Source organism: Macaca mulatta, chromosome 4 (assembly GCF_049350105.2).
Source record: "Macaca mulatta isolate MMU2019108-1 chromosome 4, T2T-MMU8v2.0, whole genome shotgun sequence".
Taxonomy (NCBI): domain Eukaryota; kingdom Metazoa; phylum Chordata; class Mammalia; order Primates; family Cercopithecidae; genus Macaca; species Macaca mulatta.
The window spans coordinates 118,746,247-118,818,335 of record NC_133409.1 but is presented as its reverse complement, the minus strand read 5'-3'; the positions used below and the strand labels follow the sequence as shown (position 1 = coordinate 118,818,335).

The 72,089-nt window shown below is 34.0% G+C and overlaps 1 non-coding gene across 1 annotated transcript; it reads right to left on the bottom strand.

Moving 5' to 3' along the window:
- Window positions 1-45,635: 45,635 nt before the first annotated feature.
- On the bottom strand, window positions 45,636-45,697 carry LOC114677855 (U7 small nuclear RNA). Its single transcript, XR_003729285.1, has one exon. It is a non-coding gene; the product is annotated as a U7 small nuclear RNA (small nuclear RNA).
- Window positions 45,698-72,089: the final 26,392 nt, after the last annotated feature.

The window sequence follows — 72,089 nt, the reverse complement described above, 5'->3', positions numbered from 1 at the left end:
ACTTTAGCAATTTGGGGGAAATAATAACAGCTTTAATAAAGTTTCAGGAATTATTACCCAGTCCAATTTTTTAGAATTGGACAATTCATGGGGAACTCTTACCCATTATATGATTTTAAAGATATTAGGAACCTATATTTATGAGTGCTTTTTAGGGTCCTTTCCATTCTTTCATGAACCTCTTAAACTACACCATATTCTAGGATTTTTTTTGTGCTTACAAAGTTTTAACAATTAATTGTGAAAATGATTTTAAATAGTTATGAAGACAAAATTGACAAGAATATTTGGTTGTTTCTGTGCTCTTCAATAACTTAACATATTAATAATAACCATAATTATGTTTGATAACATATACTTGGACATATTAGAATTTTAGAAATCCCATACAATTTTGGAACATATTGAAGACATACACTAAAATATAACTTAAAGAAGATTAAGCATTATCTTTTATTTTGGCAACGCTTCCCGTGTAACTTACCAAGTCAAATAGTTCTGTTTACTTCTCTTTTGGATGCTTCAGGAGCCCTCTGTATCATTCCATAGTTAGAAGTCAGAAAAGATAATCTTGAACCTGAAATTACACAGGCATTATTTGTTAGGTCCTTTGTCCATGGTTTGGTTTGAGGTAAAAGAGGCAATGATTAGAAACATATCCCTCATGATAGGCCATATAGCAGATTCTACTGTGAAAGCTATGGTTACACAACAGACTTTAAATTCTTTTGTGAAAGTTATGCTAAATAGTAGAATTGTCTAAACAGAGAATTATCTGTGCAGCTACTGGCAGTTTTGACCTATGGAAAAATACATCCGGTATTATAAAGAGTCAGTTGTAGTGGACTAACAAAAAGACCACCTAGTTAAGTAAGTAGCTTCTTTAACTAGCTCATTCTTTGGTCAAGCGGTTTGGTTTATGGGGACGCTGGGTAAGGTGGTTTGGTTTATGGGGACCCTGGAGAAGGAGCATACACCAAGCTCTTGGTATTATCCTCCTGATAGTCATAACTGTGGTCTCCCTGATGCACTGTATTCTCTTGAAGGTTTCAAACGTTTGCATGCAGTCATCTCCAAAATGCTAAATGGTAGCTATTTGACAGGAATTGCAAAAACTGAAAGAAATGTGTGACCATGAGCACACTATAACCTATCAGTGATATGCTGAGACTGGAAATCCAAATTGAGGGTAACTAAGGGTGGCACTAAGGCACTAAGTTTTGGTCAAACTGTCATCTGACAACCTGACCAAAAAGGGGAAATTTTTGTAGGCAAAATGATGGGAGGCCATTATTTTGGTCTGAGCACTTGCACTAGGCCTCAATAGACCAAACCAAACCACAATGGAGTCACTTGTGCTAAATATGCCTAGAACGGACCGGGTTTTGTTTTTCTTCTGCCAACAGAATGTTTCAGCATAAGGAGATACCCTCTACTCATCCTTTGTTCCCTCCTTGCAAAACCCACTGTTCTACTGTTTCCCAGTGGGTTTCAAGATCAAATAAGTACATTTACAATGGTGGTAGTGACATGAATGACTAAAGTTTTGGTCAGTCTCTAAAAATTGAGAAAGTTACCGAAAGAGGGGATTTGTTAAAGCAAACTAAATATGGCCTGAGAAGGACTCTGTTAAAGCAAACTAAATATGGCCTGAGAAGGACTCTGTACTTCTACATTTGGGTCCTTCTGGATAAACTGTAACTTAGCTTAACAGGCAGACAAAATTGGAAACCCAATTTAGGAGTATGTGCCTGTAACAATAGCTGAGGCTTGGCCAATCCTATGGTAACGCTTCAATCACTCATAGAATACTAACAGTTCAAACTGGGTTTGAATAAGGCAAATGCCAACCTGTAACCAATCCAGCTATTTCTGTACCTCACTGCCAATTTCTGCACCTCACTGCCAATTTCTGCACATCACTTCCGTTTCTTTGTCTATAAATTTGTTCTGGACCATGAGGTATCACAGGAGTCTCTCTGAATCTGCTGTGATTCTGAGAGTTGATCGATTAGCCTATCATTCATTGTTCCATTAAACTCCTTTAAATTTAATTCAGCTGAAGTTTTTCTTTTAACAATTGAAAAAAGTGAAAATTTCTTAAATTAATTATTATATAGGTAGTATTTTAATTTATTCCCCCAAATAATTATTACAAAAGAGAAACAATATTTTTTGAAATATTTAAACAAAAATGAAAAATACATATTAAAACACGGAAGGAAGGAAGGAAGGAAGGTAGGTAGGAAGGAAGGAAGGAAGGTAGGAAAGAAGGAAGGAAAGAAGGAAGGAAAAAAGTAGGAAAAAAAAAGGAACAGTGTTAAAAGACACTAAAGTCTTATTCAATGTATCAAAAAGTTGTGATGTGCCACAAGCTATGTTTCTAAAATCATCAAATGGTAAAGCTTAATTAAAGTTCGTTTTGGTGTCTCTACTTTTAATGGGTCAAACTCAAAATGGCCTTTACTCTTATATAACACTAAAATCATAACCACGATTTGTTTAGTACACTTGATGAAAGTTCATCCATTCTACACCACTCAAGAGTTTTAGAATAGATAATTATTTAAAATCTGCCCTACTAAAATTGTAATTATAATGTTAGGCATATGCAGATATAATTAATGATAATAACAAAAATAATTTAAAAATGAAATCACTAAATAGAGATTCTCTTTTTACCTCTTTTGTTTCATTCTTGGATTAGATGTTAGTAAATTGATAAATGAAAAAAAAAATCCATTAAGATATCTTAAGACTCCTCAATCTGAAGTTTCCCTACCAGAAATATGTCCTTTTCTATGCCTATCTGAGAAACATCTACTCTTTCCTCAGAGTCCAAGGGCACACTTTTTTTCTGATGCATTTCTCTACTCTCCTGAAGTGAGTCACTCTATATTCCCTTGGAGATCTCTTCAAATGTTTATTATAGCATCAGTGGGTATATTATAGGGCCCCTTTCCTATGTCTGTATTCATTACCAAATTGTGGGTGCTTTGAAGTCTGGAAATGGGTCTTTTAATTTTATTATTAGACACCTAGTTCCTATTATGATTCATGTAATGGAGATTTTTTTAGATGTACTTTCAATAAAGAAATTACTTGATTAATTATGTTAATTAACCAAATATGACAGCATGAGCCTCAAAGAGTAGGAAAAAATATCTTTGAAGTTTGCTAAGAAAGAAGCAGATTTATAGAGTTTATCTCTGAAATTGTGTTTCTGTAAATTTAAAGTAAGGTACAGTTTGCTCCAATTTTGATTCATCTGTTTATCTGTCATTTAAATGATATATGTCTATGTTTTTAAAATATAAGTAAAGATATATAGAAAGGTATCAGTATGAGAACACCCACTCTCCTCAAATCACACACCTCACCATTCAGAAAGAATTATTAATAATAGTAGGTAAACAGCAATATAAGCATTTCTACTGTGAGGGCAAATATAAATTAAAAATAAGAGTTTTGATTCTTGCTATTGAAAATGAGGGAAGAGACTCCTCCTCTCCTTTTTCCTAGCGCATTTACTGTAAAAAAATGTGTCGTTATAAATTATGTGCCTATGTAAATCTTTTTTAAAAGCTAAATAATGCTCTTGCCAGCTTAAAGACCCAGCAGTGTCTTTCTATGACCTGAGAACTGTCTCTTTGATATGCAATCACAAGGAAGATAGCACTCGTATCTCCCAGTTTCTGTGGGAGGATAGATGCCTAACTTAAGCAGTAGCTTAGCTACAAGGTACAAAACTATCTCTTGTCATAAAGATATGAGAAGTGTATTTTTCCATTGGATGAGGCCAATTAGGTAAAACAGTTGGTCACCGTAATTCACAGGTGAGTTTAGAATAAATTTTGTTTGACAAATGGTGCTGTCAAGTGTTCGGTTGGGGGCTAGCTATCGTTTATCTTGAGAGCACTTTGCAAGGGTTGTATCTACTTAGCTACTTAATGAGGCGAAATTTCTTTCAGTCTTTTTTATCCCTTAGTAGACGGTCTGTGATGTGCTTCACAATCTGGTTTAATGCTTATTAAATAAGAAAAACGGTTGGTTTTTTTTCTCCTTTATATCTGTGGAGAGGTTTTCAGGGTTGCGGGAAGATTTTGCTTTTAATTGTATATTGCCAACACTACACAAAGCTAAACATTACTTCTTGTGCAAAAGCTTCTATCTTTGACTGTTTTTATCTGTTGCATGTGTTGTTTCATTGAATTTCGTTATTGAGTAGAATCACCATTCCTCCTGACCCCCCTTTACTCAGCCAAAAGAGTCAATAACTACTCTTAAACCCTTAAATTGACATTTTCCTTGGTATTTTCTATAGAAGTTGTCCACTCCTAAGTTTGTTTGTTTGTTTTTCCCATACTTGTAAAGATGGTACCCAATCTTTCTTAATTTTTCTTAATTTTGATGTATCTTTCTTTGAATCGTACATAAACTTCTTTACATTTAAATCCGGTACTCTATAGAGCTGAGTCATTTTCCTCTAATTGATCATTTTGGCACAGTTGAGGCCTGCTAATTGACTGTTTAAAACTTTGTTGACCTTAGAAACTGAGAGCAGATACAAAATTACACTCTGGTGAATTGAGAGGGACAAAAGGGAGGGGCTATGTCTATGAAAATAGTTGAACTCTGTAAAATGTTTGAGGACATTTCTTCTCAGCCAAATATGAGTGACCAATGGCCTGTGATACTGTTCCAGGACATCTTGAGAACAAGTGCAAAGGCTACAGCTTGGATTTTATGTTTTAAAGAGACTAATACATCAATTAATACATGTAAGATGTATATGGGTCTTGTCCAGAAAGGTGGGACAACTTGCAGTGGGGGCTTCCAGGTCACAGGTGTACTCAAATATTTTCTTATTAGCAATTGGCTGAATGACTTATTTTAACTTAGACTTACCTAAAGACTTGGAACCAATTAAAGAGAATGTCTGGGTTTAGAAAAGGCATTGGGGAGACTCAACGTTATTATTATTATCATTATTATTATTATTTGAGACAGGGTTTCACTTTGTCACTCAGGCTGCTATAGTGCAGTTATCACTGCTCACTGCAGCCTGTACCCCTTGGGCTCAAGCAGTCCTCTCATCTCAGCCTTCAGCATACCAGGAACCACAGGTGTGTGCCACCACACCCAACTAACTTTTTTTTTTTCTATGTTTTGTACCGATGGAGTCTCATTATGTTGCCCCAGCTGATCTGGAATTCCTGGGCTCAAGAAATCCTTTTTCCTCAGCCTCCCAAAGAGGGGATACCAGAGAAAAAGATACTTTTTTAATAGAATAAGCAGCATGTAAAATGAAAATTAAAGTGTATTAATAACAAATGCATAATAGATCAGCAGCCACTCTTTTTTAATCACAAGTAATTTATTTTTTAAAAAAGCTACTATTCATGATCCATTCATTGAACACATGTTAATTGAGTTTCTGCCATACAACAGGCTCTATGCTAGTTGATAGGAAAACACTAGTGAGCAAAACAAAACCTTATCTTCCTGGAGCTTATATTCTTATTGGGTTATATTCTCAACTTATAGAAAAAAACTTCTATAAGTTGAGTTGTAATACATAGTATGGAGAAAATATAAATAAAGTAAGAATGATAAAAGTGACACTTAAAATATAGTGATAAGAAAATTATGAGGTAACATTTAGGCCAGGATTTGAAAGGAGTCGAGAAAGATATAAATAGTGGAGAATGAGCAAATGCCAAGGCCTTTAAAGAAAAAAGTAACTGAAGATTTAGAGGAACATCATGAAAACCATCATAATTGAGGATCAAGGAATGAGGGAGTGAAAGGGAAAGTCATAAAGGTAGGCAGAGAGCAGGAATTTGCCCTCAGTCATATGGGAAGCCATTGGAGTATGCCGAGCAAAGAATGACATGATCAAACTTGCAGTTTAAGAGGACCATTGATGTGAAAATAGACTAAAAGCAAGGGAAGGTGGGTAGAAAGAAAATTTAGGAGGTTATAAAATTTATTACAATAAATTAGGTAAGAAATGAAGAAGTTTAAGCCATGGTGTTAGTGGTGATTGTGGTGAGAAGTTATTTTGGTTATATTCTGAAGGTAACGATGGCAGAATTTGCTAAAGAATTAGATGTAAGTTACAAAGTGAGAGATATGAAATGGTAATTCTAGGGCTTATGGTTAGGGTAACTGAAAAGGGCAGTTGGTCTTAAGAGAAACACAGTAGGCTGGAGACCAGAAAATTTGAAGAGGCAAATAAGGCGTATTATTTTCAACATGCTAGTTGAGATGTCTTTGGTTGTTAGATATCCACATCTGGCAATCAGAACATAAATAAAAGTTAGAGATATAGTTTGGGATTCACCCACATATAGATGGTGTTTAAGTACTGACACTAGATGATAATATTTACAGAGTCCATGGTCTTGATATAATATGAAAGCAGCTATATTCTTCAGTTGGTTCTTAGATAATAGATAACTGGAGATACTAACTTGAGTATAACGTACATAGAGATCATAGGTAATACTGAGAGGGTACAAATCATCTGTTATTCTCCTGCTTAAAGTTACGAAGTTAGAAAAGAAACCATTTGTCTAACAATGATATTACCAGAAATGTCCTCTTCTCTGCTGTACATGAGAAAATAAACACCCACAGTGAAATGTCTTTAATGTTAACCATAGCATTCTACTCAATAACAGTCTCATAGTATCTGTAGAATGTATCTACAGTGGACATGGCATTTAGCAATGCTATCTTAGAAAACGGAGTTGTGGCCAGGTGTGGTGGCTGACGCCTGCACTCCCAGCACTTTGGGAGGCCGAGGCAGGTAGATCACCTGAGGTTAGGAGTTTGAGACCAGCCTGGCCAACATGGTGAAACCCCGTCTCTATTAAAAATACAAAAATAAGCCAGTCGTGGTGGCGGGTGCCTGTAATCCCAGCTACTCGAGAGACTGGGGCAGGAGAATTGCTTGAACTGGGAGACAGAGGTTGCAATGAGCTGAGATTGTGCTACTGCACTACAGGTTAGGCAACAAGAGCTAAGGGAGACCGAGGCAGAAGAATTGCTTGAACCTGGAGGCAGAAGACAGCCTGGGCAACAAGAGTGAGACTGTGTCCCAAAAAGCAAAGCAAAGCAAAACAAAACAAACTTTTATGTCAAATAAAAAAAAGAAAAGAAAATGGAGTTGCATTTAACTCTTTCTTTTGCCATCATGATGCTTGATGTTAACAAATAAATATTTTCTTCTTATTATATATTGAAATAGTATATTTTAAATTGCTCACTATTTTTACTTTGTGATTTGTACTAGCCATTTCAGTTTGAACATTTTCTATTTTATCTTTGTAATATATTACATATTATTTCACTGTTATGTCTTGTTTCACTGTTAAACCCCTACTTAGCAACTCTCTTCAACCATGTAACATCAAGTCCAATATTGCATTTAACAAACATTGAATATTTAAAGACTTTCAAGCTGTTTGTCCATTATTAGTCTACTATTAGATTGGTGTAAAAGTAATTGTGGTTTTTGCCATTGCTTTTGCACCAACCTAACATATTTATGGAAAGAGAAGTTAAATCAAAGTTTGAAAAAAAAAAATTGTTCTTAGGTTGAGAGAAAAGTAGAAGTCCTCTTCACTTTTAATCACTATTTCTAGTTGTGTTATCTTTATTTCAGTGTGATGCCTTCTGGTTGTGTGAAAGCAGCTAAGACATAACTGAATAAATGTATAAATGCATTAACATTTCTCACCTTAAAATATCTAGAAATTTTAAATGCAGGGATAAATTAGATGGTTTGCCATTTCTATGATTCTAAGAATTCCATTTCAGATGTGAATCTGTGAATTCATATATTAGTTTTAAGACAGAAAATTGTATACTCTTTGTCCTATTCAAAGTAAATTTTATAATATTAGTATTTTATCTCCAGCATTGTGAATCATATTAGCACAGGCTACGTACTTGGACTGATGTAATAAAATTATATATCCATGCAGCAATATAAACTGAATTCCTACTATGTGCCACACAAAACTAAGGCTTAGATGTGAACTATATTAAAATGTGAAATTAACTCAAACATCTGATGCCGGAATAATTGGAATGAAATTCCCCTGTTTGCTCTCTAGAGTATCATCATAGTTCACAATATTACTAAGGATTTTTTCAAGATTTTCATGGAAACTTATTGTCAGTTTCTAGTCTATTTTCTCATCTCTCCTTTCCAAAATATCCTTCACAGTACAGGTGTTATTACCTTGGCAAAATTAATTTTTGATACAGCCTATCTTCTTGCAGAGTTCCTCCCATGGTACCTATTTGCCCTACTTTTTCTTTATCCTCTCAATTTTGAAGAAAAAAATGCACGTATGATTTTTATTCCTCCATAGTATTTCCCATTTGGTTGGTTTTCAGCAGCAGAAGCAGCAGCTCTAAAGGTTTAATTGGAGGAGCATATCATATTCTGTAGAAATGAGGAGACCCTAAGTGGTATTAATTTATCAAAAGTGGTCCCATTGCCTGAGTAAGAGTCAGAGGATACTTTTAAAAGATAATTAAACTAGGTTCAGTAACAGGTATAGAAAATTACAGAAACTTACAAGTCTTCACTTTAGAATCGTTCCCACACCTTATTTCAGGAATAAAGTAACTCAGGAAGAGTGTTCCAAGTTGCTAAAATAACTTAGCCTTTGGGGAAATAGCTAAGCTTTTTATTATTCTTATTAATTTTAATAATACAAATGTGAATTCAGTGAGACAGAGAGAACCACAATGTGGATTTCCACTCCCTTATTTTTTAGCAGCTTCTATGTGCTGGGCACTATAGTATTTGCTTCTAGTAAAACTAATGATATAGGGCATAATTATTTCCCCCCCAAAATTTATAAACTGATGGGATTTACTTTGGTGATGAAACATAAAATAAATTAGTGTGTGTGTGTTTAAACTAAAATCAGAATTTTAGTAATCATTTTGGTAAATTGCATGAACTGAGTTTACTAATAAATAGAAAGTTATTTCAAAATTTACTAATTTTAATTATCTTTTAAAAACTTGTATATTAAGTTCAGGGGTGCATGTGAAGGTTTGTTACATAGGTAAACTTGTGCCATGGAAGTTTGTTGTACAGATTATTTCATTGTTGTATCTCATGCACCCTTTGAACTAATGACTGTTAGAGAACAAGCTCATAGTAATTTTTAACTTCCCTGAGCCTTCTGTACTGCCTAGTACTCCTTTGTTCTTAAACAGCTCCATATCCCAGTTTTCTCATCTTTTCAAAATATCCACAGCTCTTGTACCTTGCTCTAACACTTATCCTTAACTCAGAGCACAACCTAATAGAATATTAAATCAACAAAGAAACCTCTCAACATATGCATTTCCATTGTTGTCTGTGGTTAATTTTAATTTTAGGGGGTGAAATACCTTAAGCCAATTATGAACAACACAGCCTCTTATGGGATTGCCCCAACACTCATCTCTTTTATCTCTGTCTGCAGCCCACCCCACAGTTGGCCATTTTTTAATGACAAATTTCTCTCAGCCTGCAAATATGTTTATGTCTATTTCATTCATCTTCATTTGATAATTATTTCTTGATCAGATATTATCCCTAGTATTTTTCAAACTTTCTTCAACTCTCAAAGTCTACCAGGGATTTCATACAAAAGCAGACAATAAATTTCATGTAAATTAAAAATACCATCATGGTGTTTAAATTGAAAAATAAAATGTAAATAAGAGTAAAAAGAACTATTAATAGTTTTAATTGATGAGGAAGTTGGCATTGTTTGTAATATTTTTAAAGTTCTCTAAACCAGTAATGTTGATGAATGGCTAAAAACACTTTTCTGGTTTAATCTTTCATAGGTTTCTTTGCTTTCTCATTATAAATAATAAATCAGAATATCCTAACTTATAATAATCATTCATATGAAATGACTGGAAGTATTTGGCGATTTTGTCAGGCAACTTAAGATTTTGGATTCCATATGGATTAAAAAAATTATAAAGTTATTTCTCACTTGTCAAAGAAAACTTACTTTGCATTGCTTTTTGGAAACGAATCAATTCATATTCCTAAAAAGGCATTTTGAATAACTTTACAACAAAAAGAAAATCTTGCTTTTTCTTGTTGTGAAGTCAACTGATTTACATGTAAGTGACATAACCAAATAAAATTAATATGACCCTATATAGTGAGTTAGGCATCATATTTTAGCAAACACATATTTTACAAAAATTTTTAATAATTAATTGAAAATGTCCATGACAAATACTTAAATAAGCAGAGACTTGAAAAGCAAAAAATAAAACAGTAAGCATTTTAGAGTTAAATGCAAAAATAACAAGGGAAGGTTTATTTACAAATAAACTGGTCAGACGCACTTTGACTATAAACTTGTAAATCATAAATATAAGTCCAACTTGAAATAATATTAAGCTTAATCTAAGTTATACTAACATTTTAGGTTTTTAATATATTTTACGTTCAAGTATTTTTCGGCCTTCTGCTTTATGCTTTTCATAAAAATATATCTGTGCATTCAAAATACTTGAGCTTTCATATGCTTAAGGTGTCTTATTTAGAAATAGTGAACATTCTGGTCTACGATTTCAACAGTAATTTTAGGCAAACTAAAGCAAACTATTTAACGTTTTTAATCTCCACTATTACTCACTAAAGAATATTTTCAGCGCTGCTGAGCGCAGTGACTCATGCCGGTAATCCCAGCACTTTGGGAGGCCGAGGTGGGCGGATCATGAGGTCAAGAGATGGAGACCATCCTGGGCAACTTGATGAAACCTCGTGTCTACTAAAACTACAAAAATTAACTTGGTGTGGTGGCGGGCACCTGTAGACCCAGCTACTCAGGAGGCTGAGGCAGGAGAATAGGTGAATAACTGGAACCTGGGAGGCGGAGGTAGCAGTGAGCCGAGATTGTGCCACTGCACTCCAGCCTGGGTGACAGAGCCAGACTCCGTCTCAAAAAAAAAAAAAAAAAAAAAATATATATATATATATATATATATATTCATATATATTCAGTTATTCAGTGCTCTAGAGGATATTTTAGTTACTTTCAAATCTCAAAGATTAAACATTTATTGATAATGTAAATTCAATGTCTACTTTTGGTTAAATAAAACTCCAGAAATATTTCTTCTACTTCATGAATGTAGTTATTACATTTACTCACTGGTATGTTATCTATTTCCTTTCTAAGCCATACAGAAACCTCAATTGTTAGGATAGTGTTCAGTTCTCAATGATTATACTATCTGTACTAGTTTTGTTTTTCTAAGAAATATTGATTGAAATATGATTGTTATTATTTAAAATCCTGGCACTTCTACCTCTGGTGAAATATTTAAAATATAGAATACATATAACTAAACTATTTTAGTTTGATAACCTGACTGAAATTTTAAATTTATTTTTCATTGACGTTATCAATGTCATAAAATCTAATCATGTGTAATCATAAGTAGAAAAATAATGAAGTAAAATCAACAACAGGAACAGCTAAATCTCAAGAGAGTAATTTCCATTTTAACAAATACCTAACTTCTGTGTAGAAAAGCTGTATTAAAATGAATAGATTTTCTTAAAATTATCACAGAGCAGTTCAAAAAAATTGTATACCTAAACACAAAGGTTTGACCAAAGTTATGATTTTTCTATCTTTGCCAACACTAAGGTCAGACAGCATCTTATCGACGATCACTTTTTCACTCTAAAAAAGCAGAATGTGGATCGCCCTTTTATTCAATTTCTACTTGCACATGAATGAATTTCCTTGCTGTACACAGAGATGAATTTCCATCAATACCAAATCCAACTCATCTTTCTAGTTTTGTCCCTTCCGTGATAAACAGAGTTACAGTCGTTTACACCCACATGTACACACACACACACAATTAATATCAAGAGCTAAGCCTTATTATCTAAGATTATTGGTTTTATCCTTGATAGCATATTACCTAATACTAGTACTTGCTCTTCTACAATATATGACTTTGATATTATGTGGAATTAATTAGTACAGTAGTCCCCTTTATTTTACATAGTTTTTCTTTCCTCAGGATCAGTCAATTACAATCTGAAAAAAAAAAAAAAAAAACATTGCTATTAAACTTTGGGGCCAGAACACATGAACACAGGAAGGGGAATATCACACACTGGGGCCTGTCAGGGGTTGGGGAGCTAGGGGCGGGATAGCATTAGGAGAAATACTTAATGTAGGTGATGGGTTGATGGGTGCAGAAAACCACCATGGCACGTGTATACCTATGTAACAAAAGTGCACATTCTGCACATGTACCCCAGAACTTAAAGTATAATAATTGTTTTTCAATGGCTACTTGAACACCAAGCACTGTGATAGTGAGATAGTTGAGCTGACAACCAATATAGCTACTGAGTAAGAGAAATCTGAGCAGAATAAAGTGGGATGGTGTGAGATTTTATCATACCACTCAGAACAATGCACAATTTGAAACTTGAGAATTGTTTACTTCTGTATTTTCAAATTTATGTTACAATGCCAACACTACTCACACACTTATCTCATCATGTAGGCATTTTATTATTTCATGTCATTACAAGAAGAGTGAGTGCAGTACAATGAGATATTTTGAGATAGAGACAACATTCATCAAAATTTAATTGCAAAACATTATTATAATTGTTTGTGTTTTATAATTAGTTATTGTTGTTAGTTTCTTACCTTGATTAATTTATAAATTAAACTTTATTTTAGGTGTGTATCTATAGCCAAAGGGAGTGTATATAGGGTTCAGTATTATCTGTGGTTTCAGGCATCCACTGGGGGTGTTGGAATGTTGCTTCCATGGGTGAGGGTGAACGATAGTATAATATGATGAATAAATTTTGCTCTAGAATTTTTTTTAATAACAGATTAAAAATAACTTTTAACATCTCAAGGTAACGAAACTTGTATCTGATTTTACTACTAGGACTCCTCATCTTTAATAGATTCTCTGTAGTTTTCATTGTTTTTTTTTTTCCCTAGAGACAAAATTATCTTTTTAGTACTCAAAATATTTACTTTTGATTGTTCTAGTAGACCAAATAGCATAAATAGTTTTTAAAAATATTAGACACATATGAAAAACAGATGGGTAAGATCACTAGAAAGAAAACTACAAAAAAATGTTGAAATTATGAAGTCGTAAATAAATGTTTCCTTTAGGTGGATTGGTTGTAAGACTCAATACCAGAATCTTTGGTAAGATGTCAATTCTTTAACAAAACCATTGGCTATTTAATCTATAAACAGAATCCCATTTAAGAAATAATGGTTTGGGGAATATAAATTTGGCATTAATTGATTTAATTTATGTTAAAGTTAATCAAATACAAAGTAATAGAATAGCCAAATTAAAGAAAATGTATAGATAGATGGACATAAAACATCTAAAAATATTTTCTCTATCTATGTAGAGATAAAGGGAAGGAGAAAGAGGAGAAGAAAGTTGGAATAAGTATACTGTTAATATTAGCACCTGATTTTGAAGCTTACTATAAAGGTACAATAATTCAGAAAAATGTGGAACTGCTGAAAGAACAAAATTAATGACCAATGACAAAAAATAGAGGGCACAGAAATAGAACCACACAAACATCATTAGTTAATTTTATACAAAGGTATCAAAGCAATTAATTAAAAAAGGAAAGTCTTTTAACAAATGATGCAGAAAAAAACTGGATAAAGTTGGAATAAAGGAAATGTAAATATTCATATCAAACAAAAAAAGCAACCCCAATAGTAGGAAAACATAATACAATATATTAATGACATTTATTAATCAAAAATTCCATAGGTAAGACAAAAAAGGACAAACCATAGAATTAAAAAAAATAGACTTCATCAAAATTAAAACTTTATGCAAATCCATAAGCATCATTAGGAAATTAAATGTTGCCCAAGAGCATCAGTTATATGGTAAATTGGTTGTCACGTTAAAATAAACTAATGACTAATAGAAAACTCACAAGCAAAACCAAAAGTTGATAAGGATATGGCAGTACTGGAACTGTCATACTTTTCTGGAAGGCTTATGAATTTATACAACCACTTTGGAAAACTATTTTGTAGTTTCTTATAAAACTAAATATACACTCATGTTTTCTCAGTTCTAGTCTTAAGTGCTTACTCAAGAGACAGAAAAAATTATTTTCAAACCAAACTACTTATATGAGAGTATTACATCAGTTACACTTACAACAGGCAAAACTCCAAACACCCCAACTTTCCATCAACTGCATAATAGAAAAATTTAGTTTATTAAATCAATTGAACGCTGCTCAACAATACAAATAATTAACTACTGACATTCACAATATAGATGAATCTCAAAAATAGTATATTGAGACAAAAAAGCCAGAAATAATAGTTATTTTAATTATATAAATTCATTGATACCAAGATAAATAATAGGAAAAAAAACTAATTTATGGTAATAGAAATCAGAAGAGTATTTTCTTGTAGAGGTCAAGATTTACAGGAAGAATCAGAATGAAGTTCTCTGAGGTGATAGAAATGATAGATACATCCTGAACAGGGTATTGATTACAAGGATGTGCACAAATATCAAAACTAATTAAATTGTACACTTAAGATAGGCTCATTTTACTGTATATTAACTTAACATCAATATTTAAAAATATGATAGAGTGAGAATCATGTGCAAAACAATCACTAATATAATAAAATCAATAAAGTCCAGATTTCTCTTAAATTTGGCTGCTTGTGCCAATTCACACAATAGTAGATCTTCTAAAGTTACAACCAGAATTTCATTATATAATTGAATTATATGTGTCTTTACCATTAGTAGAAAGGGAAGTAGGTAGGAATTTCGTAATTATTTTTGAATAAATGGTACCCAAATGTTTATTACATATCCACTGTCTTATGCATATGTATATGAATACAATTTCTATATGTTTTTGCTTTCAGTGAACTTTCCTTAATGCTAGATACATTTGTTCAATTAGAAATATAACACAGCACAATAATGGAATCAAAATTACAAAGTTTTCTATTGTTACATTGTTGATGACAAAAATGTGAAAATAATTTTGTTAAAATGAGCTACACCCACTTAATTTTAAATTAGCTAAATTAGACTAGGGCAATGGTACATACAGTCTTTGTTTCACATGAGCAACCAATAAGAGTTATATATTATTAAGATCACAGTGAGAGCTCTGCAAAGCTATAAAAATTATATGAAATACAAATTGTGAAAATATGTGAAAGCAAAAATTTTAACTTTTTTTCTTCTTAAGCTTCCATAATTTCTTTCATCTTTTTGACCAAATGCCATGTGTTGGGAACAAGCCCCCCAAAATCTGGCTGTAAACTGGCCTCCATTGTCCATAAACAAAATCTCTGAAGCACTGTGACATGTTCATGATGGCCATAACGCCCACACTGGAAGGTTGTGGGTTTAGGGAATGAGGGCAAGGAACACCTGGCCTGCCCAGGGCGGAAAACCGCTTAAAGGCATTCTTCAGCCACAAACAATAGCATGAGTGATCTTTGCCTTAAAGACATGCTCCTGCTTCAGTTAACTAGCCCAACCTATTCCTTTAATTCCGCCCATCCCTTTGTTTCCCAGAAGGGATACTTTTAGTTAATTTAATATCTATAGAAACAATGCTAATGACTGGCTTGCTGTTAATAAATATGTGGGTAAATATCTGTTCGGGGTTCCCAGTCCTGAAGGCTGTGAGACCCCTGATTTCCCACTTCACACCTCTGTATTTCTGTGTGTGTGAATTTAATTCCTCTAGCACCGCTAGGTTAGGGTCTCCCCGACCGAGCTGGTCTAGTCAGCCATGAATTATCAAAGATCCACAAACCCCTTTTCAAATGAAAAACTCCTCCAGACCAGGATTTGCTTCATAGTATTGTCCTACCCATCTCATTCAATCTGTTCAAATAAGCTTTTTTTTTTTTTTCCCATGAATGGTATTCACTTCACCTTTCATCTATTTTACTATGAAGTACATTATGACACCAGTTCCTTTCATCTGTTCAATAAAATTCTCCACTATGTGCCAAATGTAAAGCCAATTTCTAGTTACTTATTTTAATAGACCACTTTCCTGTATTTGTCACAATTCATCTATATTTCCTTCTGGAAAACTGATTCTGTAGGACTGTGTGAGGTCTTTCACTTCAGTCATCTTTACTTCCTTAATCTCATCTTATGGAAGTGATTTTTTGTTAAGCCTCCAAAGCTGATTTATATATGGTTTATATGTGCTCTTCAAATAATATCATACTGCAATAGTATACTGTATTTTGGTATTTCATTTTCCTCTATCCTTCACTTGATTGTAAGTTACTCAAGGAAAGTTTGTCTTATTCATATTTGCTTTTCCAGTTGCCTGATACTTGTTAGATACCTAGTAACAAATGTCCTTAATAAATTAATAGTGAGAATATATTTAAAAATTCTAATAACAATATATATCAGTATGCATCATTTTTAATAGCAGGCTATGGGGACATGATAAAGTAACAATTTGAGATCTGGAAAAGTTTTCTTGTAGAGATCATCTTTTTTTCTGATTAGGAAGTGAATTCAATTGATAAAGTAATAGAGAGGAGGGCACTGAATTTAGAAGCAAGTATTTGTAAAATAATAGAAATACAAATACCTTATGGTTTCAAAAATAATAATTGTACTTTTGTCTCTGTGCCCTGGTTTAAGTTTATGTTTGAACATGAATAGGACACAGTACCCAGATATTTGGTCAAGCATGCATGGATTTGGCTGTGAAAGTATTTTTTAAGGTAAGATTAACATTTAAATCAGTAGACTCTGAGTAAAGCAAATTACTCTCCATAATATAGTTACATTTTATCCATATCCATTAAGGATTTGAAGAAAAGAACTGACCTCCAAAGAAGAGGAAGTTCTGCAAGTAGACTGTCTTCAGACTTCAGTTGCAACATAAACTGTTTCCTGAATTTCCAGTCTGCCAGCCTACCATGCAGAATTTGGACTTCCAATCCTGCACAATCACATGAACCAGTTCCTTAAAGTCAGCTTCTCTCTGTCCCTCTCTCTTCTTTTTTCTCTGTATCTGTCTCTGTCTCTGTGTTTTTCTTTCTCTGTCTCTTTCTCTCACCACACACACACACACACACAAACACACACACACACAAACACACACACACACCCTATTAGTACTGTGTCTTGGAGAACCCTGACTACTACACCTCCCTTACACTTATGAATGACAATTGGACAGACATGAGCTCTTTCTGTAGATATAAGATCAGATTTATAAAGGCTTATATGTAATTTAAGTAATAACATAAATCAAAGGATGAACTGAGGCTATGTGTTAGAGGTGCTTATGTTTTTAATGTTATAGATTATATTCAGTGTAAGGACAATACTGGAGAAAGTGCAAAAATGTGACAGATAAGAATTTAATTTGCTGATAAACAGCAAAATAGTATTGAAAAAGCATTTTTATTGATAATAAGATAGAGAAATTTTGCCTGAAAATTTTTGGCAGATAATAACATTTTTAAATGAACACTTTATATCTTTGATTAAAGTTAGCATTGGGTGCAAAACATTACTATCATCTTTTTATTGTATTTTAATTATAGTGTATTGGAAGGCATAAAATAGTACATTATTTTAAATATTTTTGCTTATTTCAGTCAGATTTAGTTAAGATAATGTACTATTATAATTTTTAAAATTTATTTCTTTTTTTTTTCAAAAAATAAAATAGTAGCATGCAGTAATAGTAATTGTTTGAAGCAAGGTAAAAAGTAATAGTAAATTTGCAGCAATTTGGAATTATATGTGTGTATGTTTCATGTTTAATTTTGTTTAAAAATCATCATAGATACAGTTTTATGGAAAACATGCAAAGAAAATATCTCAGTTGATAAAAACTAAGTTGATAATCATGAAGATACCTTGATTCTGGGTAAAAGATTTAGTATACTTAAAAGTGCTACTGTTTGTTGTTATTTAATATTGTTTAATATTAAAGGTAACTCAAAAAAGAGAACTTTCACCAAAAAAAAAGTAAAATTTTTCATGGAAGTAAATTTTAAGTACTGACATATTTTAAACTTATATAAGTTATAAATTAATATACTATCTGATTTTAAAAAATATGTTTCATACACAGTGACAAAAGCATTTATCTTTATATATCTGTTTTTAGATATTAGTTTTTCTAGCTAAACCTCTAAAATAAGAAATATGTATTTGTTTTAATTTTTTGTTGCACAAATATTGAGCAGCATGGAAAATCAGCTTTAAATGAATTTAAATTACTTTAGCACGAAGAAAGAAAGAAAAAAAGAAAGAAAGAAAGAAGGAAAAGAAAGAAAGAAAGAAAGAGAAAGAAAGAGAAAGAAAGAAAGAAAGAAAGAAAGAAAGAAAGAAAGAAAGAAAGAAAGAAAGAAAGAAAGAACCAAAATGACCGAATCTTTGTTAAGAGTAAAGACATTTGTGGCATTTTAATTAGCCCTATTTTAATTCCCACTTTCTCAGGTCCAGAGTAGTTTTGAGAACTAGCAGCCTAGCCATCACAATTGCTGTGGATACCAGCAGTTTGGCAATTATTGAAGGGTATGAAAATGATATGGACCTCCTTCAAAAAAATCTGCAGAAAATTATATTGTTTTAACTTTCCAGAAGTACTCTAGAAAAGTCTCACTTTTAGGGTTTGCAATTATTTAATGTGATGCAGATCTCACTCTGGATAAAAGGTCCTGTACCAACTGAGGACAGCAGAGATCACCTGGTGGCCATCACACAGTCCATCCAGAGGCAAAACTTCTTATCTGAGGAACTTAGACATAATTAGATGTTCTTATTATAAAGCCGACATCTGGTTCCAGGCTTCTTTCCTAAAAATTTGTAAATAACTAGAATTTCTATACATCTCCAGAATGCATGCATGTCGAAACTCATTGTGAAACCTTTCCTGCCATCAAGGCACTAAATGTCTACAAATGTAATCATTTATCTTGACACACATGACTATTATGCTCCAAATTTCCCTCAAGCTCTGCTTTAAAGTCCATAAATACCCCTAAAGAAAAACCTACTGTGGCGTGATCAATCTTCTCTTACTGGACAGCTTGCTGCACTCTTCTGCAGGATTATTTCTATCTAATAAAACTTTTATTTTCAAATCTATGCCATTTTTGGTAAATATGTCTTACTACTCACATGCCAGTTTCCCCTGCTGGGGCTCTGTCAACTCGCCCAGCATCTTGGTGGCCCATACGGGGACTTCACTTGGATTTCTCCCTTCTCTTTTCTCCCTGTTTCCCTTGACAGTCTTGTTCTTTATTTTGGGAACTGACCGTCCCTGGCTGAGCCATGTTCTGGTGGGATCCTGAAGCCCTGGAGAAAAGATGTCTGTCTGTCACTGCCCTTAGGGGTGGGGGACTGGCCAGGGTTCTTTTCTATTTTCGGACTGCCAGTAAAAAGCTTAAGTACTCTCTGATAATTAATGGCTTCTGGCTAAGGGCCACTCCCCAGAGTTATCTGAAGGCCAAGACAAAAGAGCTAATTTGCTCTTGTACAATAGAGTGGTAAGTCCACTTTCACTTAAACACTCTGTAAAGCATGGCTTGTAAATGAGCAGCAGTGATTTCAACTTTGTGCAGACATGCTCTATTGGTTGTGGACCCAATTTTGGATTCAACTTTTTCACAGACACTGCATCTCAAATTATGAGAGAGTTCTCCTTCATGTTAGGTTTGAGCTGACTGCTCGGACAAGGGCACACCTGGACTAGTCATACAGGGAAGGGCAGGCCCTCTATCAGTGGTGGGATACCCCTGGATAGAGTGCGCCAAAGGGAAAAGGGAGGTCCAAAAGCCTCAGGGACACCTCAGGGATCTTGTAGTCCCTGATCTAAACCCAACATGGGTTCAGTTCATTCTTCAATTCCATTCGACTTACACTTGGGTTGCATTCTTAAATATTGGTCCCATTTTTGAACACAAACTCTCAAAAATAAGCATTAATTTTATCTTGTAATACTGCTTGGGTTCGATATAAAAGTCAAATAAATTAAATTGTCCTATCAATGGGGCCTTGGATTGAAATATTATTTTATAACTAGACTCATTTTTGTTGGAACCTCTGAAAAGATTCAGAGTTTCTGTATGTTCAGCTCTTTTTGGCTTTATCTCAAAACCCAAAATTACACGAAAATTGTCATGTATGTGTCCAAGAAACTTCCTCCCTCCCTGATTCTAATGTTTTAGATGAGCCTTCCTTTTGCCTATCACACTCTCCTCAGCCTGCTCCCACTTCATCTACACCCTTTCCATCTGCTCCATCCGCTAATCAACCCCCTCATATCCAGATACTTTATTCCCCTCACATGTTCACACAGGAGTCAGAGATGCCACTGATATAGAGTCCCCGGAAAGTTCTAAAAATATTTTGCCTCTCTGCAAGGTGGCAAATGGAGACATGGGAACAATTTGAATTCATGTCTCTTTTCCAATGTCTGATCTTTTGCAAATTCAATTCAAGTTGGATTTATTTAGTCAAGATCCCTCAAAATTCATTCAAGAATTTTGGGCTTTAATGATTGCCTCTGATTTAACCTGGCAAGACATATTTGTAGTATTAACTATTTTCTGTTCCCATGAAGAAAAATCATGCATATGGTCTTCAGCTCGAGCTTGGGCTAATGAAGTTTATGTTCATAATCCTAAAGATAATAGAGCTGAGGCAAAAGCTGTCTTTGAGACAGAATCCAATTGGCAGTACCAGGCCACTGATGCCAATCCAAACAGGGGCAGGTAAGATTATATGGTAACTTGTTTGTTGAAAGGAATGAAAAAGGCTCTAATAAAACCCATTAATTTTTCTAAATTACAGTAATTGCGCAGTAGCCATATGAGAGCCTTTCTCTTTTCCAAGCTAGACTTGGGGAGGCCATGCATAGATATACAAATTTAGACACTGAAAGCCCTGAGAGTCAATCCATTGTGCCATATATTTTATAAAAAGTTAGGCTTCCCCAGATATCAGATAAAACCTCCAAAACTTAGAACAAGGCCCACAAACTTCCCTTCCTACTTTACTAAAGGTAGCCTTTAACATTTTCAGTAATCAGGAGGAAACAAAAAATAGAAAAGCTCAAATGAAAGAGAAAAAAAGCCATTGCCAAGCATATTACATGGCCACGGCATTGGCACATTCTTTTTGTTAGCTAATTACCCCAAGGCTTGTCCTTATAACACTAACAGAACAGGGGCCTGTCATCACTGCAGGAATCCAGGACACTGGGGTAGAGAATGTCCCAAGTCTCTGGGTTACAAGCACCCCTGGAACCCTGTCCTTATTGTAAACAAGAGGGTCATTGGGAGAGTGAGTGTTCCTTTCTCCCTCATGGTGGGGAAGGTATGTCTTCCTTCTAGACTATTACAGCTATAACCTCACCAACCTACCTGACAAGGGAGCCTTGAAGAACAAGGGCAAGGGTAAGAACAAGCACATCTATCTCTATTCCTGGATTATAATCAAGCAGATATCATGAGAACTCACTCACTATCATAAGAACAGCGAGGGGGGATCCAGCCCCAGATACAATCACTTCCCACTAGGTCCCTTTTCCAACAATAAGGATTACAATTCAACATTAGATTTGAGGGGATGGGAAGACACAGAGCCGAACCTTGTCACCCAGGAAATAAACAATAGCTTCAGTCCTTTTTGAATATGGCCAGGTTTTGGAAAACACAGATTCTTTCCTTCAGATTAGTAGCAAAACCTTTATATGAGGCCCTCAAGGGAACTGGGGAGGACCTCTATAGAGGAGTAATGGTATGAAGCATGCTCTAAACACTTTAAAAGAGATTTTCATCTCAGCCCTGACCTTATCCTCATTAGACCTGACTAAATATTTCTTTTTGTATGTATACAGATGGAGGGGAATAGCTTTGGGAGTCTTAGCCCAAAAATCTCGGTCCTTCTAAGCACCCTATAGCATGTATTTCAAAAATTTTAAATGTACTATCCCAGGGATGGCCGCCTGTTTAAGAGGGTTCACAGCGTGGCCCTCTTACTCCAAGTAGCCTCAAAAATATATTAACTGCCCTTCCAGGGTTCCTATGGCTTTGCAGCACTGCTTATAATTATTTAAACCCTGTTAAAGGTTTAGCTCTATCTTACTTTGATAATTCTCTGTATTATGGGATTGTACTCTGGGTGCAGTATCTCCCACCCAAATTTCTGTCTTAAACATAACTCTCAATCTAGAATCTCATTCTACCAAAAAAAAAAAAAAAAAAAAAAAAAAAAAAGAGCCCTAAGACTTATTGTGGCTAGCATTGTAAGAACTATTACAACTCTCACCCCTTAGGGAGGTTTTATTTACTTTTAGATCACATTATAGGAACTTACTTCCTCCCTTATCATAGCCTAAGCAAGAAGTAGAGTAAGATTTTTGGTGCTAGAAAAGGCTTTAGACTCACTAGCAGGAATAATTTTTGATAATAGACAAACTCTACTTCCTATCTGAACAAGTAGGAGTCTGTGATGTCATCAATAGTTGCACCTACATCAATGGGTCTAAAATAGTGGAAACTAATATTCAATAAATTTTTAAACAAGCTGCATGGCTACACACACTTTCCCAGAGGAACCAATACTGGGCCAAAACCTTTACTAATTCATTTCCAAAAATCACATGGCTTCTCCCATTCCTAGGACCTTTATTCCTCATCATTCTTTTAATATTTGGTCCCTGCTTTTTTAATGCTCTGATTAAGTTTATATCTTCCAGATTATAATGATTTCACTTACAGATGACTACACAGTCCCAATACTAGCCTGCAATAGCAACTTCCATTTACATGGGGCCTCTTGAAGGAATCCGGTCTTCCCCCATGAATACGTTTTTCATGACTCTTCATTTGCTTCATGAGAGAGAGCAAGAAAGGGAAAATGAAACTTATCCTTTCAATGCCTTTTCAGCGGGAAGAAGACAGACAGACTCAACACCCTTTTTCACCTTGCCATTTTCCCTTTCTTGAGACCCTAATTGGCAGCAGGTAAACTGAGCATGGGGAAACATAAAGGATAAAAGATTTGACCAAGATATTTGTTAGGGAGAAAATGAGGAGAGCAAAGATCACCTGGTGACCATCAAATAGGCCATCCAGAGGCAAAATTCCTTATCCGAGAAATTTAGAAGTAATTATACTTTCCTGTTATGTTAATGTGGCATCTGGTTCCAGGCTTCTTTCCCTTCAATTTATAAATAACGAATTTCAAACATCTCTGGAATTCATGAATATTGAAAATCATTGTGCAACTCTTGCTGACATCAAGGCACCAAAATATCTACTACAAGTGTAATTATTATCATGACCTACATGGCTAATATGATCCACATTTCCCTCAAACTCCTGCTTTAGGGTCCATAAACACCTCTAAGGAAAATCCACAGTGACTCACTCAGTCCTCTCTTGATGAGGCTCCTTGCTTCACTCTTCTACAGCATTCTTTTAATCTAATAAAACTTTTCCCTTCATACCTATAATGTTGATAAATTTTTCTTGTGAATCACTTCTCTTGCTGGCATTCTGACACCTCACCTGGAACCAACAGTATTTGAAGAAAAAAAAAATCACTGGGAATTGTTTAACATTAAACGTGTGATGCCAAAGATCAGATGATTGTAGATGTATGGTGTTATTTCTGAGGCCTCTGTTCTGTTCCAGTGGTCGACATATCTGTTTTGGTACCACTACCATACTGTTTTGGTTACTATAGCTTTTTAGTATAGCTTGAAGTCAGGTAGAATGATGCCTCCACCTTTTTTCTTTTTGCTTAGAATTGTCTTGGCTATGTGGGCTCTTTTTTGGTTCCATATGAACTTTGAAGCAGTTTTTTCCAATTCTGTGAAGAAAGTCAGTGGTAGCTTGATAGGGATAGCATTGAATCAATAAATTACCTTGGGCAGTATGGCCATTTTCATAATATCGATTATTCCTATGCACGAGCATGGAATGTTCTTCCAGTTGTTTGTGTCCTCTTTTATTTCACTGAGCAATGGTTTGTAGTTCTCTTTGATGAGTTCTTCACATTCCTTGTAAGTTTGATTCCTAGGTATCTTATTCTCTTTGTAGTAATTGTGAATGGGAGTTTACTCATGATTTGGCTCTCTGTTTATTATTGGTGTATAGGAATGCTTGTGTTTTTTGCACATTGATTTTATATCCTGAGACTTGGCTGAAGTTGCTTATCAGCTTAAGGAGATTTGGAGCTGAGATGATGGGGTTTTCTGAATATACAATCATGTCATCTGCAAACAGAGACAATTTGACTTCCTCTTTTCCTAATTTAATACCCTTTATTTCTTTCTCTTGCATGATTTCCCTAGCCGGAACTCCCAACACTATGTTGAAGAGGACTGTTGAGAGAGGCCCTCCTTGTCTTGTGCCGGTTTTCAACGGGAATTCTTCCAGATTTTGCCCATTCAATGTGATATTGGTTGTGGGTTTGTCATAAATAGCTCTTATTATTTTGAGATACATCCCATCAATACCAAGTTTATTGACTGTTTTCAGCATGAAGGGCTGTTGAATTCTGCAAAAGCATTTTCTGCATCTATTGAGATAATCATGTGGTTTTTGTTGTTGGTTCTATTTCTGTGATGGATTACATTTATTTATTTGTGAATGTTAAACCAGCGTTGCATCTCAGGGATGAAGCTGACTTGATCGTGGTGGATAAGCTTTTAGATTCGCTGCTGGATTAGGTTCGCCAGTATTTTATTGAGGATTTTGCATCGATGTTCATCAAGGATATTGGCCTAAAATTCTCTTTTTTTGTTGTGTCTCTACCAGGCATTTGTATCAGAATGATGCTGGCCTCATAATATTAGTTAGGGAGGATTCCCTCTTTTTCTATTGATTAAAATAGTTTCCAAAGGAATGGTACCAACTCCTCTTTGTACCTCTGGTAAAATTTGGCTGTGAATCCATCTGGTCCTGGACTTTTTTTGGTTGTTAGGCTATTAATTATTGCCTCAATTTCAGAACCTGTTATTGGTCTATTCAGAGATTCAACTTCTTCCTGTTTTAGTCTTGGGAGGGTGTATGTATCCAGGAAATTATCCATTTCTTCTAGATTTTCTAGTTTATTTGCATAGAGGTGTTTATAGTATTCTCTGATGGTAGTTTGTATTTCCGTGGGATCAGTGGTGATATCTCCTTTATCATTTTTTATTGCATCTATTTGATTCTTCTCTCTTTTCTTCTTTATTAGTCTTGCTATTGGTCTACCTATTTTGTTGATCTTTTCAAAAAACCGGCTCCTGGAATCATTAATTTTTGATGGGTTATTTGTGTCTCTATCTCCTTCAGTTCTGCTCTGATCTTAGTATTTCTTGCCTTCTGCTAGCTTTTGAATGTGTTTGATCTTGCTTCTCCAGTTCTTTTAGTTGTGATGTTAGGGTGTCAATTTTAGCTCTTTCCTGCTTTTTCTTGTGGGTACTTAATGCTATAAATTTCCCTCTACACACTGCTTTAAATGTGTCCCAGAGATTCTGGTATGTTGTGTCTTTGTTCTCATTGGTCAAACCTGACAAAAACAAGCAATGGGGAAAATATTCCCCATTTAATAAATGGTTCTGGGAAAACTGGCTAGCCATATATAGAAAGCTGAAACTGGATCCCTTTTTTACACTGTATACAAAAATTAACTCAAGATGGATTAAAGACTTAAATGTAAGACCTAACACCATAAAAACCATAGAAAAAAAACTAGCAATACCATTCAGAACATAGACATGGGCAAAGACTTAATGACTGAAAAATCTTTGCAATCTACCCATCTGACAAAGGGCTAATATCTAGAATCTACAAATAACTTAAACAAATTTACAAGAAAAAATAAAACAACCCCATCTAAAAGTGGGCAAAGGATATGGACAGACACTTCTCAAAAGAAGACATTTTAGCAGCCAACAGATATATGAAAAAATGCTTATTACCACTGGTCATCAGAGAAATGCAAATCAAAACCACAATGAGATACTATCTCATACCAGTTAGAATGGTGATCATTAAAAAGTCAGGAAACAATAGATTCTGGAGAGGATGTGAAGAAATAGGAAAGCTTTTAAACCATTGGTGGGAGTGTAAATTTGTTAAACTATTGTGGAAGACAGTGTGGAGATTACTCAAGTTTCTAGAACTAGAATAATATCTGACCCAGTGATCCCATTTCTGGGTATATACCCAAAGGATTATAAATCATGCTACCATAAGGACACATGCACAAGTATATTTATTGTGGCACTATTCACAATAGCAAAAACTTGGAACCAACCCAAATATCCATCAGTGATAGACTGGATTAAGAAAATGTGGCACATATACACCATGGAATACTATGCAGCCATAACAAAGGGTGAGTTCATGTCCTTTCCCGGCACATGGATGAAGCTGGAAACCATAATTCTAAGCAAACTATCACAAGGACAGAAAACCAAACACCACATGTTCTCACTCATAGATGGCAGTTGAACAACAAGAACACATGGACACAGTGCGGGGAACATCACACCCTGGGACCTGTCATGGTGTGGGGTGATGGGGGAGGGATATCTTTTGGAGAATACCTAATGTAAATGACGAGTTGATGGATGCAGCAAATCAACATGGCACATGTATACCTACGTAACAAACCTGCACATTGTGCACATGTACCCTAGAACTTAAGGTAAAAAAAAAAAAATGAAAAAGTATGATGCATGTGGAGGCAATACAAGTTGGGACAAATAAGAGACTGTCTAGCAAGAGAAAAAAAACGCAAACAAAATAATATCAAAAATATGATGTTCATAAGAAACTTTGAAGAGCTTGAAAAATATCACTAAGATCTTGAAAGTAATTCATATGTGTAGAGGTATGTACACGATGAGGAAAGACTTGAGAAGGCAAGAGTCTTTCAGATATGACCATGAGCTTCTGAACAAGTAGTCAGTGAAAGTTAATGAAGAGTCATAAAGTGCTGGAGCATGAAAGAATGCTTCAACACAGACACACACACACACACACACACAGACACACACACACCCCTAGACATCTTTTGGAAGGTTTGGGGAAGCTTATTGATTTAAGATATTTAAGAAAATTTTTGTTCAATAATGACCTAACCTCTAAGCTAACACTTGTCAAGCAAAAAATTTCATAGTGTCAGATGAAAAAAAATTACAAAATTACTACAGAAAGTCAATTAAAAAAAAAAAAAAAGCCAAATCAACAACAAACACTACCATGAACAAAATCTAGTGGAGAAATGGAGTTGGATTTTTATATAGACCTCATTATATTAGATATAATATCTAGTTATTAAGCAACAGTTGAAATCAATAGTTATGACTATGCAAAGAAATAAGAAAGTATAGCTAATACCTAAAGAATAAAAGCCGTAAATACAAAACATTGTTGAATAAGCCCTCAAGATTTTGGAATTTTTAGTAAAAATACTTTAATTGGTTATTACAAATTTTTTTTTTAATCCAAGGAAACCATCTAAAAGTAATGAAAATATGAAAATGACTTATCATCAAGTATACAATATCAAAATGGAGAGAATTACATATAAAAAGTAAAAAATATAAGTGCTGGAGTACATAAATAAAACTAAAATTATATTAAATAAAATTTATTATTAAAAAAATTTAAAAAGTCCCTGGAGGAATTGAACAGCATAGATTTCACAGACAAAATAATCAATAAACTTAATGGTAGATCAAATAAGATTACCAAGTCTGAGGTAGAAAAGAAACAATGATAAAATATAAACAGAATCTCAAAGACCTGTGGGAATACCATCAACTATACCAACATATGAACAGTGAGAATTCCAGAAACAGAGTAGAAAGAGAAAGATACAGAAAAAATATTTGAGTGGTGATGTTTGAAAACTTTCCTAATTTCATTTAAAAAATGAATCAACAAATCCAAGAATCTCAATTAACATTGTTATTCACTGAATTAAGATGAGCTCAAAGGTATTTATTGAAATGCACAAATAAACTGAAAGCTAAATAATAGAAAAAGATACAATATATTAATAGTAAACACAAATATATGCATATTTGTAATAATAAAACTGTAAATACATCAGAAATAAATATAATTATAAACATATATATACCAAAAAATAGAGCTCCAAAATACATGAAGAAAAACTAACATAGTTTAAAAAAGAAATTAACAATTTTACCATGATAGTTGCAGACTTAAATACTCTACTTTTAGTAATACATAGAATACCAGCTTGAAAATAGAAAGCATGAACAATAGTATAAATCAACTAAACTGAGTAGACAGGTATAGATCATTCTGCTGTTTTGGGGTAGAAGTAACCCCCAAATATATATATATATTTATACACACACACACACACACACCCACACACACATACATACACACACACAAAAACACACACAGTGAACACTTTACAAAGGCGATTATATGTTAGTTCACAAGTCAAACTTCAACAAATTTAAAGAATTGAATTCATACAAATTACTTTTTCTGAAAAAAAGTAATAAAATAATTGAAAAGGATATTCATGAAAATAAAAGCAGTCACTCTTCAATAACAAATGAGTCAAACATGGAATACAATTAAAGTAGAAAAATTTTTATATCACTGAAAATGTAAATATAACATACCATTTATGGAATGTAGCAAAAGCAGTATTCAGAGGGAAATGTATAGTTACATGTGTTCACAAGAAAAAATGAGAAAGATCTCAAATTAACAATGCAACATGTTACACTAAGAGACTAAAAAAACAGGAGCAATCAACATTCCAAAAAAAAAAAAAAAAGCAGCAGGCATACAGTATAAAGACTAGAGTGCAAATAAATAGAAAACAGGATGGAAATATAATAGAGAAAATCAACAAAATCAAAGTTTGTTTTTGAAAAAAGGTTATCAAAATTGACAATTTATTTATTTATGTATTTATTTTTCATTATTTAGACTCTCAAGAATAGAAAGAATACCCAAACTATTATATTCAGAAATAGATGAGAGTGCATCACTAATAATCTTACAGAACTAAAAATAATAAAAATAAATACTATGAAAAACTAGATAAAACAAATTCATAGAACTATGTAATCTTTTAAATTTGACTCAACAAGAAATCCAAAATCTGAATAGTTCTATAACATGTAGAGAGTTAATTGTAATTAAAAATTTTTCACCAAAACAGAAACAAAACTACAACAATAAACATGTAGCATAGACTTAGCCCCACTGGCGATTATATCAAGTGTTTAAAATAATTAATACAAATAATAAACTCTTCCAAAAAACAGAAGCAAAGACAAAATCATGCAACAAACCTTTAGGTCATTATTACTCTGATATTAAACCAAGGTAAATATATTGCAAGAAGATGTAACTACTGACCAATATTCCTTATGAATATAGAAGGAAATATTCTCAACAAATATTAGCAAGCCAAATCTCCAAATATTTAATAACATGACCCAATGAGTTTCTCCAGGAATGCAATGTTGTATAATATTTGAAAAGTAATCAATGAAAAACACCATGTAAGTAGAAGAAAAGACAAAAACTAAATGACAATTTTAATAGGTATATCAGAAGCACTTGAAAACATTCAACAATCATAACTGAAAAAACACTCAGAAACCTAGTAACGAAAGAGAGTATCTTCAAACTGATAAAGGCCATTGACCAAAAAAATTCTGCTGCTAATATCATATTTAATAATAAAACATGAAAATTTTTTCCCTAAAATCAGAAAAAAAGACAAATACGTCCATTCCTCTAATTTCTACAGCACTGTAGTGGAAGTTATAGAGAAGGCAAATATTGAAGAAAAATAAATTAAAGGTATCCAGATTAGGAATAGTGAATACACACACAAAAGCTGCATATCTACATACAACAAATAAAATTCTGAAAATGAATTTAAGAAAACATTTTCATTTTTATAATCAAAGAGAATAAAATACGTAGAATCTTTTAGAGTAAAATGTTAAAGATTTGTACACAAACTATTCAAGTCTGAATATTAATGACAAGCTATTAATAACCAGAATATAGGCCGGGCGCGGTGGCTCATGCATGTAATCCCAGCACATTGGGAGGCCGAGGCGGGTGGATCACGAGGTCAGGAGATGGAGAACATCCTGGATAACATGGTGAATCCCCTTCTCTACTAAAAACACAAAAACTTAGCCGGGTGTGGTGGCGGCGCCTGTAGGCCTGTAGTCTCAGCCACTGGAGAGGCTGAGGTGGGAGAATGGCGTGAACCCGGGAGGCGGAGCTTGCAGTGAGCGGAGACAGCCACTGCACTCCAGCCTGGGCGACAGAGCCAGACTCAGTCTCAAAAAAATAAAAATAAAAATAACCAGAATATATAAGGAGGTCAAACAACTGAATAGCAGTTAATTATAATCATCATCACCATCCAATTTAAAAAGTATGAACGATCTGAGTAGACATAGCTCAAAAGAAGGCATACAAATGGCCAAAAAGTACGTGAAAAAATGCTCAACATCACAAATTATCAGGGAAATGCAAATTAAAACTACAAATAATACTATCTTACTACTATTAAAATGTCTTTTGTCTACAAGACAAAAAATAATGGGTGCTAATGAGTACGCAGAGTAAACAGAATGCTTGTATACTGTGAAAAAGTAAATTAGTACAGACAATATGGAAAGCAATACAGAAATTCCTCTAAAAACTAAAAATAGAATTACCATATGATCTGGCAATCCCACTGCTGGATATAAATGCAAAATAAAGAAAATCAGCATATTGAAGACATATCTGCATTTCCATCTATTGTAGCACTATTTACAATAGCTAAAATATGGAATCAACCTAATTATCCATCACTGCATGAATGGACAAAAAAAAAAAAAAAGTGATACATATATGCAGTAGAATGCTGTTCAGCCATAAAAAAAAGAATAAAATCCTGACATTTGCAACAGTATAGATGGAACTGGAGAACACTGTCAACTGAAATAAGCCAAGGCCAGATAGATAAATATTGTGTGTTTTCACTCAGATGTGGGAGTTAAAAAAATTTATCTCATGAAGGTGGAAAGTAGAATGATGGTTACCAGAGTATCAGAAGGGTAAAGGGGGACAGTGAGGGGAAGAGAGGATGGTTACTGGGTACCAAAAAGAAGTTAGTAGAAATAAGACCTAGTGTTCAGTAGCACCTTGTTGTGATTATAGCTAAAAATAATTTATTGTATATTTCAAAAAGAACTAGAGGAGCATATTTGGAATGCTCCAAATATAAAGAAATAATGTGTGTGAGGTGATGGATATCCCACTTGCCTTGATTTGATCAGTACACACCATGTTTTTGTATCAAAATAACACATGTATCCCATAAAAATGTACAACTATTACGTACTTAAAACATTTTTTAAAAGAACAGCAATTCCACTACTGGTATATACCCAAAGGAATATAAATCATTCTGTTATAAAGACACATGCATGTGAATATTCACTGAAGCACTATACACAATAGCAAACACATGGAATCAACATAAATGCCTATCAACAATTGACTGGATAAAGAAAATGCAGTACATATACACCATGAAATACCATGCAACCATAAACAAGAATGAAATCATGTCCTTAGGAGGAGTTTGGATATAGCTGGAGGCCATGATCCTTAGTGACCATAGGAACAGAAAACCAAATACTGCATGTTCTCACTTATAAGTGGGAGCTAAATGATGAGAACACATGGACACAGAGAGGGAAACAACACACACTGGAACCTTTCGGAGGGTGAGGATCAGGAAAAATTAAAAATGGTACTAGCCTTAATACCTAGAAAGGAAATAATCTGTACAACAACTCCCCATGACACAAGTCTCCCTATGTAACAAGCCTGCACTTTCACTTCTCTGTGAAATAATATGCTTCTGTAAAGAGGCATGCTTTAGATTGACCTTTTAAACACATGTATTTAAATACATCATAATAAAGACTAATGAAAAAAGAAAATAAACATGCTGTATTAATATGAAAAAAAGACTACAAAACATAATGGGAAGTAATTTAAGAAAACCAAATAAATGGGAAAACGTCCTTTGTGGATAAAGACTTAACTTTGTTAAGATGGCAATGGCAATACTTCTCAGAATTATCCACAGATTAAACATAATCCCTGCAGACCTAGCAAGCTGATCCTAAAAGACTTATGCAAGGGGCCTAGTATACCCAAAACAATCTTAGGTAAATAAATTTGCAGAGGCCATAATCATCAGTTTCAAAACACACAACAAAGCTGCAGTAATCAAGACAGTGAGGCACTGGCAGAAGAGTAAATATAGACATCAATAGTATATTTAACTGTTTAGAACTAAATGCTTATCTTTATAATAATAATAATAATTCATTTTGTCTAAATACCAAGAAAATTTGATGGAGAAAGGGGTAGCCATTTTAACAAATGGCAGTAGAATATGTGGTTATCCACATGCAAGTCAAAGAAGTTGTATTCTTACCCCACACCATATAGAAAATTATCTCTGAATGGGTCACATACCTAAACATAAAAACAAAAACTGTAAAACTGTAAGAATAAAATTAGGTAAATCTTTGTAATACTGGATTAGGTAGTGGCTTATTTTATATAGTATCAAAAGTACAAGCAATAAAAGAAAAAAAATGGATACAATTAACTTTATTAAATTAAAAACATTTGTGTTTCAGGTGTACTATCAAGAAAGTGAAACAACCCTCTGAATGGGAAAATATTTGCAAAATGTATATCTGATAAAATATTTGTTTTCTATGTATGGAAAGATCTCCTTGCCACCTAAAATAAAACTACAATTCAGCTTTAACAATTTTTAAAATGGGATTTCAATAGACATTTAATCAATGAAAATATGTAAATGCTCAGTAAGCACATCAGTAGATCTTTTCTTTTGTCTTATTACTCATTAGTGAAATACAAATTAAAGGTGCAATGTTATACTACCTTGTACTCACTAGAATGTTTAAAAGTAAAAAGATAGATACTGAGAACTATTGGTAAGGTTGTGGAAAATTTGGTACCCTCATATATTGCTGATGGGGTCATAAAATGACACACCTGCTTTGGAAAACAATTTGGCAGGTTCTCAAATGGTTAAACATAGAGTTACTAAACAACCCATCACTTTCACTCTTATGCATATATCCAAGACAAAGGAAAATGTATGTCCCCACAAAAAATGTGTTCATGAGTATTTATAGCAGAATTATTATTAATAACAAAATATAAAAACAACCAAAGTGTCTACTACATGAGTGAACCTTGAACACATTAGGCTTAGTACAAGGAGTCTATCATAAAATGATACATACATATTGTATAATTTTATTAATGGGAGATATCCAGAACAGGAAAATCCATAGAGATAGAAAGTAGGTTATTGGCTGCCTGAGGTTGGGAGAGAAAATGGAGAGTGATTACTGGTGGGTACAAAGGGTTTTTTAGATGATAAAGATGCTATAAAATTAGATAGTGGTGATGATCATTCAACTTGGTAAACATATATAAAATCACTGAATTACAGACTTTGAAAGGGTGAATTTTATGATGTGTGAATTATATCTTGATAAAGTAGTTATTTTCTAAAAGTAGAAAAAAGGAAAAGCATTTATCTGAACCATGAAAAGAATGGAAGAATAGCTGTGCAGTTTGGATTGCTGCTGTTTTACTGTTCTCTCACAAATTCCAAATACAAATGTTGGTGAGACTTGTTGCATAATGGATTAAGGATGTCCTGTGTATAAATGATCCATAATTTCTAACTGAATTTGACAAGTAGAAGGCTTTAGCAAGCATTGGAAAGAAAAATGAATGTAGAAATCAATACATCTATTTTCCTACTTTTCTATCTTAAGTGGCATTTCTTCAAGTAAGCCAGATTGCTACCCCTCAGTGATGGACAGACGTATTATAATTAACCTGCCATTGGGTATTTGGATATTCTTTCTGAGTAATGGTGCCATGTTGAGTGTTTAGCTTACTGTTGGCTTCTGCTCATTCTGGGCATTCAGTAGAAGGGTAATCATATGAGCATACCATGTACCCCATGATATAGAAGAAGCTGGCCTAATGGAATTTAACAGGCCAGCTCAAGGGTCAGTCACAGTGCCAAATGGCAAACGATACCCAGCGAGGTTGGTAATTTTTTCTTCATTTTTTTTTTCATCAATTACAAATCTAAGGTACTGTTTTTACTATAGGCCAGATTACATAGATTAGAGAACCAAGAGATAAATGTTAAAATGACCTCATCCTACCATTATACCAAATAATGTACTTTGAGATTTTTGGTTTCCTGTCCCTGCAACTTCGGTCTGCAATTCCATAGGTTTTAGTTTTCAAACAAGAATGTTTCTATCAGGGAAACAACATCAATCTTATTAAAATAGATTTGATACTGCTTTGGGGATATTTTGGTGTTCTTGAGGCTTTATACTCGAATATTCTTCCAGTCATCATAGATATAGGTATAGATATAGAGATAGACATAGATATAGATAGGCATGTATTATCGAGGAAAGTTTTAGTTGCTACTACACAATACTTGGAAGTAAGACAATGCTTGGAACTCTGGCGATTTCTTGTACCACTTCATGAGTTCAGGTCCTACATTAAAGATCACTGAAATATTTGAGTAATGTAATAAATGTAGTACTACTAATATGTCAGATGTTTTAAGAATAAAGTTGTCTTATCAGGGAAAATAACAAAATAAATAAGAGCTAATATTCCAACTGAAAACAACAGAAAAATGATATACTTGGTTAAACAGGAAACAATAAATGCAAATTTGTGTTGTGTTTCAAAAATGAGTTCTGTAGCAACAATATGTACATTTCTTTTCCCCTTTTCCTTTTCTCCACTACTTTGAATGAAGAGTATTGATTAGGTTGATTTAACATTTCGTTCATAGGTCATTGATATATCGTGAGAAGCTATAGCAGATGGTTATTTCACCTGGAAAAGTTAAACTCGAAATGGATATGTCTTGGAGATACTTCCTGGGTAGAAGGAAAGAGACCATTTCTTTATTCAAGTGTAGATGTCTCATATTAGGCTGAAATGTAAAGCCTTTTTTTTTTTTTTTTTGAGTCAAACATGCCAAAAAATTAAAATGCACTCAAGGTAGAACAAGAGGATTAGAGTGCCTGAACCTGCATGGCCGAGAATTTTTTCTTTGCCAATCCTGGGTCCTAGTCTTTACTGCAGCTAGGTTGACTGCAATAGGGATATTTCCCAAGTGGCCTTAACAGCTGACTTCCAGCTAGATTTTACTCATGGGAAGAACCAGTGGAAGAACGGAATGCCATATTGTCCCCTGTATATGTGGGCAGCATCTGTGTCAGTGAATGAATCTCCTCCATAAAACTAGCTGTCACCAGACTCCCAACCTTACAGTTCTGCTGAGTAATGCCAGCCATTGTGCTCCAATTCTAATAGCACTTCCCATTGGCTTTCCTTCCTAGTTTTAGAGGTGGTTATATGTTGTTAATTTCTGAGTTGTCTTACTGTTGCCTGCTTGGATCCTAAGGTCTCTTATAAATTGTATATGCAAAATGCCTCTGATAAAATTTCCTTAAATACGGCCGGGCGCGGTGGCTCAAGCCTGTAATCCCAGCACTTTGGGAGGCCGAGATGAGCGGATCACGAGGTCAGGAGATCGAGACCATGCTGGCTAACACGGTGAAACCCCCGTCTCTACTAAAAAATACAAAAAATTAGCCGGGCGAGGTGGCGGGCGCCTGTAGTCCCAGTTACTCGGGAGGCTGAGGCAGGAGAATGGCGTGAACCCGGGAGGCGGAGCTTGCAGTGAGCTGAGATCCGGCCACTGCACTCCAGCCTGGGCGACAGAGCGAGACTCCGTCTTAAAAAAAAAAAAAAAAATCTTAAATATTAAATGCATTTCTCTTTTTTAAGTTAAATATTATCCATATGGTACCCCTTATACCCCATACATCTAGTAAAAACACTTGATGCACAAATTTTAATTATTTATAAAATAATGCATATGTGACCAAGATAAAAATCTACATAAAATCTTACAAAATCTACATAAAAGTAGATATATTAAAATTGCCTTACAATAATGGAGCTAATGTAAGATTTATACTTTTCATTTTTTTTTTTTTTTTTTTGAGAAAAAAATATGCTGTGAATCAGGCAGGCTTTTAAATGCAGATTAAAATAAGCAGTATTCAAGTCTCCACGAATACTGTCTTTTGGAATCTCATGTAGATTTTTCAAATCTTTAACCCTAATACTTGTCATGCAAATGACTTGTGATCTGGAACTGGCCACCTCTTCAATCAATCATTTAATGATGAAATTACAGCCTCTCTACCCTTTTGTCCTTTCTACTACTTCTGTGGTTCTCAACAAAGTATTATGTCGATATGCAGTATAATTTGAATTGGAAAGTGCTTTTTTGGAGAGCTATTGTAATACATTGTGCAGCACACAATTTTGTCTGGGGAATATTGGACTGTGCTGTGTACAGGATGCAGCATTAAAACTGAATACTGGCCATGTGCACTGGCTCACACACGTAATCCCAGCACTTTGGGAGGCTGAAGCAGGTGGATCACCAGGCCAGGAGATCGAGACCATCCCGGCTAGCACGGTGAAACCACGTCTCTACTAAAAATACAAAAAATTAGCCAGGCATGGTGATGGGTGCCTGTAGTCCCAGCTACTCAAGAGGCTGAGGCAGGAGGATTGCTTGAATCTAGGAGGCGGAGGTTGCAGTGAGCTGAGATCATGCCGTTGCACTCCTGGGCAACAGAATGAGATTCCATCTCATACAAAACAAAACAAAACCTGAATACTGAATACTGTGTATTTGTTAATGATTTGAACTAATTAATATGTATTAAATAAAGCTTGTTTCTTCGTTTCAATTTTTCAGTTATTTGGATTGCATGCATTTGTGAATGTGACCTTTTCTGATGTTGTTTTTCAAATTCTGATGTCATGCTCTTGGTTAATGTTTTTAAAAAGTGCATTTGTTTTCTTTAATAATATAAAATTATTCTTGATGCAATTTTTTTATTTCCATGACTCGGACCTCATAATGGAGGGAATGATTAAAATTTATATTAAGAAATGGCTTTGAACTCAAGTTCATGTCATAGACTTTGATAATCGGAAGCCATAAATAGATTTGCAAAATGTCACTGTATTTCTTAACGTAACAAATAACAACGAATTCTACTCACAGCTGAATTGCACAATGATTTTGATGATTCTGTTTATTTCAGCTAGTCTTTAAGATGTATGTCATTACTCAAGCTTCATCCTCAGTGGTATGAAATAAAGTAAAATGAGGTTATTTTGCTTATGTTAGTTAATAATGTCCTCACTTCCCAAATCATTAAAACAAGGAATAAACATGAAAAATGCTGTATCTGAAAAATCTTTTTGGCATTTATTTCTGAATTATTCTCCCTTTGGAGCCCCATATTCTTTGTTTTACTCACTATAATCTCTAAACCATTTTCTACCAAATATCTGGCCCTATCTAGTCAGGGTACTCCATTGTGTACTAAATTCCTTTCTCTCTGTGTCAATATGGTTGCTGATGATATATCCATATATTTAAATAACTTTATCATTACAGAGAAATAAAAAAATGACTTAGGTGTTATTAAACATCATTTGCTCAAGCAAGGTTCACATATAAAAATGTGTGCAAATAAGTATGTACTCAGTACTACAAAACTCTAAATGTATTCTAGGTAAGCTATTCTGGTATTTGGTATTCAAGTTTAGAATTGTAAGTTAACTGAAAACATTATTGAGGCATTTTATTATAAATTATGACATGTTTCTATAGGATAAATTTCAACCAATTATATTTAATTGTTGGAACTATAGTATCATCAAATCAGAATCTACCATCTTTGTTGCTGAAATTCAGCAGAGGAAGAAAGGCCTGGCTGTGAATTTTGAAACTTCTGCAGTGCTTATTAACGTAAGAGCTGAATTTGATATTATGCTTCTTTTATATCATGGATTCTGTCATCTGAGTTGTACTTGCACTCAAATCCTGTCCTTGTTCAAACATCCTGGTATTAGAAAATAGAAAAAGTAAACCAGATGAAATGGGATACATTGTCCATATAAATCTAAAAACTTAGAACAGGATAAATTACTGTTAATTTAAGGCAGAATTTTTTTCTCAAATATAAAAATAATTATGAAATAATTATTCGAATGAATCAGAAATTTATATCTTTAAAGTTAAAATGATTCATAATTTTACTATTCTAAATCAATAAAGTGTAACTTGTGTAAATCACTGTTAATTTATGCCTAAATTATACAAATTAATAGGTTTAAAACTAATTTAATACAAATCAGTATTAAATTAATATTACTCATTAACTACTAAAATAAACAATTAGTCTGACCAAATAAAATGGTGATGCAATTAGGAAGATGTTTTAAAGAGAATACCAATATCAATTTGATTTTGGGTGATCAGAAAGAAAAATTTATTCAAGATATATCTTGTTTTCCTGCTATAAAAAACACTCTTATTCTCTAGATTTACATCAAATTTTCAAAAACAAGAAAATCCACAAATGAGTAGAAATTAACACATTTTATATATGTATTAAACTCAATGTATTAAAAGTCATCTTATTTATAGACATTAAGGCAGGATCACAATAATGAATGCTCAAGCCACTATCTTTCTCTTCATATATATATAATAAAAAATATATAGATAATATAAATATATCATGTATATAATCTTTTTAAATTAAAGAATGTATTACCTATACATACCCTAATATTTTCCTCCTATTTCAACTGTGTTTAACTTTTTTTGTAATTCTCCTAAATTAGGTATTCTTGTAAATAATACTTAATTGTAATACATGAAAGATTTTGCTTTTTGTGAACACATAGTTCATATATATATACACACACACACACAGACACTCATGTGGCTTTGGCCTGTCAAATATACACTATTCTATATAGTGGATATAGCAGTGAAAAATTAGTTGAATATCTGCTTTGAAAGCTTGCTTTAATGTACGGGAACCAGGCAATAACAAAATAAAAATATAGACATATTATATGTCCTGTAGTTACATGTGCTATGAATAAAATAAAACAGACTGGGGAGAGTAGAGAACACTAGGGCCCATAAGGGAAGTTGGTATTTTATAGTAGAGGAAATCTCTCTTCAAATGTGAGCAGGAAGCTAAAGTAAATGAAGAACCACACTACGTGGATATCTAGGATAAGAATTCTGCAGTCATAAAGGGTAGCAAATTCATAAGTTCTGAGATTGGAGATTACTTGGAGATTGCAATAAACACTAAAGAGGCCATTATGGGCCTATCACAATAATTGAAGAGAAAGATAGTGGTAGTGGCTTGAACCTCCATTACTGTGATCTTGCCTTAATGTCTGTAAACAAGATACTGTTAACACATTGAGTTTCTGTTGAGCTTTGCTTTTTATGGTCACATAGTTTGGGATGTATATCTTCATTGGGAGCATCTACCATATCAACTTGCTCTCCATTGATCTTGAAAGATGAGGCATTATTTTGGGGTTTCTAGTATCTTCTTGAAGTTGATTAAACAAATTAGCAAAATTTTGATAATTAATTCTAATAGAAAAAAAATATAATTTAAAAGTAAGTTTAAAAGGATGAAAGAGGGCCGGGTGCGGTGGCTCAAGCCTGTAATCCCAGCACTTTGGGACGCCGAGACGGGCGGATCACGAGGTCGGGAGATCGAGACCATCCTGGCTAACACGGCGAAACCCCGTCTCTACTAAAAACACAAAAAATTAGCCGGGCGAGGTGGCGGCGGCTGTGGTCCCAGCTCCTCGGGAGGCTGAGGCAGGAGAATGGCGGGAACCCGGGAGGCGGAGCTTGCAGTGAGCTGAGATCTGGCCACTGCACTCCAGCCTGGGCGACAGAGCGAGACTGCGTCTCAACAACAACAAAAAAAAAAAAAAAAAAAAAAAAAAAAGGATGAAAGAGAATAAAGCATATGCATATAAATATGAATACAGACAATTACATATCATTGGTGGTAGCATAAATGTTTATTATATATTTAAAATTGTTTATCATTTAACATCAATTATAAAATAGCAGTTTACAGTCATCAACAAATCTTGCTTATTAACTAGAAAAAGTTATATTTTATAACAAATGAAAAAATAACAAATAAATATAAAATAATTTTAATATTTTTCATTCTATTTTGATGACTCTGTAACATGACTTAACTCTAGATTTATAATGCATGTTTGAAAGGAATAGAATATATCATAGATCAATATTTTGCTTTCTTTGAACTATTCTTTCATACAATCTGGAAGGAGTTAATTAAAACATATTATTGCTTATGTGTACATACACACAAACAGATAAACACTCTTAATCATCCTAGAAGCTGTATGGGATAATGGAAAGAATATAGGCCTGTGGTTAGGCTTATGTTTAAATCCTGTCTCGAGCAGTAAAATGTATACATGCTCCGGGAATGTGCTTAATTTGAACACTGTTTGAAGAATGGGGATATTAAATATTTATGACATTATCCATCATGAAAAGGTGATTTAAATATTAGTGATAACACATATAAAATAAGCACATACACTTTTAATTAACATTAATTATTAGTATTTTCATTGTGTACTTTTTATGCTATATTAAATAAGTCACATACATAGTCAAATACAAGGTAAACAAATGCAAAGCATGTAATCGAAACCCTTTAGGGAAACCCCATCATCTTTGAATATTATGGAAGTAATTTCTGTTATGTTTTGTTGGTTTTATATACAATGATTTAGCGGATTTCTTGGTTTTCTTATTACCGAATATTAACGGATAAGAAATGTAGCTTATTCTTTGATTCCATGTTTAACAGATTCTTCAGCACTATGGTGTCAAAAATTGTTCAATAGGTGATAAATGGACAAATGAATTCAAATAGCAATAAATAAATCTGGATAAGTTCACCTGAGATATATGTCAAATATCTCTAAAGTAACATTAAATGCTTAACTTATGCCACATACATCGTCACCTAAATATTAAAATCATTTATTTTCTCTTTTTTCCATTCTACTTAGTGGGAAGCGACTAGCAATATAACAAATGTCTCAAACCTGGAGCTCTACTTTGATTGTTCTGTTCTAAATTATTTTATAAGTTCAGTTTTAAATACACTGAGGCCAAAAAAGAGCAATAAATAGGCTTGTGTTTTTGAAATAAAAAATACAAAGTTTCTGAGTTACTGCCATGTTGCATACCATAACAATGTATTAGTAATTAATTCAATTTATACGACATGTTTTTCTAATGATCTTTCTTACATACTATTAAATTTTTATTTTATATTTAAATTATTTCAAAGTGATGAAAACTAAACAGGAATTAAAAGACTGCTCTCTCAGTCTCAAGATAAAATTAACAGATATTATTAGTTTGCTTTTTGGAATAAATGGCAGATTTGAAAATTGTTTTTAAGTTTTCTTAGACTCTCCGACACTATCTTTTGCTCTTTCTTTTAATCTCCTTGCACACACACACCACACACACGTTACATATGCACCCACTACATACACATACTATTTTGGTTACTAAGCCCAGAACAACTATGGATATTTTGTGTTCTCTGTGGTAATCAATGGTCTCTGATGATGTGAAAGTTGGCATACACGTATGAACAAGATGCCAGGTAGTAAATACTATACTAAGTATATAGCACATGCTTAGAGTAAAATTCACCATTTAAAGTAATGGTGTCTGCCTTAAAAAGGATCATACAAAACATCAGGAAACATTGATTGCTCACTACTTTTTTCTATAAAATGAATTATGATAAATTCTTTAAAAGTCAGTGATATGTGTTATGTACTTTTGCATGTTTTTGTACTTAGAACTGTATCTTTTTCAAAGTAGCAGCCAAAATACATATCAATTCCTAGGCAGTGGCCAACGACCTAATCACTTAATCAGCATTTAAAAATAAATAGCCGAAAGAGCGTAGGTACAGAGGTATGTCAATGAACAGATGGTAACGAGCATGCAGTGATAAGATTTTTATCACATAAATAAACATCCACCATGAAAAAGTACTAAACAGTCGAACAGACTAAAAAACTTGGTGAGCTGATCATTCACCAAAGAGCTGGTAAAAGGGACACAATAGCATAGAGTAGCCATGGTGATAGATGAAAGATATAGATGGGACCAATAGCATAGTCTCACTTACCAAAGCCAGCTTTGTTACTGCTATCCTTGAATGTTCAATCTGTAAGCAAAAAAGTCTAATGCTGAACCTCCAGTATGGCATCATTCCTTGAGAAGTTAAAAAGCCATTCGATTACAAATCAAGTGCATTGGGACCCTTTCTTCTTTCAGAGTCCACAGTTTGTTTTTTTGTTTTGTTTTGTTTCTATTTTGTTTTTCTTTTTGTTTTGCATTGTTTATTTGTACAGTGATAGATACCTATTATGCACATGAGTTACCTTCCCTGTAGATAGAACCTTAGTCAAAAACTCTATCTGGAGGCTTCCAGCATTCCTTACCAACAGAGATAACCCCTCTTCCCCCACCAAACAAAACCAAAAACCAATAACTTCCAATGAGACAAAATTTCACAGCAATGAAGGTGTAAAATTAGACCCAATACCAAAGAATTGTATCCACACATCCTGGAGCACTGAAACTGCCTCCTAGGATCAGCTGAAACACAAGAATAGGGAAATATTCTTTGAAAGTAAGGCATTATATTTCAGATAGAGTATACTCATTAAAGCAATAACCTCTTTGTGTTGTTGTACCCCCAAAAGAGGAGTGAATGGATCCAAAAACAAAGAGAGGTAACACGGCAGGCAGAGGTTGCAGTGAGCCAAAATGGCACCACTGCACTCCAGCCTGAGCGACAGAGTGAAACTCCAAGGGAGCCGAGGGGTGAGGGTAGGACTGGCTTTATATACCATCTCACTCACTAGGATCTCTGTGGTTCCTGCCCATGCAAATCTGGTTCCTCGGGTTTAGAAGTCCTGTTCCCCAAAGTAAGAACACTCTTGCCTGAGAACACAGCAAGTGTTCCATAATATTACAAAGTTATGATTGCCACCATCACACTTTACCTTATTCTGTTCAGGGAACAATAGGAGAAAGGAGGAGTCTCAGCCATGATAGGTTTATAATTCATATCAGAAGTTGGATATAGGGCTGCTTTTACGCAAAGCAGATGGGATATTTACAGAACACAGTTGATCCACTTTGGTACCTCTTGGTACTCTCTTGCTTTGTTGTAAATTTGCGTGCCTGTGTGCAGCAACCCAAGCTGAAAAGAGTGCATTCTTGAGGGCTTATACCCTTCAGAATGAAGGTTGAATCTAAAATGTGTCTCTTATTAATAGTGTATAGTTGGATCATGGTGGGTTTCTTCTTTGTTTTAATCTCAGTTTCTTTTTTAATTAGAATGACTAATCCATTTATACTTCATACATTTATTAATAATGTGGGATTCACATCTGTCAAATTCGTAGTTGTCTTCTACATGTCTTAGGTCATTAAGTTTCTCTATTCCTGTCTTCTCTTAAATAGATATTTTCTAATGTTCATTTTAATTCACCAGATGTTTCTTTTTACTATATTTTAGGTTATTTTCTTATTGGTTTCTTTGAGGATTACAATAAACATGTTACCTATAATCATATAGTTCAGATTTATAGCAATATACAATATACAATATATAATATGAGCAATATACAATATAAAATATGAATATATCTCCATTTCTTCTCTCATCCTTTGTACTAGTAATGGTACCTTTTATAATTATTGCTGCACATAGGTAGATACATGTTTTAAACTATATTCTTTGTCATGTGTGCCCGTGATAGACTCAACTTATTTAGCTTATTGATCAGGTAATAATTGAACAGAGGATTCTACAAATAACTTGAATGAGTAAGACATATGAATTATTAAGGAGAAGAGTTACAAATAAAAACTACACTGATACTGTTTTTATTATTATTTTTACCTATGTAGTTACCTTTTCCATATACTTTCTCTTTATTCTTAGCATAGATTCAAGTCATTCGGCAGTGTTTCTTCATTTAGCCATATGTTTCTTTACTATTTTTTAAAGAGTAGGGCTACTAGCTATGAATTATCTCAGGCTTTCTTTTTAATTAATTCAAGACTGTCTACATTTTTTCTTTATTTTAGAAGCATAGTTTTGCTGAATAGATAATTATTTATTGACAGTCTTTTTTCCCAACACTTTAATATGTCATTCCACCACTTCATGGCTCTAGTGCTTCTGATGATTAGTCAGCTGTTGAACTTATTGAAGCTCCCTTGTATATTTTGAGTCATTTTTCACTTGCTGCTGTAAAAATTATCTGTTTTGTACTATGCTCACCCCTGGGTGATGGGTTAAATCACACCCCAAACCTCGGTATCACACAATATACTTTTCTAACAAACCTGTGCATGTAGCCCCTGAATCTAACATAAAAGTTGGAAAAAAAAATGTTTAGGCTGGGCGCGGTGGCTCACGCCTGTAATCCCAGCACTTTGGGAGGCCGAGACGGGCAGATCACGAGGTCAGGAGATCGAGACCATCCTGGCTAGCACAGTGAAACCCCGTCTCTACTAAAAAATACAAAAAAATTAGCCGGGCGAGGTGGCGGGCGCCTGTAGTCCCAGCTACTCGGGAGGCTGAGGCAGGAGAATGGCGTGAACCTGGGAGGCGGAGCTTGCAGTGAGCTGAGATCCGGCCACTGTACTCCAGCCTGGGCGACAGAGCGAGAATCCATCTCCAAAAAAAAAAAAAAAAAAAAAAAAATGTTTTTGGCTTTCAGCAGTTTGACTATGACGTTTCTAGGCATTTAGGTTTAAACTCTTTGAGTTACCTCCTTTGGAGTTTTTTGAGCCTTTTTAGTGTATCCATTAATATGTGTGTGTGTGTTTTGGGTTTTGTTTGTTTGTTTGTTTGTTTTTGTTTTTGTTTTTGTTTTAACGCTCTTGGAAAGTGAAAATTAAGGCAATGTTTAGACTTTCCAAAGTCACAAATATTATTTCTGCCACTTTTTGTCTCCCTTTTCTTCTGACACTCTCAATACATATCAATAAGCGTGATGATGCCCTGGAGGTTACTGGTGCTCTGCTTATTGTTCTGTCTTTCTTTTTTTCTTTTTTTTTTAAAAAAAGATTAAATAAACTTAATTGGTATATCTTTGAATTTTATGATTTGTTCTTTTGCCAGATGAAAATGTTGTACTTCTGTTTCATTTCAATCATTGTACTTTTCAAATTTAGCATTTACATGTGGTTTTCTCTTTTTTAAAAAAAAAAATTATATTTCTTTATATTGTCATTGTAAACATCATTCTGTATTTTCTTTTAATTCTTCAAATTAAAATAATTTTAATTTTCTCTAGTTCTTTGAACATATTTTTTATATATATATATATATTTTGTAGCGGTGAGTCTTTCTGGTAAAGACCAGAAAATCTACTAGACACATTTTAAAAGAGTTGTAAAACTGAACAATATCTTCTAATAGCTAATTTTAAAACTTTTGTCTAGCAAGTTCAACATCTGGGCTTCATCATTGCAGTTTCTATTGACTATTTTGCTTTGCTTTTCTTCTGTGTATGGTTCATATTTTCCTGTTTCTTTTTGTACCACATTTTAAACAATCACACATACTAAATAATATAGCAACCATGGGAATCAATTTTATACCTTGTCTTCAGAGTTTTGTTATTGTTGCTATTATTATTGTTCTTTGTTCATTTGATGACTTTCCTGAACTAATTCCTTAAAATATTGATATACTTTGGATGTGTGTTCCCACCCAAATCACATATTGAAATGTAATCCCAATGTTGGAGGCAGAGCCTGGTGGGAGATGACTAAATTATTCAGGTGGAATTCTCATGAGTGGTGATAATGATTTGACTCTGTATCCCTACCCGAAACTCATCTTGTAGCTCCCATAGTTCCCACCACCGTCCTCCAGACACCAGGATGGTAGATCCACCAACAGCTTGAACCCTGTGCCTGGAAAAGCCACCGACACTCAACACCAGCCAGTGAAAGCAGCCAAGAGGGAGGCTACAACCTGCAGAACCATGGGCCAGAGCTGCCCAAGACCAAAGGAACCCACCTCTTGCATCAGCATGACCTGGAAGTGAGATGTCAAGTCAAAAGAGATCATTTTGGAGCTTTAAGATTTGACTACCCTGCTGGATTTCAGACTTGGAAGGGCTGTATCTACCCAATGCTTGTACTCCCACTGTATCTAGAAAGCAACTAACTTGCTTTTGATTTTACAAGCTCATAGGTGAAAGGGACTTGCCTTCTTTCAGATGAGGCTTTGGACTATGGACTTTTGAGTTAATTCTGAAATGAGTTAAGATTTGGGGGGACTGTTGGGAAGGCATGATTGATTTCTAAATGTGAAGACATGACATTTGGGAGTGGCCAGGGTCAGAATGATATGGTTTAGCTGTGTGTCTCCATCCAAATCTCATCTTGTAGCTCTCATAATTCCCATGTGTTGTGGGAGGGACCCGGTGGGAGATAATTGAATCATGGGGCAGATATTTCCCATGCTGTTCTCCTGGTAGTGAATATGTGTCAGGAGATCTGATGGTTTTAAAAAGAGGAGTTTGGGTCTGGTGTGGTGGCTCACGCCTGTAATCCCAGCATTTTGGGAGGCTGAGGCTGGAGTTCAAGACCAGCCTTGCAACGTGGTGAAACCCCTCTCTACTAAAAATACAAAATTAGCCTTGTGTGGTTGCACATGCCTGTAATCTCAGCTACTCGGGAGGCTGGGCCAGGAGAATCACTTGAACCCAGAAGGCAGAGGTTGCAGTGAGCCAAGGTCGTGCTACTGAACTCCAGCCTGGGTTACAGCACGAGACTCCATCTCAAGACAAAAAAACAAAAACAAAAACAAAACAAAACAAAACAAACAAAAATGGGAGTTTGTCTGCACGAGCTCTATATATCTTTGCCTGGCGCCATCCACTTAAGATGTGACTTCCTCTCCTTGCCTTCTGCCATGATTGTGAAGCCTTCCCAGCTACGTGGAACTGTAAGTCCATTAAACCCTTTTTCCTGTATAAATTACCTAGTCTCCGATATGTCTTCATCAGTAGCATGAAAACAGACTAACACAAATGGTTTAGCACCACCTACCTTGGTGCTGTCCCCATTATAGTGAGTGAGTTCTCATGAGATCTGGTTGTTTAAAAGTGTATAGCACCTCCCCTACTTGCTCTCTTGCTCCTGCTTCAGCCATGGGAAGTGACTGCTCCTACTTTGCCTTCTGCCATGAGTAAAACTCCTTGAGGCCTCCTCAGAACCAGATGCTGCCATGCTTTCTGTATAGCCTGCAGAAGTGTGAGACAATTAAACTTCTTTTCTTATAAATTACCCAGTCAAAGATATTTCTTTATAGAAATGCAAGAACAGCCTAATACTTTTATATATTCTTTGTCATATGCAGCCATAGTAGACTCAACTTATTTTGCTTATTGATCTGCTAACAATTGTACAGATATTTCACTAAATGCCTTGAATCAGTAAGTCTCCCAGCCTTTGCTCAGGGGTTCTGGGCATGTGTTAAAGCATTCCTTCAGTGTTTTGCAATTTTACAGCTCTGTCTTAACCTTTATTTCCGGCATGTAAAAATCCTTAAAATCAATCAGAAGTAAGGAATTAGGCCTTCTCAACTCTCTTTTGGCTGTGCACACAGTTCTGTGTATATGTGTGGCATAATAGATAAATATGTTGGAGTTTTTAAAGCACCCTGTGGACATCTTATTTTCCAGTTCTTTCTTTTTGGAGTTTTAGTTCTGCCTCTTTTTTTTTTTTTTTTTTCTCCAACTGGTATTGCCACTTCAGGAAGATAAGACTTTAAAAATCATTGATTATTTGCAAAACATCACCCAAAGAAACGTATGCGTTCAGGTATCTTTTTTGTGTAATTCCTTATTTTTCTTTGGGTATATACCTAGTTGTAGGATTGCTGGATAGAATGGTAGTTCTATTTTCAGCTCTCTGAGAAATATCATGCTATTTTCCATAGTACATTAGTCAGACAGTGATTACACTAAAATCCCAGACTTTACACTATGCAATATACCCAGGTGACAAAACTGTATTTGTACTCCTTAAATGTATAAAAATAAAACAAAACAAAACATAAACTGTATTGAGGATAGGTTAGTTCCCATCTAGTGAGCTCTAAATCAGATAAAATAAAGACCATCCCTGAGAATAAGACTTTATTAGGAAGCTATTTTAATTGTGAGGCAATACAGTGACAATACTCTGCACCTAGGGGTGAGTTCCAATCTAATTCTGTCTTCTCCATTGGCTGTTAAGTTGCTACTTTCAATTGTTACCACTCTTGCATGACTATTGATGTTTGAGGCTAGCATGGGGCTGAAAATAGGAGGTAGGAATAGGACAAATTAAAACCCCACAAGCTTGTCATTCTCACTAAGATTCAGACATTTATTTTTTCTTAAATAAATGTTCTCCTGGTTGTTGAAAGCCTTTTATTAATTTAGAGTCTTTATGAAATTGATTTTGCTAATTTTTGCCATTGTCCTCACAGCTTTTACAGAAGATAAGATTTTCAGAGGTTGTTTATTAATCATCCAGTCTAGAAGTGGTTCACCCTGATTTTTAGTATAAGACTAGTGCTACTGGCCGGGCGCGGTGGCTCACGCCTGTAATCCCAGCACTTTGGGAGGCCGAGGCGGGCGGATCACAAGGTCAGGAGATCGAGACCACGGTGAAACCCCGTCTCTACTAAAAATACAAAAAATTAGCCGGGCGCGGTTGTGGGCGCCTGTAGTCCCAGCTACTCGGGAGGCTGAGGCAGGAGAATGGCGTGAACCCGGGAGGCGGAGCTTGCAGTGAGCCGAGATCGCGCCACTGCACTCCAGCCTGGGCGACAGAGCGAGACTCCGTCTCAAAAAAAAAAAAAAAAAAAAAAAAAAAAAAAAGACTAGTGCTACTTTATGGAAACATTAGACATGTAGAAATTAGCTGGTAACTTTTGTACTTTCACTTTATTGCAGAGTTGTTAAAATGAAATTGGTACTACTACTTATTTAAAATTTTGAGGCTGGGTTCATTGGCTCACACCTGTAATCCCTGCACTTTGGGAAGCCGAGGCGGATGGATCACGAGGCCAAGAGATTGAGACATTCTTGGCCAACATGGTGAGACTCCGTCTCTACTAAAAATACAAAAATTAGCTGGGCCTGGGGGTGTGTGCCTGTAGTCCCAGCTACTCAGGAGGCTGAGGCAGGAGAATTGCTTGAACACAGGAGGCAGAGGTTGCAGTGAGCTGAGACAGCACCACTGCACTTCCAGCCTGGTGACAGAGGGAGATTCTGTCTCAAAAATGAATACATTAATAAATTAATGAATTAATTAAAATTTTGAAAGAATTTGTCAAATTATTCATGCAGATACTTAATGAAATGTAAATTTAAAAAATGAAGTCTCAATACCATGTTAATTGTTCTTGTAGATTTCTTTAGTATATTCTTTTTAAAATATTTGTAACATTTTCCCTAAAAACTGTCCCAAATTTTTCCAAATGTATTTGTAACAAATTAAAATTTATTTTAATATTTTTCTCTAAAATTGCAGTTATTTTCACGTTCAAATGTCTAAATTTGTTTATATACATATTATTATTATTATTGCTTCTGTCTCCCATAAGATTTTTTTAGTTATTATCATATTTTTAACAGAAGAAACAACTCTGTTTTATTAATTTTCCTTCTCTTATTTCAGTTAATTTCTGTTTATGACTTTCTTTTTTTCTTTGTATCTTTAATTTATTTTGTTATTTTTCTTGAGATGAGTGCTTCAATATAACTTCTGTTGAATTATGGGGTGTGTGGGTTTAATTTGCATGCTATTGTTTCCTTTAATTTAAAAAAAACCTGCTTTACAACATAAATTTGTGTTTGCTCATTTATCTAATTTACTTTAAAATATAAGGAACATTTTAGTTCTTTTTTAAAATTGTTTTTCAAAATGTTTAAATCTCTGTTTTTTTCAAATTTTATCATACATTCTGCCTTTTTGTTTTCTAATAAATTATATGCATTATATAAAGTACTATATTCACCAATTTGAAATGCATTTTCCCTACATTTAGATATCTCTATAATAAAAATACATCTTACAACCATTTAGGTTAAACTGTAGTCAAAATTTAGTTATTACTGCCTTGTATAGTTGAACTTGGTCATGCTATACATATAGTCATTAGTTATAATAAGTTACTGGAATTTGTGTAATAGGCATGTTGAGTTTAACTGTAAATATGTCTCCAAAAAGATTATATTATAAATTAGCATTAAAATAAAACTAAGTTATTTTGTGCACAAATTATCACAAAAATAAAATAGGAATGTGTAAAATTTTTATATTAGTGAGGTCAATATCCATTATTGGAAGAATGAATGAATTTTGTATTTACTATCAAAGCACTGAGCAAGGGTTTCACAGGACCTAAGAAAAGAAGATTCTCAAAAATAGATAAAATTTTGTTACATTTTGTTGCTGAGGTTTATGGAAATAGATTGCCTACTATATGCAACAAATTAAAGTACCATATTTAAGATATTTAAGGCTTGAAGGTTGCTATGAATTACTTGGAAAAAATCCTAAGGGCCCTAGTGCACACTGTTTTAAGAAAGGCTGAATCTATAACACTCTCGATGGCATAGAAGATGCTGTTGTATATAAAAACTTAGAGACTAAAAAAAGAGAAAATGACTCAGAGCAGTCGAAATCTGTGTGAATAAGTTTCAATAATACCCTAGCCAATGTATGGTCCATAAGGGGTTCTACCTGAAGGTTGAAGAATGACAATATCAAAATTTAGTCTAAACTAGACTAGTTAAAATTTTTCTTTCGATTAGCATAATATAAACAGTCTGAGAAATGAGAAAGCAGTGTAAAATAGTTTAATAGCATCTATTTTCTTTCTTTTCTTTATGATATAAAATTTTAGGTATATCATTAAAACATTGTTGGAGTGTTTGATTTGGTGAAACGTAGCTTTTTCTTTCTGGTAACTTGAATTATTCCCTATTGTTTATTTATTTATTTATTTATTTATTTATTTATTTATTTAATGAGTTAGTGTTTGTTTTCATCTGTAAAATTTAAAATGAACACATTTATTGTTTCCATATTTATTGATTTTTAATATGATATCATTTTTCATAAAAGCTGGGGTAGGCAACATTTTCTTCTTTTGACATTTATTTACTCTTTTTAGTGATATTATATTATTTTTCCATTTCCAAAATTGATATTCAATAGAAGCTTCCATAGTTAGAACTCTCTTATTTTTAGACTTAGAAAATAATGCAGAACTCACTCTCAACCCTGCAACTACTGCTTCTTCTTTGCCTAATTAACGCTCTTCTAGTTTTTTGAAATCTGTGATAACTGAAAATTATTTTTCCAAGGGTCTGAGAAATTCTGTATCTTATGAGTTTTGGCATACTAAGCATTTAATTTATACTTAAAAATGTTTCTTCATTCAGTTTTCCTGGATGATACATTTTAATCAGAATTTATTTCTTCTTCCAGTGTCTTCTAGCAATTGAACATTGCACTGGAGAAATCTGAGATGAGCTTGCTGTCTTTTCCTTGTCTTTTTGCCTGAACCCATATTGTCTTTTCTGATCCTTTGTAGTTTTTCTTGATACTGGTTTTCTGTAGAGTTTTTTCCATGAGACACAGAGGTCACATTTAAGCAGGAGATTTAATCCTTTCTTTACTTCAGAAAAATTTTCTTCAGTCATATATCTAAATATGTATTTGTCTCCTAGGTTTTTGTGTGTGAATAATACAAATGAAGTATATCACAATGACTTGCTCTTTTTTTTTTTTCTAATGTCTCTAATCTTTATTTATTACTTAATTATTTAATTTAATTTTTTCCTAGATGTTCTGTCATTTTTCTTATTAAAGATTGTGTTACCAGTATAAAATATTTAATTTTGCTACTTCTATATGACTTTCAGTTTTGAACATCTTTATTTTCCATTTATTTTATGAAACATGAGATATATGAAAAATATTATTAGCTTTAGCTCATCTGTTAGCTAAATTTCATTTGTTTTCTTTTCTCCTGTCTCAGCAGAGACATATTTTTAGTCTTTTTTTTTTTTTCACCCTTTAACTTGGTTTATAATATTGAATATTATTTTCTGACAGATTCTTACTTCTTCTAGAATTGTTATTCTCATGTATAATATCTTTCTCGAAGTTTTATATGTTTGTTTTCTGTTTTGGAGATATTTTGAATGAGTAAATTATCTGATATTACTTACTGTTTGTTTATTTGATAGAAGTAGTTTAATCTTGACCTTCTATGTGCTGAAAAACATGACAGAAGGAAGTGAAGAAATTAGCTAAAGCAGCTGGAAGCTGTAATCAGATTTTTCAAAACATTTTCTCTGGCGTGTCAGCTTTATTTGCTAATTTGGATGTATAGTGCCTCTCAGCTTTTTATCTTTCCACCTCCTACATTTGAGCAAGAGGTCATCATGACTCATTGGGAGGTTAAGTATAAGGTTAGGGCTTTGTTTTTCTTAATTTAAATTTCTCTACTCAGTTGCCTCAGGTTAATAGCAGAAAATGTCTCTATGTAACAAAGCAGACGAAAAAAAAAAAAAAGATTTTTTTATTTCTCAATATTTCTTCTGTCATATTTTGGGTGTGGAATTCAGTGGATCAATTTTTGTACCTTCTCTGTGATCCTATACAATCACTGACTTTTCATTGTTCTCATATTTTGCTTGGGTTTTCAAAAATGTGCTACTTGTTGGTAGAAAAACCTGTACCCTGCCACCTTGTTCAGTATATTAGTATTAGGCAAGGAGGGTATAAGCATCTCAACAAATCACATTAACATGAGAATCGTGTGCTTGATTGTTTATTTGTTCACTCTGTATGCATGTCTTTGTGAGTGTGTATGTGAGTTCCTAAGTGTATGTATTGGAGGCATTATTATAAACAGTAAAGATATACAAGTACTTATTTCAGTATTTTATTTTAGTCCACTACAACCAGAAAAATAATACAGTTAGTGTTATAACTTAGAAACAATTTAATATTTTTTTAATACATGAACTAGGAAACTTTTTAAAAATAGTAAAACATTATTTTAAATTATTTCTGAAAGTGTAATCTATCTGTAGGCACAGTTTGATCATATTATTGATAACTTTTATATTTTATTGATTCTACTTCCTCATACTAAAGACAGTCTATCACAGTCTCCTCCTTTAAAAATTTTTGATTTTTTGTATCTTTTACAAACAAGTTCTGATATATAAGTCTGAGCAGCTACCACAAAGCTTGTCTCAGTCACTGCAACGATTATTATCTCATTCTCACAAGAAACACTGAGTTTTACATTATTTTTCAGACTTTCTGCAGTTTTTCACCATTCTCCACTGGGAATGTTCTAGTAACCTGAAAACTTCAAGCTGCCAAACTACCAACGTGTTCTGTGGTTCCCATACTTGTAAAACATAGCTAAAGAAGTTACTCCACATTTACAATAGACTGACGGTTTGTGACTTCCAAAATTCATGTGCTGAAATCCAAACCCCTCAGTGTGATGGTATGAGAAGGAGGGGACTTTGGTAAGTTATTACGTCAATTAGCAGAGCCCTCATGAATGTAATTAGTGTCCTTATTACAGAGACACTGGAGAGCTTGCGTGTCCTTTACGCCATCTGAGATCTCAGGGAAAAGCCAGCCATCGGTGAACCAGAGAGCGGACCTTCACCAGACACGGAATCCGCCAGTTTCTTGACCATGGATTTCCCAGGTTCCAGAGCTGTAAGAAACGTATTTCTGTAGTAGCTGGAGTAGTCTCAAACAACACTGTTGCTGTGTGTGTGTGTGTGTGTGTGTGTGTGTGTGTGTGTGTTTGCCAATTTTTACTTAAATAACTTAAAAAATGTCATGTTGTATACTTTAGGTATATATATAAAAATATTTATTTATTTAAGATCCAAGCACAAGTCCATAGGCTAGACAGGTGATACATGTTGATGATCTCATGATCTGGAAATAAGGATCATTCCCCTGAACACCAAGGTTTTGTTAATAAAAGTAACTCAATGAGCATGTGTGCAACTTCCTTTAAAATAAGATTTATTTCATATACTTATCAATTCTTCATGAAAGTAAAATCTATAATGGCTCAGTTCACAATTTCTCAGTAGTTCTACCCATGTCTGAATCTGAATGACTTCGATAATTTGACTTAAAGCAGGAAACCTCCTATAATGCATTATGTATATAAAATATGTTTTGATTGCATTACTCCATGATTGCCTAGTAGGTAATTTTATGTTTAAAATATGAATATTTTGACTAACTAAATTGCTTTATTTAACTTACATTTTTCAGGTTATCATTAATAATATCCTTTATGAACTTGCTTACATGAAGTATACTAATCTTTTAGATAATTTGATTAGTTTTATCTTTAGTCTTCAACCTTGGAAGTATTTTCTAAGCACTTTCTTGAACCTAGTTTTGAGGTTAAATCATTGTGTCATTAATATTTTAAAGAGACTAAATGGAAAGATATGCTCATAAAGTCCAGACGTCTTTGTCACTGATATAATAGGGCAATGAGACAATTTTCTTCCTAAGAACCGGAAGATAGTTCTGTCTGTTCTGTGTTGGCTCATTTATCTCTGTTACATTGATGAATTCATTTTCATGACAATACTTGGTCTGAATAATGAAAAGCTGGAAGAATGTCTGATGGCAAAAATGGAATATTTAAAATTTTCTTTCCAATTATAGCTAAGCATCATTTTGAGATTCACCATTGAGATGATCAATCACTTTGGGTGAACAAGAAATGTTAGATGATATTTTTCAGCTAAATTACAAGTCATTTGAATAGTGTAATCTCTCTTAAAGCATTATTAAGCCAGTGTGAACTGTAAGTCATTATTATCTTCTTAAAAACAAATGTATAAAACGTAACAATGTGTTTTCAACTTTTCATTTGCTATGAATTTGAATACACAGTATAAAAACTGTTTATTGAAAGAAACATAATCTTTATAAAACAAATTAACTTTTTTGAATGTTCATTAGTTAAATACATTTATTGGTTCTGTTCTTAGTCAATAGTGAAGTAGATGATTGTGTCTACAAGGTTATTTAAAGTACCTTTTCCAACGTTAGTGGACCTGTGAAGCTTCTGAAGATCTTAGTGAAGCTTTACATTTTTTAACAATCCCTGCCATGTCCACACAGACTAGTCAAAATATGATACCGATTTTTCTCTGTAAGAAATTTATATAGTTGGTCTTGAGCCTGTTGTTTGGCAGTTAAGATGTATACAACTCTGAGAGAAATAATGCTTAAAATTTGTTGAAAATTTATTATTTTTTTTTTATAATTACATGTGGGAAAATTTAGTTTCATTTCTGAGTGACTTTGAACCAAATTTTGGCTTATGAGTTTTAACATAAGACAATATTATCTTACCTCATAGTTATTATGAATTGAAAAAGAAATTGTTAATCAAAAAGCAATCAGAACTTGAATGTTTGAAAAATCCGCAGCCTACCATATTGCAAAAAAATGAACAGCTTGTTCTGAAAGGAACATTAAAGATATGGCCAACCAACCACTTGACAAAATGTGGGATTATACAACCAGAAACATTTCTAGTTTGAACCGAAGGGAACAGAGATGGACTCAATGAAGGAAGGCTGTTTGACTTTTGGGATTTGACAGGGCAGGATGGTAGAACTATTAGGCTACGAATATGCATTATTTTTCAAAGAGAGTAAAAAATGACCCCAAAAGCAATTCAGACATCATTAGGGTCACCAGAAAGGTATCAACAGGTTAGAAGGCTTACATGATGCTTTGTGGGTGGGATTACTGCCTTGAGCTGTGGGGGTCTTGCTGCCATATTACCGGGCCTAGAAGTCCAGACATGGAACCAAAGAGGATTATTCTCAAGCCTTAAGATCTAATGAATTTTGCCTCAAGATGAATTGTACCTTGATTATACTCATATCAAATTTAAATAATATTTAGATAAGACTTTGGATTTTAGAGTTGGTGCTGAAATAAATTAAGACTCTAGGGACTGTTGAGATGGAATGAATGCATTTTGCATGTAAGAAAGACATGAACTTTGAGGGGCCAGAGAGGAAGATACTTTTGAGGAAACCTCTACATAATTGAAATAGTGATGTAAGTTTGATATGGGTAGGATAGGTCAAGAATGTATTGGGAGAAGTGTGGTAACCCTGGAGAGAGACAATGAATCAGATATGGTAGAAGGAGGCAAAACAAACAAACAAAACACAAATAAAACAAAGACAGAGAGTAAAAGAGAGATGGGGGTCCAGAGGGAGAGAGAGAGAAAGAGAGAACATATATTTTAAAGTGTTATGGGCAGGTGTGAGCATATAGTTATATTAGTAATGAGAACAACTTGGATTTCTTTTCCTTTTAAAAATTTGTATACATAAAATAATAAAGAAGTTTATTAATGCTTTACATGCAGATTCATTGAGTGCTTACTCTGTGAAAAGCGTCTTACTGATTAATAGTATGAGAAATTAGAAAAACTCTCTAAATCTTAATGGAGGATGACTAACTGACTGACAGAATGCTAAGCAAGGGAAAACTGCTATTATTTGTGTGATATTACTTAAGATATCTTATTCAGGATTCACTGTTATTATCTGAGAGGAAAAAGAAATATGGCTAGGGAACTGAACAAGGCCTTTGTTTATCCTGTTTTGTGTACGGATATTCCTGCCATTCAAACTTGATTTTACCTGCTGGATGATTCCTGGACTTTTGAACTCATGATCCTACAGTATTAATAGTGTGTGATAGAAGAAATGCTCTTTTTGATCATTTTTCTCTATTTGTATGTCCTCTTTCCTGATGAAGGGTCTCCTCATTTCACAGCATCAATCCCTCAGTATTTTTGTGATACCCACATATTTTTATTTCGTTTCAGTTTAGTTTAGTTTAGTTTAGTTTAAGACAGAATCTTGCTCTTGCCCAGGCTGGAGTACAGTGGCATGATCTTGCCTCACTGAGACCTCTGCCTCCCAGGTTCAAGCGATTCTCCTCCCTCGGCCTCCTGAGTAGCTGGGGCTACAGGCATGTATCACCTTGCTCAGGTAATTTTTTTTTTTTTTTTTTTTTTTTTTTTTTAATAGCAGAGATGGTATTTCCCCATGTTGGACAGACTGATATTGAACTCCTGGCCTCAAGTGATCCACCTGCCTCGGCCTGCCAAAGTGCCGGGATTGATTACAGCAGATACTCACAAATTTTTCTGTGCCTTTCCCTTGACCCACACCCTTCCTTCAGCATCACATTTGCATCTTTAGCTCCCCTTATTTTTCATTTCCTTCATCCTCAGTTTTCCCCCTGCCAGGTCCTTCTTCCTAAAACATAACCACACTTGATCTCTGTTATTTTTTATTATGATTTCAGTTCTTTCTTTAGGGCCTACTGGTCTGTTGGGAAGCAAATATTTTTCTTTAGTACTACCAACATTTACATGAAGTGTCTTTCCTTAAATCTCTAACATCCAATTCAGATTTCCCATTTTAGGATTTATTTTCCTTTCACCTACTAGATTCAAATAACTCATGCTTTTTTGCTTCTTATATGTCATCAATGAGGTACTCTCAGGGTGAGCTTCCTGGATGTGCAACTAGTGCATTGTCACTGACTCCTGAGCTCAAAAGAGCCCACACTTAGGGTTTAATCCTTTGTGGTTGTCATCTTGACACTCTCAGTAGCTTTATGTTTGAACTTAACGTTTTCTCAGTGGATTCTGAGACCATGGAGCGTGTCCCTGTTCTTGGATCCTCAGAAGTGCGTCTTGACACTGTCATGGGACCTGTTCTTGGTTGCTCGCTCCCCTATACAACTGCATTCTGGGCTCCTCAAGGTCTCTGTCTCTCTGCCCTGACTCAGAGACCACTGCCACACTCCCCTTCCTGGGTGTATGTGTGTGGAGAGGATCAGGGTCAGATTGACATGCGCCTTACAGTCTTGAGAAAGAGATATGCGGGAGGCTGACCCTTCCCCTGGTTGGCAGTTTCACAGTGTGTGGGGGAGCAGCCAGACAGAGGCTACTTTCCTGTGGGATAAAAGCTCTCATTGGCCCCCAGGTCAGCTACTGAGTAAGTTCTTGTGCATGTATTTAAACATTCTTGACATCTTTGGGTATTGCCTTTCTGCAAGTATCCCTGTCCCTGACTATACAAGTGTTCTCTAGACCAGCCTCATGACTTGTTTGGACGGATTCTGTCTTCCACCAAAGGAGACAAGTTTCCTTTCCTCTCTTTTCACTATTTAGAGGCAGCCTCCAGAAATAAGCAAAGGAATTATGCTAATGATTTAAAACCTTAATTTGTTTTCATTTACAATAACATTAAATAGAAAAATAAAGCCACCATGACAAATCAAAGGAGATAGCACAGGAAAAAAGAAACAGCTTTATATGTACCATTGGCAGCACTTTTTACTTGACATTTTAACTAAAAGCCCGGCTTTTTCATTTTACTCTGGACCCCACAACTTATGTACCTGGTCTTGCTCGATGTCTACTATTTTCTGACACTCTGGGACACAGACCACCAGCCATAGGCCCACTGTCCCTGGTCTTGCCCCAGCATTTCTTTTTCCTACCCCAATGTGGTATGCCACTTCCTTTTAGGATCTTGTTACTGTAAGTCCATCCACTCATTCACTTAAATTTTTTTTTTTTTTTTTAAGTAAAAGGGTCAGTTGATTTTTAAAATGCATATAATAATAATTGATATACAGAAGTAAAAATATTAAGGTGGAACAGAAATTTTAGTAAATTAATAACTGTGAGTAATGGGCTCCATTAAAGTCCTTTTTACTTGAAACATATAGAATACTTGTGCTTCTCCTGAGTGGATATTGAATAATACAGTTTATGAATTAAGCAATACCCAAAGAAATTCCTATTTCTCCTTTAATATTGTAAAACAAAAAAGTTACTGGAATTGGATTTCCAGTGACATTCTGAGAAGGTGATACAACTCTGAGGAAGGTATCCTTGAACAGTTAAAAGAGTGCGGGTTGGTAAGGAGAAGGATTAAGTGGAAATCTAGAGCTCTGAGTTTACTTCTAGGAGGCTTTTGCCAAGTGTGATAACATCTCTAGCACTGAGTTCTCATCTACACAATAGGGAGAACAGTAGTTTTTACACAGTTGAATAATACCTTATGAGTATTAATACTTTACAAGTAGTAGAAAATATACAAACATTTATTAATAGTAATTGTACCTCCCTAGTATCTGGAACTAAAAGTGTGTGGTACCACACCCAGGTAATTTTTTTTTTTTAGTAGAGACAGGGTTTCGCCATGTTGACCAAGCTAGACTTGAACTCCTGGCCTTAGGTAATCTGCCTGCCTTGGCCTCCTAAAGTGCTGGGATTATAAGTGTGAGCCACAGCTCCAGGTCTGCTTCAGAATTCTTTATAAGGGATTGGATACAAAGATTAGACTTATTTATTTATTTATTTATTTATTTATTTATTTATTTTCTAATTTTAAGGCTTCCCACAGTGAAATTTAGTTTGGCACTATGAGGTAACAACTAAAGAAATTTAAATGACAGAATTTTTCTCTTTTAACAATGTGGTATGTGAAAGATCTATCTGACCATGCTCTTTTTCATTTACTATTGCATCCTTAACATTTTCCATGCAATTGAATATTCTTATCGGATGTTATTATACATGAAACACAATGAGGTCAAAATTGACTTAATCGATTATTCAATTTAGATAATGTGATTGTTTTTAACTTCAAAATTGTAAGCAAATGAGCATTCTTGGGACCAAATTTTTTGAAATATGATTATTTATTTATATTTTATTATTAAATGAAGTAATTGCTAAGCTAAGGATAGCCAAACGAAAGTTTGATAATTAATTGTTTCGTTTTTATTTTTTTAGAGGGCAGGAAGTTAACATAGACAACCTTAAAAATAACTTGCTTGTTTTCAAGCAAATTTAAGTAGCACATGATTGTTATTAGTTATTTCACTGAATTCACCCGGCAGTTTTCAAATAATATTAAGGACAATTGGACTATTAAGTAACCAACTTCTTATTCTAAAGACAATAGCAGAATGAACCACTAGAGGAAGTGACCACAATCTTGGCAAATGTAAGAAAACTCAATTAATTAATTATAACATTTCCCTGCTACACACAAAGTAGTATATGGTATGAATAGAAAGTAACATGAAAAAAATTGTTATATAAGACTCAGAGAATTTGCAAATTTCTGGTAATATGTTCTGGTCACTTGTTTGCTTAAATTTAGGTAAGCTAAATAAGGATTATGATCAATAATAAAAAAAAAACTATTTGTGTTAACAACATGTGCATGATTGCCACGATTGTTGAAAGAAACAAACTATCTGCATCTTAGTGTCTTTTGTTCAGTAAGCAAAATATTTCAAAATCATTCCATGATATGCCTCATCAAGCCACTGCTTCATTTCTTCCTGCATAATTTTGACAGAACTGTTTGGAAAATCAATGCCTCAGAGCTGTTTTGGATTTACTGCTGAATCCAATTATAGTGTATTATCATAAAAACCATCAAAGTGAAAATTATTGATGGAGCTTGTTTTGTGAGCATGCAACTGTTAACTCTTTTAAATATAAATATTTTAATGGCACAATTTCTCACTCTTATGGAAAAGAAAAAAGAAATAAAATTTCTAATATGGAACAATAAACCATTTAAATTTAAACAAAGTTTTTACTTAAAAAATATGCAATGCTATTTTATACACAATTCACAGATAAGCACTTTAAGCAGCTGTGATTAACAATACTTGGCTAAAATTGTATGAGAATATTATTATGCAAAGCAATAGATTTTTTTTTACATTTTGGTTTAAAAGTTTGTATGTCCCAAATATACTTACGATTTCAAGCAGAGGTTGACATACAGCAACCATTGGGGCAACACTGGCCCCTCCCCCTCATTTACCTACAGTCTATTTGTGTTGCACTCCACGACAGCAGAATGAATAGTTGTGACAGATATCATATGGCAAGCAAAGTTTAAAATATATGCTACTGGTCCTATGCCGTAAAACAAACAAAACAAAACATGAAAAAAAAAAAAAAAAAAACCTACTAGCCCTCATCAAATGTAGATTTTTAAAAAACAGTTTTAAAATTTCAAAGAGGGTTGGAATCTTTAAAATGATCTTAAATTAGAGGTACATAATTGAGACTTCAATGAATATTTTAGTAATTCTATTAAAGTTAAAATAAAACCAAAACCATAAAATGTATTCATTGTAAGTATACAATTTGATAATTGTTAGTAAATTGATACATTTACACAACTATTATTCCACAAATTATCTTCATACCCATTTGTAATCAATTCCTGTTCCCAGCCTCAGCCCAAGGAACCACTGATAGGCTCAATAGTTTTTCATTTCCTAAAGGAATTTATATAAATAGAGTCATACAATATGTAATCCTTTGTTCTTGATTATGTGGCAGATATCAGTTTTACTATTTTCAAGAAGCATATCTAGTGTTTAATATGTGTTCTCATAGGCAGTATGAACCAGCATTAAATTCATTAATTTTCATCTCTTTCTTGTATTTTTCTTGTCTTAATTTTGCTGTTGCATTCCTAATGTATTGAGGTGAGCTACAAATTTATTTCCTATATTCTCTTATATTATAAGCGCAATTATATTTACAGAGATGTGATAAAAGTGAAAATACGTGAAGATAATTAATGTCTATTATCCCAACAGTAGGGGTTAACATTCCTTTTTCCTTTCATTTGTAATTGACATTTAATAATTGTGCATATTTGTGGGATGTAGAGTAATATTTAGATATGCATATGCAACATGAAATGACTAAATTGTGGTAATTAGTATATCCACTGTATCAATTCTTTGCTTTGTGATTATTCCACGTCTTCTCTTAGAGCTTTTCGGAACTGTGTAGTAAGTTTATAGTTAACAATATTCACCATTCAGTGTTGCAGACATCAGAAATCATTCCTACTATCTAGCTGTAATTTTGTATCCTTTAACCAACCTTCCCTTACAACTCTCCCACTTCCCCTTGCCAGCCAATAATACCCACAGTTCCACTCTCTACATCAACGAGCTCACAAAATATTTTACTTCCCACATATAAGTGAGAATACATGGTATTCATCTTTCTGTGCCTGACTTATGTTCACATAATGTCCTCCTGTTCCTATATGGTCATAAATGACAGAATTTTAATTTTTTATGGCTGAACAGCATACATTTGTGCATATATATGACATTTTCTTTCTTTATCGTTTAATAAACATTGAGGTTGATTTCATATATTAATTTTGTAAACAGAGCTGCAATAAACACGGGGGTGCAGGAATCTCTTTAATAAACATGTTTCCTTTCCTTTGAATAAATACCCAGTGACAATATTTCTGTTATCTTATGATACCTCTATTTTCACTTTTTGGAAATCTCCCATACTGTTTTCCATAGTGGCTTTACTAATTTATGTTTCCATTAATAATATGAGTTCCTTATTTTCTGCATCCTTAAGACCATTTATTTTTCTGTCTTTTTTATAACAAATAATCGATCTTGGATAAGATGATATCATAGTGTGGTTTTGACTTGCAATTCCCTAATGATTAACGATGAGCATTTTTTTCGTATACTTGCTGGCCTAATGGCCATATTAATATGTGTCTTCTCTTGAGAAATATCTATTAAGATAATTTGGCTACTTTCATTTTTTTTTTTTTTTCCCTGACAAGTTGTTTGAATTCCTTGTATATCCTGGATACTAGTCCCTTGTAGGATGAAGAGTTTATAAATACTTTCTCTTCACCCTGTTCATAGTTTCCTTTGCTGTGCAGAATCAAAATAGTTTAATATAGTCGATTTTGTCTATTTTTGTTTTTGTTGCCTGTGTTTTTGAAGTCTTAGTCATAAAATCTTTGTCTAAAATGATGTCCTGGAGTGTTTTCACTATGTATTCTTCAGAAGTTTTATAGTTTCAGGACATATGCTTAAGTATGTAATTTATTTTTAGTTTATTTTTATATATCGGAAATAGGAATCCAGTTTCATTCTTCTCCATATGGATATCCAAGCTTCCCAGCATCATTTATTGAACAAATGTCTTTTCCCAATATATGTTCTTGACACTTTTGTCAAAAATCTGTTGTCTGTAAAAAATGTGGATTTATTTCTGGGCTCTCTCTTCTGTTCCTTTGGTCTATTTATCTGTTTTTATGCAAGTACCATGCTGTTTTGGTTGCTAAAGCTTTATAGTATATTTTGAAGTCATGTAAGTGTGATATCTCCAGCTTTGTTCTTTTCGCTTTTGTTTTGGCTATTTGGGGTGTTTTATGATTCTATGTAAGTTGTATAATTGTTTTTTTTTTTAATTTCTGTGAAAAATGTCATGGATATTTTGATAGGGATAAGATTGAATCTGCAGTTTGCACCGTGTGGTTTGGTCATTTTAACAATATTAATTCTTTATTCCAAGAGCATGAGGTATCTTTCCAATTGTTTATGTCCTCTTCACTTTCTTTCACCAGTGTTTTATAGTTTGTTATAGTAGTCTTTGGCCTAGTTAGTTAAATTCATTACCAGTTATTTTTAAGCTACTGTACATGGATTGATTGCTTTTTAAATTGTTGTTGATATAGAGAAATGCTACTGATTTTGTGTACTGCACCTTTACTGAATACATTGGTTAGTTCTAACAGCTTTTGACAGAACATTTCAGTTTTTCTGTATGTAAGATTATATTTCATGCAAAGAAGGATGGTTTTACTTCCTTTTTCCAACTTGGACCTCCTTCCTTTATTTCTTTCTTTTGCTTATTCTGTGGCTAAGACTTCTAGTCCTATGTAGAATAAAAGTAATAAGAGTAGACATTCTTAGTCGAATTTGTATAGGAAAGTCTTTCAGCTTTTCTCCAGTTGTCATGATGTTAGCAGTGGGTTTGTCATAAATGGCCTTTATTATATTGAGATATGTTTTTCTATGCCTAATTTGTTGAGAGGTTTTATCATGAAGCGATACTGAATTTTTGAAAGATTTTCTGTATCTATTGAGATGGTCATATGGATTTTGTTCTTCATTCTGTTGATGTGATATGCCTTATTTTTTGATTTGAGTATAATGAGATCAAGGGATAGACTGCTTGATCATGGTGCATTATTTTTATAATGTGTTGCTGGATTTGATTTGCTAGTATTTTGCTGATATTTTTTGTATTTATGCTCATTGGGGATATTGACCTGTATTTTTTTGTTGTTGTTGTTGTGTCGTTGTCTGGTTTTGGTGTCAAGGTAGTGCTGGCCTCCTGAAACAAACTGGGAAGAATGTTCTCTTTTTCAAGTTTTTGGTATAGTTTGAGAATAATTTATGTTGGTTCTCTTTACAGGTTTGACAGAAATCAGGAGTGAAGCTATCTGGTCCTGGCATTTCCTATTTCCTTTTTTTGGGAGATTAATCATTACTGATTCAATGTCATTACTGCTTTTTTATCAGTTCAAGGTTTCTATTTCTTCCAAGTTCAATCTTTCTAGGTTTAATGTGTTAAGGAATTTATTAATTTCCTCTAAGTTTTCCAAATTTTGACTGTATAGCTCTAGTGCATTGTTAAGTTTATTTTTTATTTGAAGTCTTTGTACTTTTTTTGATTTGGTACTTTTTTGCTATAAACTTCTGTCTTAGCACTGCTTTTGCTATATCCCACAGGTTTTAGTATTTTGTGTTTCCATTTTAATTTATTTCATTATTTTTTCTAAATTTCCTTCTTAATTTTTTCATTGGCCCAATGGTGGCGCAAGCGGTGGGCTGGATGAACTGGTGTAATTGGGAGGGCAATTGTCCAAATGGACAGTGGTACATTTGGGTGGGTACTGGTGGCAATGACAGCAGGCTACACAGACCTCCCTGAAAATGTACATGATTTGCAGTGGCGGCAGCAGCTAGAGGAGCAGGTCCTGACAGTACACATGGATGTTAGCTGTAGCAGCAGTGAGTCAGGGTAGCCCTCTTCTTGGGGCTTTTAATAGCTCGTGCATGTACCAGTAACAAGTGGTGCTAATACTCAGGCATCTGAACAGTGTCCATGGTGGGTCAGTCCTCAAACCCAATGAAGTCTGCAGAGGTGTGCAGCAGACCTTCCACTGGAGGGAGTGAGGTTGCTGTCAGTGACAGTAGCCCCAAGCAGTTGTATCCTAGGCTCTGAAGATTATGCACATTGTCTCCTTTTGTCCTGGTGGGAGCTGCAATGTGCACTGGACTGACCATTCTCTAGGTTGTAGGACACATCATGGACTAATATGCTAGTGCCAAGAACGCAGCTGCACCACTAGGTACAGCTGGCTTTGTGACACTGCAGTTCTGTGAGTGGACATAGGGATTTCAGCATCCAGTGATGTGGAGAAGCAGACGCTATTGGGTTCCAGGGCAAGATGTAGTCTTGTGATGGCTGGGATGTCAAAATGGTGCCATGCTGCAGAAGCTTGGGTCTCAGGGTTTAAGTGGGACCTAGCATGAATTCTCTCTCAAGAATGAGGAAGTCACATGGGCTCCAGGTGTCTCCCTATATTAGGCTCAGGGTCCATGAGGTCTGAGGGACTCTCTGTGGCTATGATTGCAAGCATCCATGGTAGGAATGTGGGCCCTGTGATCTTTTGTTTACCTTTTGCCTGTACTGGAAAGTTTCTCCTACCTCCAAGTCAATCCCAGCCAGTCTTACTGCTTTGTTTTCACTCCATACCTCAGAGGGATGATCCCTTCACTTCCCTGCTGAAATTCAGTGTTCTTTCTTGGGTTTATCCACACAGAGAGTATTAGTTATATTTGGTTGGATTTTGTCTGATTCTTTGAGTTTTAGTGTAAAGTACTTTAAAATACTTTCCCTGTGAGATGCAATGGCATTTATTGGTGAAAAAAATCACTGAATTGCATTTTTAGTCTTATCCCTTGGTGTTAGTTGAAATTCATTTCCTTTGGCTTTTTTGTCTTTATAATTAATCACTTTTCTGGAATTGTGAACACTAACTTAATGGAAAACATAAAGCTAACAGCCTTTTCTAAAAGTGAGATTTAAATTTTCTTTGCTAGCGACACAATAATCTTTTTTTCTCTCCAAAAAAGAAAAGATTAAAGATAAAGATTTGTAAATGTAGCTCTTGTAGTCTTTTAAGTTGATTGTATGACTGTAGGAATTATATATATGAGCAAAGTCAATGGGGTTTTTAAACTTCCTTTGATGTGTTTATGCTATACATCAAGTATTAGTATGTTACTTGATTGTCACATAAAAAATTAAAGCCATCATATAATTCATGAGATTACATCTTCAGAATTTTTATATTTGGAGTTATATTTAATTGTAACACAAATTTACTTTTTCTGTGTTACAATAACTTTATAAAGACTGTATAAAAATCAGTTATCTGATAAACATATAACAATGTCATTGATACTAATTTTCTATCTAACATTTAAGATCTCTTTGTATTCTCATCATTGTTTTGAGACATCTTTTTGTATGATGAATCCTTCAGGTTATGAAACAGTTTCACAGTAGGATATATGGACCTCCAAGATCCATTTGTTATTAAGTTATTGAAAAATGCTGGCAAGACTTGCAGTCTCCTGAAGTTTCTACATTTGCAAAAAATATAATAAAATCTACCTTGTAAATTTGTTTAAAGGACTGAAGAAAGTAAACATATGGAAACATTTTGTGAATTTTAAACATTTTTCAAGCAGGTATTATTATCATCATAAAATTTATATCATGATAATGAATGGACATATTAAGCCTGTTATTGATACGTTGCTATTGAGCACATATTCCGAAGAGAGTATTCATTAAATTTTTCATATAGTGATCATGTTCAAAGGCCATTTAATTCAATTAACAATGTAGGTCTAGTTTGCTTTAATTCTCAACAAAACGTTATTTGTTGAAATTAGAAAATCAATTAATCAATTAATTCCCTTAACCACACTAGTCTTTACATTGAGCAAACCCAGTAAGAAAGCATGAAACTTATTTGACAATAACAATGGGGACAGTTACAAAATATTAATCCAGCAAACACAAACCATGCAAGAAAAGTAAATCCGGATCTCTACATCCCCATCCAGAACAACAACAACAAAAAAATTAAGGCTGTTTTGTTGTTGTTATTTTGTGTTTGTATTTTGTTTTGGAGTGATGTCTGTAAAACACCTTAGTGTAAGTATGCTACTTCATTATTTCTTGATTTCCAGAAGGAATCTCTCATAAATAATGGGTATCCATAATATTTTTAGGAAAATTTGCCATGACCATTCCTTTCCTTTTTTAGTAATAATAATGCCAATAATAATACAATCATATACATTATAATATTTATAACTTAAATGTTAGCATTTCACAATTTATGCAATGATAGTAATAATTACTGAGTAATTAATACAGTCCAGACACACATTAATTAGGCTGAACCCCTGAAAAATATAATTATGAAAGTAAAAATAATTTAGAATTTGTTTTCTTAAGTGTTGTCATGTGTATATTCAGCATTCTCCAAAACAAGAGTCAGAAGAGATTGAACTTTTAAATGGAAGATGAAGGATTTCTCTTCAGTGGTTTTTGACATGTTAATTGGGCTGCTGGACTCATTATATATGCACAAGAAACTTGTGAGATCTTAGAGTGAGTAAGCTAATTCACGTTTCTATTCACAAGGAAGCACTAATGTTAGAATAAGTCAGAAAGTTATGATTTAAAAAAATTTAATAAATGAACAGATGTTATAATAACTGGTCAAAGTCTTTGACCTAAAATATACTATTTAAATATTGACTTTGTGACATATGTTTAAAGTATAAGCATGGCAGTGAAGAATCAATCCCTACATAATTTAGCCTTTTTGGAATCAACCCCCTTAAAAGGAAGAAAGGGAAAAACACACACACACAAACAAATGAAAGCAAAAAAAGAGAAGCAGAAAGAGAGAGAAAGAAAGAGGGAGGAAGAGAGGGGAAAAGAGAGGAAAGTAAGGAGGAAGACAGGCAGGAAGGGAGGAAGGAAGGGAGAAAGGAAAGGAAAGAGTAAAAGAAAAAAATAGCATATGGTGGCAGGAAAAATAGAGTCAGAATAGGTAAGATTAATATATAAATATAATACCACACTTTTCTTATTAAAATGCAACTTCATTATAAAAAAGTCAAGAAATACAGAAATCTTCCAAATGAGACTTACAATAAGCAACATTTTAAATTATTTTAATTATCCAGGTATAAGGAACCAAGTAGATTTACATTAATTTTTAATGATCATTGCCTTTGCCAGGGCTGCTATAACAAATTACTATACAATGGGTGGCTTCAAAAGCAGACCTTTATTTCTCACAGTTCTGGAGGCTGGGACATCCACGATCAAATAGATGGGCTAAGCATGGTAGCTCACGCCTGTAATCTTTGCACTTTGGGAGGCCTGGGTGAGTGAATCACATGAGGCCAGGAGTACAAGACCAGTTTAGGCAGCCTGATGAAACTGCATCTCTACTAAAAATACAAAAATTAGCAGGGCATGGTGGTTCATGCCTGTAATCACAGCTACGCAAGAGGCTGAGGCACGAGAATTGCTTGAACTCGGATGAAGGTGGCAGTGAGCTGAGATCGCACCACTGCACTCCAGCCTGGATGACAGAGTGAGACTGTGTCTTAAAAAACAAACAAACAAACAAACAAAAATGCAAGATTAAATTTCTGGCAAGGGCCATCTTTCTGCCTTGCAGATAGTTGTTTCCTTGCTGTGTCTTTACATGTTGGAAGGAAGGGAAAGAGAGAGAGAATGAGGAAGGAGGGGCCAAACCCTCTGGTCTCTTCGGATAAGGGATCTAATCCCAGAATAAGAGTCTCACCCTCACAACTTCATGTAAAGCTAATCACCTCCCAAAGACCACATTTCCAAATACCACTGATTGGTAATCAGGGCATATGAATTTTGGAGGAGCATATCATTCAGTCCATAACAATCACGTATGATTGTTTTTTACACCATGTGGATTACACTGGTGTTTCTCTCAATTGCAGAAGGGAAATACATCTGAGTGAATTAATCAGTGTAATTCATTTGTATGGCACATTGACTAAGTGCTAAGGCTGTTATACAGGTTTTTTTTTTTAAACCCTTCCCTGTTTTATTTATTTTTCTGCCTATCTGAATATCGAATTTCTCTTAAAATTTAGTACATTATTACGAGTAACTTTGAAGGTATACATGTGTAATATTTCAGCTGAGATACATATCAGGCCTTTTTGGGAATTATGAACTCACCTATAAATATTTCAGTTAAGATTCACAACACCTTTTAAAAGATACAACTAATAAATAGTAATTCAGATTGTCCTTGAAATGTTTGAAGGCTCACAGAGAATTTTGAGAAACTGCTATATCTGATTACTTCTGAATAGAAAATATGATTGACCTATTCAGATTGTAAATACTTGCCAATCTGAATTTAATAATCTATTAATCTAAATGCTTTTAACAGCTACATGTCATCAATGTCAAAGAAGTGGCTTTTCTTTCCATATTCATTGTATTACCCAAGTTAGAAATTTTATTTATATTAGGAGCAGTCCTCACAAATAAACACAAAGTTATTACATGAGCTATGATGTTGCCAAACAAGTGGCAAAGAGCCAATTGATATGACATGAGAATTCCGGTGACTGCCTAGGTTCAGGATAGCTTATTGAAAGACAAATTCATCCAAAATAAACATTTTGAAATATCTTGTGAAATCCGTAACTGTTCTCTTTAGAAAAGAAGAATCTTAGACTTCACAGCGACCTCAGATGCCCTCTAACACATTGCATTATCTGAGGACTATTTCCCCCATTATAACATTCTCAGCATGTGACTTTTGACTTCTGCTACAAAGCGTGCAGAAGCCAGTATGGTGTTGTTATATTTTCATGTTGCTTTCCTTGAACTGAAGTTACTGCAAACCTATTATTTACATAGGCATTTCTTATAAAACATTGTTAATGTGATTTCATTTTATTTTCATCACCACCTGTAAAATAGACAAGGTCGATGTTACGATCCCAAGTTAATAGATAAAATCGTGGTTGATAGAAAGTGTGGCTTTTTCAAGACGTTACATCCAATAAATGAGAGCTGAGGCATAACTCCAGGCTTTCTGATTTCCAATCAGAATTCATTTTTTTCCATCCACTATTGACAAAATTCTCTAATAAGCTTTTCTACCTTTTCTTTTCTTTTTTTTTTTTTTTTTAATAAAAGAAGACTGCATTACAACTTCTTTGCAAATAAATCTTCTTTGTTGTTTGACAACACCCCTTTCGTTAGCTCTACAATTCTTGCTTCCAAGGCTAACTCTGCATTAATTACTTAATTATATAAATATCCTGAAGTTACCTGATTTCTTATCATTCTTGATATTTCTATCAGAAAGGTAACCAACATGTCAGAGCTTCTCTAATGGTGTGGTCAAAAAATGCACACTATCTGACATGGTATATGGCATGGTTTTAAGTGGTTGCTTTCTGATGTTAAATACTATTTCAATGAATACATTCATTATTTAAATGTCAGATAATTTTACTGGTTTCTATTAAGAAAAGATTGAAAAGACTTATTGACAAGCACTACAGTGAAGCTGGTTCTTACCAACTCTTGCAGATTTTCTTGTAACCGAAATGCATTCATTTACATTTATCCTTGTTAAACATGATCCTCCTGAATGCTATACATCAGTCTATTCTGTCAAGAACTTTCCTGATCTTAATATTCTCATCCATCATATTATGTATTTCTCTGTTTTCTGTCATCTATAAAATTAATAAATATAGCTTCTTTATCTTGATCTAATTTGCTTGAAATATAATTCCACAGGACAAATCTGTAAATTTTAGACAAGCATCTTTATGCTTTAGCTTTCTCATTTCTAAAATAACAGAGTTGAGCTAGATGATCTCAGTAGTCTTTTCTAGGTCTAAAATTCTATGACCAGGCATGTTGTGCTAAATAAATATTCTTTAGACTACATGCATACAAACATACATACATGCAATATACACACAAACACACACACAATGCTTAAAACAGTCTTTAGTCCTTTAATCGTTTACTATTAATATATATAAATTTAAATTTAATGTGTATACTAGACATTTGGTTTTATTATTTCATTCAAATGTCCTTTTTGAGTGGGAAAGGAAGGGGCAAAGTTACATCTAGCGAAAATTTATGTCAAGGCTGCAAAACTTGTAGATACAAACTCCAGTCTACTTAAATAAAATGTGGTAGGAAAATATGGGAGAGCTGCATTTAACTGTAAGCTCTTTGACTAAGGTAAAGACATACAGTTGATTGGCATGACTATTTTCTGTAGTATCTCTGAAATATGTAGTGATTAATGATGCTTCTGTTTTATTTTCTATTTGAATAACAAATAAATGAAAACATAGATTAACTGAAGAGGTATTCTTTAATTTCTAAAGTAGCTTAGTTACATACAACAAAAACTGTCATTTTTAGGTGTACCATAATCGAGCATCACACATAGTTTTGTTTGGTAATAACTGCTTCATGAAATACAATAATACCATCTTATCTGTGAGGGCTGGATTCAAAACTCCCCTCCAGTGGATAGTTGCAACCACAGAGATTACCAACCCCTATGCATACTATGCTTTTTGTTATACATGCATAGTTACGATAAAGTTTAATTTACAAATGAGTCACAGTT